The sequence below is a fragment of the Oratosquilla oratoria genome, chromosome 4 (genome assembly GCF_046742065.1).
Source record: "Oratosquilla oratoria isolate Oo_2021 chromosome 4, ASM4674206v1, whole genome shotgun sequence".
NCBI classification, from domain to species: Eukaryota; Metazoa; Arthropoda; class Malacostraca; order Stomatopoda; family Squillidae; genus Oratosquilla; species Oratosquilla oratoria.
In genome coordinates, this window is record NC_134780.1 from 56,569,926 (window position 1) to 56,624,354 (window position 54,429).

Genomic DNA, 54,429 nt, shown 5'->3' on the forward strand with positions numbered 1-54,429 from the left:
TCTGTCTTTTTCTCGATTATTTGGTTCATCGCATGCAAATGATTTAAAGTCTAATATCCGCTTCTGAAGCCTGTCTGTTCTCTCGGTTGGTTTCCACCTAAACCTTTACAGTCTGTTCGTAAGGATCTTGGAGAATACTTTATATACATTTGATAGCAAGCTAATCGGTCGATAGTTACTAAGGTCCTTCTGGTCTCCTTTTTTATGAAGCAAAATCACTATAGCATTGCACCACGATTCAGGAACGCTTTCTTGATGTAAGCACTGAGTATACAACTGAGCCAACTTAATATGAACTTCTTTCCCTGCGTCTTTCAACAGTTTTTCGATATACGAGTATCATCCTCTCCAGGTGCTTTTCCTAGTTTCATATTTTTAGAGCAAATTCTACTTCCTTTGTAATCTCTGGTACACTACTAACGTCTACAGATGAATTTACTGCCTCCACTACTGTCTTTGACGAGTAAAGCTCTTGGTCAAATATACCATTCTGTCTCTGCATTTAATGATCTCTCCATTTCTATCTTTCAAACATATCATTTGCTGTCTTCCTAAAGCATGTCTACGCTCAGTCCCTTTAATACTTTTACCTTTTCGAATAGTTTCCTCTATTTCATTCATGTTTCTCCTACTTTTAATCTGCATGGTCCTTCGTCTTTGAATTAGATAATTTGTAGCTTTGGAGAATTTTTTTTTCTCTCTAAATTTTTTTGTACTTCCTACTTTCTTAGACTAGAGTGAAATATATTGTAGAGGCGGTAAAAGAAAGGAGGTGGAATTGGCCAGGTAAGTTGGTGCGAAGGACTGACGAACGATGAAGCAAGTGTGTTACTGAGTGGACGCCGCGAGATAGGAAGCGCGGAAGAGGGAGACCAGACAGAAGGTGGAGAGATGAGATAAAGAAGTTTGCGAGAGTGAAGTGGCAGAGGTTGGCGCGGTCGTTCGAATCATGGAATGCTATGAAAGAGGCCTTTGTTCAGCAGTGGATGGACTCAAGATGGCCGATTTTATTTAATTTTATACATATACATATTGTCACATATATGAGTATCCTACGTATATAATGTACGAAAATAACTATTGTTTTGGGTGAAAAGGCGCCAGTTATTCTACGCACGAGAAGGGAGCATTACATTTTCGACGTCACACGTAGGAAGATCGAAAACGTTTTGGGTCGACGTCATAATATTCTGTTGAACCATATTTAACCCTGTAAGATGCATTGTTATTTTTGTGTATTACTCTGTAATCATGTCAAACCAAATGAGTACTATGTTTTTTCTGTTTTTACAATACAAATCTCTGTATTATTTTCGGGGTAAGGAGTAATACGTTCTTGTCGTTCGAGAAACATCAAGCTTGGGTGCAAATACGTTTAGTCCGTCTTGGCCAATCAGGTTCAAACCCCATAGGCGCTGGTTCTATGGACTAATCAGAATTGATTTTGTACAGAAGGTAGGGATACTTTGCGCGCGTTCTGAGTGTTAGGCAGACAAGGCGGACGGAGTGGAGATGTTCCGGCTGCGAATTAAGTCCCTTCCTCCCCCTGTTTGTATATTTAACTCAGCTAGCAATTCATTTAGATTATGTGTGAAGTCTATTGCAGTGACACGGGAAGCCTTGACATTGAATCTCTTGGTAATTATTTCTCACCCCCGTTAAAAATTGTGAAGATCTTGGAATCATGTTTAGAATTTATTTTTCAGTTATATACCCTTGGTTATAATTATCTTGTTATTCCTATTAACTTGAATAACGTTAACCTTTCCAAATTTTTTTTTTTATTTTTTTTTATTATTTTTTTTTTTTTTACTTTTCATTATAAAAAAAGTATATGCCGACCTAGCTTTAATACTGTGAACAGATCATCCCAAAGACATAGGGTCTTGGGAATCCTTCATATAATCTTGGAAAATCTTTATGTTACGAATCAGAAGTATTCGTAAGATTTGTAACAATATACATATACATATTCATAATATGAATATGTATATGTATACATACATACATATACATATGAATATATATACATATAGATATATATATAAATATATATGTATATATACATATATATATATATATATATATATATACATATATATATATATATGTATATATATATATATATATATATATATATATATGCATGAGAAATCATATAAACTCGTGATTCTAAATATGCGGAAAAACCACCAAGGAAAAAGATAAACTGATGACCAAGCGCTTTCGTCTATTCAGACATCCTCAGGGTACCACGAGGATGTCTGAATAGACGAAAGCGCTTGGTCATCAGTTTATCTTTTTCCTTGGTGTTTTTTCCGCATATATATATATATATATATATATATATATATATATATATATATATATATATATATATACATATATATATATATATATATATATATATATATATATATATATATATATATATATATACATATCCGTATTTATATATACATACATATATGCAATCAGTTTCGAAAATAACAACCAGCCTACTAAAACCTCCACTGGAGGAAATGTCCCTTCAGCTTTGAAATTCCCTCTCTACCTCCCCCCCCCACCTTCCAAGCTCAATGACCTAAGATAATGATGAGTATTTCTCCCAACAGAAGCCCTTTCGTCCTCTCGGCTCGTCAAGATGACCTCGATGACCTGACACAACAAGTGGAAGATGCCTTGGAGGACGACCTCGATCCCATTCTCCTAGAATCCTAACGCCTTCGACCGCAAAGAAATTATAGACATTCGTACTTCGAATATAGGAATAAAGTTATCACATTGGGTTATTTTTCCTTCGACTGTTGGAGCAAATTTGTAGTCAGCAGCTTTCGGGAAGGAATCTGATGTGTTGGGGAAAAAAAAAATTTCCTTCAGCATATCAAATGACATTCTATGTATTTTTGTCGAGAAAACAAAATAGTATGCCATACCGATTTTATGGCGAAAAATGTAGAGGTGGGCGTTACCGTCGATTAATCGGAGGTTGGAGGAAAGATAGCCCAGTGTGATAACCCCTTATGTAGATACATGTATTATAAAATGTGACCGTAAGCGCCTAGCTTTGCACCTACAGATTTCATTACAGTTTGGTTATGCAAGTGCAGCGTTTGGTATTGGCCATTTGTTACATTCTCTTGTTTACTGTTTATTCAACATGATAGTGTATTTTCTCTTATAATGGTGTATCATGCACTTATCAATTCATTCATGCATTTTTTACATTTTTTATTTATTCATTCGTTTATTTCTTAAATTAATATATATACTTACTCATTTGTTTATTTGTTTACTTATTTACTCATTCATTCACTCATTTATTTATTAACTAAATGTATTCATTTATTCATTTATTTATTTATATCGTATGATATTATTCTATTAATCTATATGATTATGTATCTATCTTTTATTTGTTTATCAATTTATACATAAATTTATTTGTTTACTCATTTGCTTATTCGTTTATCTGCTAATTGATTAATTTGTTTAGTTATTTATTTGTGTATTTATTTGTTTATCTTTTAAGCTATTTGTTCATCTATTTATTTATTCATTTGTTTTATTTTATTTGTGTATCCAACAACATCAAACGCAATCCAAAATATTCATTCAGTTATTGTAAAGGTTCTGCAAAATCAAAACCTAGGTTGGTCCAGTAAAAACTGAACAGGTCACAGAAGATCCAGTAGAGATGAGCAGGTTATTGAGGCAACAAAACATCAGTGTCTTTGTCGTCCTACAAAACCCAGCCATACTCCAAAACCCTGAAACTTTCTTTGTTGATGACCTGCCTGGACCAAAAATTACCGACATCTAAATCGCTCCTGAAGAAAAAGAGCCAAAGATCAACTCAGCTGCCGGCTTTTGATAAAGTCGACCATGGAATTTAATGAACATGGTCCCTTGGAATTAAAGGAAAGCTAGGCGTGTAGATACATGGATTTCTCACAAGAAAAACGCAGACATTTGTAGCAGATACCCACGAACCAGAGGAGACCAACGTGGTCAGTCTTAGACAAGCTCCTCTTTCTGTTACATATGAGTGACATTGACATGAGACTCGCCATTTCCACCATCTCCTCCTATACCGATGACAGTGATGTCGGCCTTATAATCAGCCGCACTGAGCGACTAAGCCAACTATGCTTATGCTGCACAAAGAACGTGAAGTTCAGTTAAGACAAATTCGAATTGTTGAGGTCTGGTCCCAACCAACGCATCAAGGAGACAACACTACTGTGCACTGAAAGTGGGCAGGTAAACACAGTCATACGTGAAATGTCTTGGGGTGCACCTCCGCAATAAAGGTGTTTTCAGTTGAAAAAAATCAGATGTGAATAAGGCCAGAGGGATGGCTAGATGGGCCATGAGAACTTTCTCGTCCAGGAAACCAGAAGTCATATTCACCATCTGGAAAGCCATATCATAACCATTGCTAGATTACAACAACAAACTGTGAGAAAAACAAAATACCAAACCTAGACTCTTTACAAAGAATAATCACCAGACAGATCAGATGAATGAGGGAATTCAACAACTGAGACCAACTCCAAGCTTTGGACATCTACTTCCAGCAACGAAGACGCGACAGGTGCAGAACCAGAAAATCATGGGGAACCATGTACCAAATCTCACTTTGTTCGTCTTCTTTGAAGAACTGGACGCAGGTGCTGAAGAAGACCCCCGCCAATAACCCAAGATTTAATTTGCATTCAACCTTGGTCAAGGCAGGCCAAGGATCTTCGACTCACTCCTGATAGAAATAAGAAGACTAACAAGCTGTCCATTTGGAATGTTCAAACCAGAGCTTGACAAGTTTCTGAGGACCTTGCCAGATGAGCACCCACATACCACACCAGATGGACCTCAGAAATAGAGACATCAGGCATGGCACTAGTGGTGGATCAACCCTGTGAGGCACAGATCTCAAAACGGGTCCAAAAATCCAAGAAAACACTCTCTGTATATCTGTCTATTCATTTGCTTATTCATTCATGCATATATTTACTCATTTGTATACTTATCTGCATATTCATTGATCTATCGTGAATTTTACTTTTATAGTATCTAGTCTTTACGTCTGATCTATAAATGTAATTAGTCTCAATAAATTTCGTCTCTTTAGTGCATTTGTTTGTTGCAGTAATGTTTCTCCTCTCCTTTCTTCCAGCGTTGTCATTTCCAGAGTCACCAACACGCATATAACGAGCATGCAAGTTGCTCGTATATTCACGTTTCGGGGCTCCGAATATCACAAAAAAATGGGATAGAAAATTTTTCTGTATATAACAACATTTGATTGTCGTTGCACATAAAAGATGTCGTAAAAGGGGTGGCACGCGAAAGATCAATCAACTTTGAAGACATCATTGTGGTATAGAGAAGACTGCATGAGTACTGTGGCTGAAATTAAGGCTACTGAGGAAGCTGGGAAGCCTTTATTCAAAGGTGGACATCGAATGGCTGTTAATGGTGATGATTGCACTTGGATATGTCTTAAATTTAAATACTTGTTTATTATCCACTCCTGCTCCCTCGATATTGGTACTTTATCGATAAGTGTGTTTGTTACATGATAGGCATGCGCACTCGAGCATAGGAGCAAACAATTACGCACAAGTTTATGCATGCATTGTATCTATGTATGCACATAATGTGTTTTTATATATTCTAGAATGCGCAACCTTAATGGTATACAAACAACGCAGTGAGTAAAAAACTAAGGCATATCTTCTATATTGTCTATACACAATCTGTAGCCTAGCAAAGGTCATTTAATCACAAATAAAAAACAAGTGAAGTAAATTGAATCAATCTAGATTTTTGGTGAACAATACTTCCATGTATAAAGAATGAAAAGATGATAATAATTCGGCATAAACAGCAATGTATAAGATAAAGAACAATTGTCTAATCTAATCAGCTTATATCATATCAATTAATAATGACAACTGTCGTTTTGAGTTTGACTTTTGAAACCCACAAGTCACAATGGCTGCCATCGCTCCTTAGGCCATAATATATACGAGTAAACGACACATAAACTCTTTCTAACCACTTCCTTTCTGAAGAGGCAACATACAGCTGAATAAAATAATTTGCCGACAGTGAAACTAAAAGGACAACTGCCACCTATTAATGATAATGGTAATGGTCATGAGCAGAGGTGGGCGTTCCGAACAAATGTTCGCGAACCTTTATCCGCGGATTTGTTCGGACCGGCAAAATCCCGGATTTGGGTTCGGAGGTTCGGATTCGGACCGACGTCAAAAAAGATTCGGACTTCCGGGTTCGGAACGTCTTTTTTTTCGCGAATCCGAACCTCCGTATCCCGGGAAAAATTCGAAAAAACGAAGACGACCAAACATTGGTTTTCAACTTTTCCGCGGCATACAGATGTGGTGACGCCTATGTTTCTGTAACAACTAGAGACGCCTTTGACCATTAGCATAGTGTGTTACTTTATCGCTTCTCTCTACTTCCTTCTTGAGAACGAGGAGGAGCCTGTGGTGGTGGCCAACCTGGAGGAAGAGGAGGTCGGCAAGGAAGTAGACACTTGGGGCGCCATTCTCGGCACAAACATCATGAAGATCTCCCCGGCAAACTTCCCCAAGGAGCACAGGCAGCACTGGGTGAACTGTTTCATCAATTATAACACTCCAATGCCTTCGTCTGCCTCAGCTTCGGCTCGGACATTTTGAGGCCAAAGCGAGCCTCTCTGACCAATCTGAACTTTGAGAACCTGACCTTCATGAAGGGAAACTTGAAGTTGGTTAAGAGGGAGAGAGAGAGGGCCGACAAGTTAGAGTAAATCTGTGAAGAGTGAAGACTGAAGTGTTGTGAATTTTTGTTTTAAATGTTTTTACTGTTTTGTTTTGTGAACTTTTGTTTTTACTATTTACTGTCTTGTATTAATAATTTGTTTTTCTAGTAATAATTTGTTTAATAAATAATGTAGATATCTTAAAAAACACTTTTTTTAATCGGAAAGCTTTAAATTTAGATTCGGAGATTCGGAATGAGTAAAATTTAGGTTTGGAAAGTTTCGGAATGTATCGGAATTAAGGTTCGCTTTGCTATTTTTTTAAAGATTCGGAGGTTCGCGGACAAATGTTCGGAATAAATGTTCGCACCGAAATTTTGAAAATCGGGTTCGCTATTCGTAGGTTCGGAACCCAAAACCGGCGAAGATTCGGGTTCGGATTCAGAACCCAAAAAAAGGTTCGCGCGCCCACCTCTGGTCATGAGTGATGACCATGATGATGGTGATGAGGAGAAGGAGGAGGATTGTGGTGATGATGGTGATGATAATGGTAATGATGATGGTGATGACAATGGTAATGGTGATGATGGTGATGATAATGGTAATGATGATGGTGATGACAACGGTAATGATGATGATAATGGTAATGATGATGGTGATGATAATTGTAATGATAGTGATGAATGATGATGAGTGACGATGATGATGATGATGATGATGACGACGACGACTCTGCTGCTAATGATGATAATAACAATTACGATGGTGATGACGATAACGATGATGATGATCATGATGACGACACAACCCAGAAAACAGATATAGCTTAGATAACACCTTTTCAGAGAAAAATTAATACGAAAATGACGTGGGAGTGCTAGTGAGTCCGGACTATCCAGGAAATAGTGCATTGGCGCTAGAAATGGAACTAACAGAGCATTATGTTTCATTGCTAGGCCGATTGCAAATAAAAGTGCAGAGGTAGTTATCAAACTCTACAAGGCGTTTTCATCCTTGATTATGCGGTACAGTTTTGATCTCCGTCCAGAATGGATATTAATTCAGTTGAATCAGTACAGAGAACAGTTTTAGGCTATAATTCACACTCTCCGAAAAGACGTAGAGTGCGGTGTGATCTAACAGAGGGGATCAAAGGCTACAAAGGTGATGCTTATAAGGTCATCATACTAAGACAACAAGGCAGGATTCGCAGTAATAGATTGTACCGGACAATTCTAGATTTAAAGAAATAGGCAAGAACTAGTTTACCAATAGAATAGTTAACGAATGGAATATGCTTAGAAACAATGTAGTGAGCACTGAAACTATCAGTTGTTTTAAGAGAAGGTTAGATAACTTTATGGATGGGGATGATAGGTGTTCATGGACATGGAACTACCTAGTGTAGGCTTTATGTTCTCTTGCAGTCTCCTTCATTCTTATGCTCTTATGATCACAATTATGATGGTGATGATGACGATAACGATGATGACAATTACGTTGATGATAACAATAGCGATGATGATGATGACGACGACAATGATAATGATGATGGTAGTGGTGATGAAAATAATGGTGGTGGTGGTGGTGGTGGTGATAGATAATGTTGATGCTGTTGACGATGATAGTGATGGTGATGATAACGATAATGATGATTATGCTGATAATTGTGATGATGATGTGTGTATGAATGCATACATGTACAAATTGTACATTTATACATGACAGTGAATATGAGAACTACTTTTCACTCGTCCGTTTATAAACAAACCTAAAATTGGCCCCCAGACAAATAAACAAATAGATAAAAAAAAGAGATAAATAGATAAGGAAATAGATAAACAAACAAATAAATAAACAAATAAGCAAATAGAAATAAATAAATAAATTGATTAATAAATGAACAAACAAATTAATGAATAAATAAGTGTGTGTGTGTATGTGTGCGTGTCAGTTATGAAATACCAAATTTTATGCTTCTGCTCTCCAAGAAATTTCGCCTTTTGTGTGCCACTCGCCCGACCACCGACAGACCATCAGCATCGTCAGCAAAAATGAGATGCGACAAGCAAGGTCACACCTGCTGAGCCTCGACACCATGGAAGGCCTGAGTTGTCAGGAGAATGATCATCGACGGCGCCCGCAGCAGCTGGAGCACAGCCTGGAAGAGGACTGAACCCCAGGCTTGGCGGAGACTCCAGCCCAAGAGCTCCTGCCACGAAGAACTCGACAGAAGGACAGTCGAGAGGCCGGGGGTTCCGCTATGGAGACGGCTTCCCCCCCGGCCCATTCCAGCGAGAAATGCAAGCTCAACGGCCACATCGACCAGGATTAAAAGAAGCCAAGAGCCCATCGAAGAGGAGCTCCTAAAAGCCCCAGAGCCAAGGAAGGACCAGGCTCCAAATGTAATGCTCCTCGCAGAAAACTGCAAATTCTGCCAAAGAGGAGACAATTCTTGTTGGGCACACGGCACCGAAGAAGAGGACGATGACGACGTCTCTTCTTCGGTGACCAACGAAACTGCTCCTTCTTCCTGCCTCCAGGAAGATACGGGTTACTGGAGGTGTTCCTCAAGGGCGACTGAGGACTCTGGAGGGCGCCGCCAGTCCTGGAGGCCGAGCCCAGTCGCTCCTCAGTGGAGGACACCTCCAGCATGGTATCGCACAAGGAGCGATGTCACCTCCTGGAGGCAGTGAATAAAGCCCCAAAAAGGATTCTATTAAGCCCACAATGGATAAAAAAAAAATGAATGAAATGAAAAAATAAAAAAAGAAGAAATGGATAAAAAAGAAAAGAAAAAATTGATAACAAAAAGAAAGAAAAAAAGATGCCCATGGAAATAGAAAAGACATAAAGAAAAAAGCCCATACGAAATGAAAATATGAAAAATTAAGAAAAAAGAATAATAGAATAACAATAGCCCTTAGAGAATTAACTTTCCAATCAAGGAAACATGGAACGAGAAAATTGTAGCCCGGAATAGTACCTTTATTTTAAGTCCAAAATCGACTAATTGCATAGCCCCGAGTGCATTTAATATATATATTTTTTAGCCCAAAATAGGACTCAAATCCTTCTTGGAACCAGGAGGTTCCCCTCAGCTGAATAAAATTGCTTAGCGACGACAATCACAGAGGATTAACTCACTCATCATCCCACTCCCACGCCGTGGGAAGTGAGAAACCCTTGTTTAGGTGAGGCCTGTCAGTTGTGGTGAGCAGCTGTTTTTCTTCTTCTTCTTCTTCTTCTTCTTCTTCCTCTTTTTCTTCTTCTTCTTCTTCTTCTTATGGGGCTGTTTTGCTTCCAGCGACTGCCTCTTGAGTCGCTAAATAAAAATCACCACACAAGCTCCCTATCACCACCAAAAACCTCTCCATCACTACAAGTGTGGCTTCAGTACTCTCAGTTTAGCATGTCGCCTAAAGATTTCGTAAACATAAACTTATTATTTACATTATTATATTATATGTTTATTCGTTTGTTTATTTATCTGTTTATTTATCATTATAATTTTTTTTGCATCCGACCTTGATATGGACCAAAAGGTCTCCTGTCGGCATGCTCCGCCTTTGTAATCCTTTGTAAGTAGATAAATAAACAAATAAATGAATAAATGAATAAATAAATAAATAGATGAATAAAAGATAAATTAATAAATTAATAAACAAACAAATAAGTAAATAAATAACGATAGAATTATTTGCGAAAAGGCAGCGGACTCCAGCCGGAAATGCCCTCCTGCAAAAGTTGCCTGAAAAATATGCTCGTGTGACCAGGGCTAACGTGAGGAACATACATTATTAGCATTTTATCTTATTTTGGTTGTTTATTTATTATCTACTTATTCATTTATTTATTTATTTATTTATCTATTTATTTACTTATTTGTTTATCTTTTTTTCTCAGCACCTGTCGCGCAGACATCAGGCGCCATCTTGGATCTGGAAACTGTTTTCTTCTACATTAGCATGTAACTTGAGAATAATTTATGCCGTGGATCTTCTAGGAACCTGCCCAATAAAGAACTGAACGCTCTTCGTAGACAGATTTCCAGGAAAATACCTGTTAAAGAGCCAAACTTTACTGTTATGACGTTTGAAAAAATAACAGAAAGGAAGAAAAAAATCATATCTTTTTTATATGTTGATTAACTTGCATACCTCAATGTTTTAAAAATCTCTTTCTAGACGACTGTGAAATCTCGATTCTATATCCTTTGTGTCTGAGGTCCATACTGATTTAATTTATAAACTAGTTTCACAGACTTTTTTAGAACACTGTACACATTTACAAATCTCGTACCTCATCAGTATGGTCGAGCTGATTTCAGACTTCATTCACAGCCACAGCCACACCCTCACGGCCTTAAGAAGACGACTACAAGCTCACCGTAACAACGGAGCCATCCACCAACATTTTGCTGATGCCCACGATAAAAAGCCACCCCTAGTAGATCTCATAAGAGACACAACGATCATCCACCATGATAACAATTATGGAAGTTTAGTAGTAGCTGAGGCAGTGAGCACATGGTTTTCAAAAGCCTATTTAAAATGTACAAATATCATCTGATTATGTTCTCCCCTCCAGTAGAAAATACAGACCGCCACTACGGGACAAAAACGCACATGGGGATTGTGTCTAGAGTACCAGGACGGAATCCCACATAGGGAAGTTGTCCCGGTTGCTCTTTCCTTCTTAATAGAGTAGGCACATTCCCACAAAGTTACCTCTCCCTGCCGTTTTTACTCGGCCTCATATACCCTTGTTTGTCTATATGTAGTGTATTACCCTGAGGATGACCATTTGTAATGGTTGAAACAGCTGTCGGTAAAACGAATCAACATTCTGAAGCCTTTCACTATTTCCTACAGTTTGAATTATGAAGAAAAAAAGAAATACAGAGAGAGAAATGTTCTCAATCGGTGACGCCACTTGTGCTTTAGCATTTAACAGAAATATATATATATATATATATATATATATATATATATATATATATATATATATATATATATATATATATATATATATATATACATATATATGTAAACCATCGTGGGATTAAACGAAGTCCGAAGAAAGATTAAATATGTGTTACATTTACGAGATAGTCACCACCTGTTCTATTACAAAGATAAAGAAAATTAAAGTTCTAGTGGATTAGGATCTTTGATAAAACGAGAGGTTGCTGGTAAAATAGTGAAGTTCAGTAGTTTATCGGATAGTGTAGATTGGATTGTGCTGAGGCTATGTAAAAGTTACACTGAAAATAATTCAGGTTCATACACCAACTTCACAAAGTTTAGACGATGAAATTGAGTCCTATAATTACTAAGGTCAGAAAATGGGTAAAGTAAATAAATAGATATATAAATAGATAAATAAATACACGTTGGTAATAGGCGATTTTAATGTTAAAGTGGGGAAGAAGATGGGAGATGAGTCGTGCACTGGAAAGTTTGGAATGGATGAGAGAAATGAAAGAGGCAAGATGTTTGTCAATTTTGCAGAGAACTACAACATAAGAATAATGAAGACTTTCTTACAAAAGTGTGTAGGTCGGAAATGGACCTGGAGAAGTCCAAATGGAACAACCAAGAACGAAATAGACTTCATATTAGGAGATGAGAGCAAGAGCTTTACCAATGTTACGGTCATAAATAAAATAAACATAGGTAGCGACCATAGAATGGTAGGATACACACCAAATTTAAATTTCAAAGCAGAGAGAAATAAACTAGTTTTGAAAAAGAAAATAAGTCTTGCGAAGGTTAAGGATAACAAGAAGGAATTCCAGTTAGAAATAAGCAGATTCGAAGCTCTAAGATATAATGAAGATACCATCGAAGGTGTTTTTTTAATTTTAGTGAATGTCGGTAGGGAATCGACAGAGGAAATAGGAAATGCAAAAAGTGTTAGAGAAAATAGATACTTCAAAGTTTAAAATGACCTAATGAAAAGGAGGACAATGCAGGAGAGACGAAATAGAGTAGAGTTAAACAAGCTTGTCAACATAAAGGCGAAGATCAAAGAAAAGAAAGAGGAACATGGATGAAATGGAGGAAACTATTTGGAAAGGTAGAATTACTAAAGGGGTCGAGAGTTCATTAAATGCAGAGAAAGAATGGCAAAAAGAGTAGATGAATTTTACAAAGAGCTTTACTGGTCAAAGACCGTAGTTGAGTCTATAAATTCATCTGTAGGCGTTAGTAGTGTACCAGACGTTACAAAGGAAAAAGTATAGTTTGCTCTAAAAAGTATGAAACGAGGGAAAACAAATGGATAGCATGATATACCGATAGATCTTCAGAAAGACGAAAGGAAAAAGGCTCAGTGTAAATTAGCTCAATTGTACACCCCAGTGCTTACGTCAAGAAAGCGTTCCTAAATCACGATGCAACGTCATAGTGATTTTACTTCATGAAGAGGAGACCAGAAAGATCTTTGTAACTACAGACCGATTAGCTTGTTATTAAATGTAAGTGAAGTATACTCCAAGATCCTTAAACCAAGTAATATTTCAGACTGAACCAGGAGAACAGGCAGGCTTTAGAAGCGGATATTCGATTCTAAAACGTTTAAAGACGATGAATCAACTAATCGAGAAAACAGAATACAGTATACCTCTTTGTTTAGCTTTTGTAGATAACGAGAAGGTCTTTGACTTGGTAAAACAAATAACAATACTAAACTCGCTACGCAAGCAGGGTGCAAACGAACACATCGAATGGATTCTAGAAAATATTTATGCGAAAGGCACCGCTGTAATTCGACTACATAAAGATAAAGAACTTATAAAGATCAAGAAAGGAGTACGTCAAGGAAATACAATATCACCCAAACTATTTATAGCTTGCTTGGATGATCTTTTCAGAAGGTTGAGTTGAGAAAAGAAAGGTTTGAAGAATAATGGTGAATATATCAATCACTTAAGATTTGCGAATGACATTATTCTTATTTATTGATGAGCGTATGGTGCTGATGAGGTTGAAGCACACCTTGGGCTTCATCTCTCTTATATATGCTCCTACTGAGACATACAACCCTGAAGAGGAGATGTTCTATGCCAAGCTTGAATCTATAGTTGACCAGTGCCCTCCACGAGGTACATCTATTGCTTTGGACGACTTCAATGCGGTTACTGGTACCAACAGAGCTGGCTATGAAGTATGTATTGGCCCCCGTGGTTCTGGAACCAGGAACATCAATAATTATTTCCTTCTGAACTTTAAAAACTCCAGGAGGCTGAGGTTCCAGAGACGAGAGCCATACCGATGGACATGGTATAATAGTGCCGGAGGAGTGGGCAAGGAGATCGGTCACATACTAGTCAGCACTCGTTGAAAGATCCTACAGAACTGCAGAGTTTATTGAAGTGCTGAATTCTTTGGGGCCGATCATAGACTCGTGGTCGCAACACTCACACTACATATCAAATCCAGGAGAATTCAGAAATGTAACCCTCTTGGGTTTCATCTAGAGCAAGGGTTCCCAAAGTGGTCGATATCGACCCCCAGGGGTCGATGAGACCATCCAAGGGGTCGACAAATAGCCAAGGGGTCGAAAGGGGGTCAGTAGATTGCTTGGGGGTCGATATCGACCCCCAGAGGTTGATGAAACCATCCAAGGGGTGGTAAGGGGTTCAGTAGATTGCTTGGGGGTCGAAAGGGGTCAGTAAATTACTATGGGGTAGAAAGGCAGTCTTTAAAATTAAATAGTTACCATGAAACGACCCTGTTCTCTTCCTGTACTAAAAGAGTGAGAATAATCAACCAACCAATATCTAAACTTAAAAAAAAAAAATGTCAGTTCACTCTGAGTTGAAAATCCTCCCCATTCTGTGTATGTAGGGAGAATCTCACATACACACAACCACATCGTGAATGAACATCAAGATGACGAGCTTGTGTAATATTATTGGCTTGAATATTACTTATAGTAATATAATAAAGAATATATAATATCACTCTTAAAGCTATTGGTAAATTATAAATATTTATTTTAAAACACTTATGTTTATGTATATGTGAAAGTGTCTATCATTATTGGAACGCCGTCGCCTTGATGAATGTTGCCATTTATCCCTTTTATATCAGATCAGAATTATGGTAATAACACTATTGATAACTAAAATTATGATAATAAAAACAAAAATAATAATAATAATAATAATAATAATAATAATAATAATATTAATAACAATAATGATAATAATAATAATAATAATAATGATGATAACAATAATAATAATAATAATAATAATATGATATAATTTAACAATATATTAATAATATAATAATATAATGATAATAGTAATGATAATAATAATGATGATGATGATGATAATGATGATGATGATGATAATGATGATAATAACAATGATAATAATGATAATAATAATGATAATAATAGTAATAATAATAATAATAATAATAATGATAATAATAATAATAATAATGATAATAATAATAATAATAATAATAATAACAATAATAATGATAACTATAATAATAATAATATTACTAGTATTAACAACAATAACAACACCAATAATAATAATAAACTGATATAATTCGCGAATTAATATTTTGGGGGTCTATAGAAAATCTTAAACTATACTAGGGGGTCGATGAGCTGAAAAGTTTGGGAACCCCTGATCTAGAGAAACCCAGGGGTGACGCGTGTGCCCAGGAGTCTAAGGTAGCAATCTCTAATCGGTTTGAAGTACTTGGCTCTTTTGAGGACCTTAATGATCCGTGGGACACTTATAACCTAAAACGCTGAAAGCTGCCGAGGAGTGCGCTGGAGAGCGCCCAAGGTCGAGGAGGGGTGTGGCGCAGTGGGAGGCACTGTAGAGTATAAACTTGGGCCATGCTGACAGAATGGCTGGGGACCTGGATCAGAATAGGACTCAGAAGCGGGGGACTAGAGTTCTCATGAGAATGGATAAGAAGAGGCACGTCAGGGGAATTGCTGAGGATGTCGAGGGCCATTTTCATGCAGATGACCTCAGGCCTACTAAATGAGGCCTGAAAAAAAAAAATCCGTTCCAAATCTGTGACCTACTAAATGAACCCTGAAAAATTCTTTCCAAATATGTGACTTAGAGCAACACAATCCGAACAGCTGATGGCGAGCTGTTTGGTGTGGATGGGTGTAAACAAAGGATTACAAACAAAGGCGGAGCATGCCGACAAGAGACATTTTGGTCCATATCTAGGTCGGATGCGAAAAAAATCATAATAATAATAAATTAATAAAAACTATAATAATGTAAATAACAAATAAAATACATAAATAAATGCATGGGCATGGCTAAATAATAAACAAACAGGTAAATAGTAAATAATGATAAACTGACATATAACTAATAATAAATGAAAATCAAACAGACAAATGATAACAAAATAAAAACAAATAATATAAAATAAATTATAATCATTACAGCATCTTTCTTAGGTGTTTATCTAAATGATTCTTAAAGCTTCGAACTGAACTACATTGCACTACCTGTGCAGGAAGTTTATTCCATTCATTAACTACACGGTTGGCAAAGTTGTTTCTACCTACTTCCAAATTGAATCTATTTCCGGACAGTTTGAGACCATTGCTTCTTGCCGGATTCCCATTCAATGTGAAAATGTTGTCACTTTTGATGTTGTCGATTCCCTTTAAAATCTTAAAGACCTGTATCAAGTCACCTCTGAGTCTACGCTTTTTTTTTAGGGAAAACAGATTCATATGCTTTAGTCGATTTTCGTATGACTTATTTTTTATATTTGGAATCAGTTTTGTGGCTCGCCGTTGTACTTTTTCCAGTCTGTCAATGTCTTTAATGAGATTCGGTGACCATACGGAAACAGCATATTCCAAATGTGGACGAACTAACGATTTATATAGCTTGTTAATGAGTGATGGACTTTTGAAATCAAAAGATCGCGCAATCAGTCCCAGAATCTTATTTGCTTTCTCAGAGGCTGAAATACACTGCTTGGATGATTTGAGGTCGTTACTGATAATTACGCCGAGATCTTTTTCACTATTCACTTTTGTTAACGAATTTCCAAATAACTTGTAATCGTACTTACTATTATTTTTACCTGTGTGCATTACCTTGCATTTACTTGTGTTAAATTTCATTAGCCACTTTTCAGACCATTGCTGTAATTTATCTAAATCTTCTTGAATATCTAATTGGTTTAAGTGATCATTTGCCATTCCGCACAGTTTTGTATCATCAGCAAATTTGGAGACAGTAGATTTTAGTCCATGGTCTATATCATTTATATATACTATGAATAGAAGTGGCCCAAGAACGGAACCCTGAGAAACTCCACTTGTAACATTTTTCCATCTAGAAGTTTTCCATTTAAAACAACTCTCTGTTTTCGATCATTCAACCAATTACTAGTCCAACTTAATAGGCTACCACTTATTCCGTGCGAAGCTAATTTAGTAAGTAGTCTTTCGTGTGGGACGGTATCAAAAGCTTTTGCAAAGTCTAGATATATTAAATCTATATTGTTTCTTTTGTCATAACTCGAGATAACTGTTGTAGAATTCGAGTAAGTCACGCAAGAACGTTTCCGTCTGAAACCATGCTGGCTATCATTCATCAAACAGTTACTTTCTAAATGATGTTCGATAGCATCTCTGATGATAGTTTCCATTATTTTTCCTACGATTGAAGTCAAACTAATAGGCCTATAGTTATTTGGTTTCTTTTTGTCACCTTTTTGCTAAGTGCTTTGAGCAGTAACTCATGGGTGACCCCCCACCCCACCCCAAAACAGACAGCTTTCCCTCAATGGTGATCAGGTGGTGGTTCCTGATCCACCGATAGACGAAGCTCCGCCCTCTTTGACAGAGGTTAAAGAGACTGTAACTTGAAATCTGGAAAGGTAGCTGGCATCCATAACATCACTGCGGAGTTGCTGAAAGCTGGAGGTGAGGCCATGATCCGTGGGTTGCATGCGACACTGTTTGCTATGTGGGAGTCCGGTGCCATTTCCTCTGACCGGAAAAAAGGGCCTGGTCGTCCCTATCTGGAAGAGGAAATGGGACCGACATGAGTGAAACAACTATCGCTGCATTACACTGGCCAGTGTGCCAGTTCTTGCTCATCTATTGCTTACACAGATTCGTTCACATCTGCTAAATTTTCAAGGGCCTGAGCAGTCTGGGTTCGAGCTAGGTAAGTCAACAACTGATCGGATCTTGGTGCTTCGTATTCTTGTAGACCACCTACGTGAATTTGAACAGGGATTTCTTTTAGCTTATGTTGACCTCAAGAAGGCGTTTAACTCGGTGCATCGTGGAGTACTTTGGGATCTTCTACGGATCCGTAGGATTCCTGCAAAGATTATTGATTGATATTTGGCATATACGCCTAGGACAGAGAGTGCTGTAAAATATAGAGGGGTATCTATTTTTTTCTGTTACCTCAGGACTGAGGCAAGGGTGTGTCTTCGCCCCAACATTGTCAATACCTGCATGGATTGGATATTGGACTGAGTTGTCGATCAATGTCGTTGCAGGGTATCTATTGGCAACACCAAGGTCACTGACCTTGTATTTGGTGATGATGCTGTCCTTCTTGCGGAGTCGTTGGAGGTCCTGATTACATCCCTCGAGTTAAGAAAACTCAGTAAAATGAGGAAAATTCAGTAAAGTCTTTAATTAAGAAATCTCCTTCTTCCTTACTACGAGAATTTCGTCAGACTACCTCATATTCTTAAGAATTTCAGCATCCAAGTAGCATTTAAGAACTTCAACACAGTTAAAAGTTTTTTAATTAAAACACCTGAAAATGAGGAAGGATGCATATATTCAGTTCAATGTAATTAACGTGACAAATGCTATATTGGCCAGACTGGAAGATAATCAAAAGTAAGAATAGAACAACACAAATATAGCGCCAGAAGTGGACAAATGCCCAAAGCGTTATTTGTTCACATAAGGAATTCTTGACATTGTATTAATTGGGATGGAGGTAAAGAAATTGTTAAAAGTAAGTCGCACTTAATTGGAAATAAAATAGAGAGTGATGGCCCAAATACCAGCAGCCCAGGATGGGAAACTCAAATCATCCAAGCAGTGTATTTCAGCCTCTGAGAAAGCAAATAAGATTCTAGGACTGATTGCGCGATCTTTTGATTTCAAAAGTCCATCACTCATTAACAAGCTAATAAATCGTTAGTTCGTCCACATTTGGAATATGCTGTTTCCGTATTGTCACCGAATCTCATTAAAGGCATTGACAGACTGGAAAAAGTACAACGGCGAGCCACAAAAGATTCCAAATATCAAAAATGAATCATACGAAAATCGACTAAAGCATATGAATCTGTTTTCCCTAAAAAAGCGTAGACTCAGAGGTGACTTGATACAGGTCTTTAAGATTTTAAAGGGAATTGACAACATCAAAAGTGACAACATTTTCACATTGAATGAGAATCAGGCAAGAAACAATGGTCTCAAACTGTCCGGAAATAGATTCAATTTGGAAGTAGGTAGAAACAACTTTGCCAACCGTGTAGTTAATGAATGGAATAAACTTCCTGCACAGGTAGTGCAATGTAGTTCAGTTCGAAGCTTTAAGAATCATTTAGATAAACACCTAAGCAAGATGCTGTAATGATTATAACTTATTTTATATTATTTGTTTTTGTTTTGTTATCATTTGTCTGTTTGATTTTCATTTATTATTAGTTATATGTCAATTTATTATTATTTACTATTTACCTGTTTGTTTATTATTTAACTATTCCTATGCATTTATTTATGTATTTTATTTGTTATTTACATTATTATATTTTTTATTTATTATTTTATTATTAATATGATTTCTTTTTTCGCATCCGACCTAGATATGGACCAAAAGGTCTCCTGTCGGCATGCTCCGCCTTTGTAATCCTTTGTAACTGTAGACCACTAGGAGAGATTTCCCGACGAACGTTCCCCTGTTCCTTTACGTAACCACCCTACTTTTATGTATATACTCTTGTTTCTTCTCTCTATTGAGTTCGAAAATATCTGAGTCGACACCATGTGCGGACTAAACCTTTGTTAAAAGTACAGCTTTTCTCTTGCTGAAGCTTTTTTCAAGTACATAGACGTAGAATGCGACCCCTACGCAATTTGTACATCCCGGAATGGACGAAGAAGGGATACCACAGGGCGCCACTTAAGATCTTTCTAACCACAGGAATTAAATCAATTAAAAGGAACGTGTGTATGCATTATTGAACATGCCTCTGTTTTGTTCTATAGTGTTTGAACTCCGAATGATTGCTGCATCTAGACATTTCCTTTTAATATTTTCGGTTTCCCATAATATCAATTGATCCTGGTCCCTGTCTATTAGATGGTTGATGTTCTCTTGGTGTGTGTGACACTGGCGTCGGTGATCTTGTGTTTCGCACATCATTGCGATGTTCACGGATTTTTGGATCACACAAGATGTTTCGCCGGCGTAAGTCTTGCGTCATCCTTTGTATGGAAGCTTTCAAGTGGCGTCCCGTGGGGTGCCCTGTCTTAGGGTCCCTTCCTCTTCAATTCCGGGATACATAGTTTCAATAAGCGAAACGTTGTACTTTTAATAAAAGTTTCATCCTCACATGGTGTCTACTCTGACTACACACACACAAATATATATATATATATATATATATATAGATATATATATATATATATATATATATATATATATATATATATGCTATACCATTGGGATTCGAACCTTTGCACGAGCAACCGCTTCTTACGAAGCAAGGGCGATACCGTTGTACTAATTCACTGACCATTTAAAGGAACGGCCTTTTAACGGTCATTGGATTAGTTCAACGGCATCGCCCTTGCTTCGTAAGAAGCGGTCGCTCGTGCAAGGGTTCGAATCCCAATAGTAGAGTATATTTCCATTTGTGATAACGACTCTCTCTCTCTCTCTCTCACACACACACACACAAACATATATATATTTATATATATATATATATGTATCATATATATATATATTATATATATATATACATATATATATATAATGTATATATATATGCATGTATGTATATACACATCCATATATATGTATACACACACACACATACACACACACACACAGACACACAATATATATATATATATATATATATATATATATATATATATATAAATATGTATATATCTATATAAATATATATATATACATGTGTTAAATTAGATATTTGTTAATACAACCTTTGTCAATTTTGTTAGTTCTATCTTGTTTATCATTAGTGTCCTGATCGGTGCTACAACACTTGCATTACTTACGTGGAATTGGTCATTGCCCTCTTGAATACTGGTATCATTACCAATAGTACCCTTATAACATAAACTTTTCTATACACATAAGCTTTTACACATAAAACTATAATTTTCAAGATCAACAGTATAACTGTTTCTTCAATGTTTTTACATAGCAAATAATCAGTATTTCTATTTACACTCATTGATAGAACAGCCGTGTCTAATGCCATGCTATGTATTCCAATGCTCTCTCATTGCGCGTTCAATTACACTGGAAATGTTAAAACAGATGCAGATGGCTCTTCATTATGTATTATCTAGGGATTGGTGTACGTGTGTGCAATTCATGTGTGAAATTAACACAATTTGCTATTAAAATGCATTTTAGATTCTAATACACTGATATTCAATCATGAATAATTCGGTATGTACGAAGTTTTGAAAAATAATGATAAATGCAAAAATTCTTCATTGTTATACGTGTGTTCGAATGCAGTTAGAAACTTAATAAAATAAATAACTACAAATTACTTTTATATTTTATATAATTCTTATAAAAAACAACAACTGAGGTTTTATTAACCCTGAATTGTGTAATCAGTTTTTGTTTATGGAGTCGCAACCAGTCTCCAGAAGTGCATATCTCACAAGTTGTTGCATATGTCATTATATAACTAGCAAATCTGATTCTACGAAGTATGGTATTAAATAGTGTAAAAAACACATAACAAAATAATTCATGTTCCATTATGCTGTTTAGGTCATATAGCTATTTCATTTTTTCTGCACATAAAACATACGCCAGTCATATTCTTATGACAATAATCTGAAACTTTCCCCAGCTTTATTTTTTTTTATTATTTATGATTGCATTCATATTAGAATTTTACTGAATATACCCCTATATATCTATATTCTAGATAGAATGTATAATTAACAAGTGTCCTAAAATTATCATAAAGACCTAACAGCTAAATCAAGGTTTTGGACACCTTATTATAATAACATTGGTTATGTATAGAGATGTGCCTTATTTGCTTATTCACAATTTTTGGGTGAATGTACGACAGTTTTGTTTAAAAGTACGTAGTTTTGAATACGACCCGGAACTTGGGAATAATAATAGTAATGATAGAAATATAAAGCTCACAAATCATGCATGTTATTAAAATAATCAAAAGTCTATACTGTTTGCTTCCAATTAACTTATATGTGAAAATGTAATAAATTCATTACAATATAAAGAAAATGATTACATGGTCATAATAATGCTGAAACTTTCTTTGTTCATTTAGATTGTCATATTATCAAAAACTTTTCTTGAAATAGAGAAAAATAAACTAAACATAATTTCCTATTTTACCATAGAACAATTATGTATTAGAAAAAAAAATTGTATATAATTCTAGCATTACTATTCTTATGACCTCAATAGTACGGGTAGATGGCGCTAAAGTCTACAGTCGGCGCCAAAAAGCTCAGTCAGCGTGGCTTTCATTTATTCTCAGAGGCTACAGTGGTATTTAGAGCTTACAAGTAGCCATACAATGAGTTGGTGAAGTTGCCGAAGAAGATGTTTTGCTAACCATGTGCAAGTACAGCTAAATGGTAGCTGAGGTGAGTAGCAGTTCTAAATTCAATAAGGAATGCGTGGGGCCGGGGGTAGTGGCATTCCTTCCCGGGTTAGGCCTAAAGTGCCCCACGTGTTATGTACTTGGAGACCGATACTTCCCATTCTAACGTTAACAAAGCAAAATGTGCGGCGTTTCGTCAATGTCTACATGTACGAGGTCGTAGGAGAAGGCCTCAGGAGTACTAATAACGTGCATGAGGTAAGTGAAATCATGTGATAAGGTTGGAATAAAGGTGAATTGAGCACTGCCCCTTGGCAGGTGGTGAACAGCTGAGATGGGCAGAGGAGAAGGTAGCTATGGCCACGCCGGTTTTCTTTGCCCAGGCATTTCCTAACACTTCATCGTTCCCGAGTTCAGTGTTGTAAGTTGCTGCGTATTTCAGGTGAAGTTTAGGTTCTTAAGGGAGCACGTTCAATGTATTGTAAAGATTGGGCATTTTCGGAGGGGATTAGAAACGTAAGTGCCCTCCACAGAAATATGGTAACCCTGTTGTAGCTACACGGTGCTTTCTACTTAAACAGTTGCCATTGTAGTAAGTCTCTGTAAGGATTAGACCACTTCTCTTGTCCACATCATTCTTTAGATCAAAGAATAAGTAATATGGAAATATAACTGGCATTGATAGCAAGGTATTTAGTGAAGTACTACAATTTGCATGCTCACATGGTGTGCAGGAGTTGGTGGACGTGCTCATAATAAATTTGATTGATTTGGTATGTATGTTAACCTTCTGCCTTTGAGTGTTGGAATTGTCAGCAACATTGTGTAGGGTTTTCCACATTATGACGATTCTTGAAATTCATGAATGGATGTAGGATTTAGTAAAAGGTTTTGTAACTTGTAACATACATTAGGTTTGGTAAATCTCGGAATCACTCGCTGATATTTAACAAAGTTTGCATTGTCCATTAGCACCTAACATTGAAAAAAATCTTTCAGATGCATAGAAAGTATGCGACTGGAACAGAACCCAAGGTTGTATTTGCACGAGTGCACTCGCTTACTTGGTTTACATGAAGAGGTTCCGAGGGCAGTCCTCATAGCCGTTGCAATGTATTTTGTACACCCAAGTGTAGGTGCTATTGTTGATGAAATATCCTTACACAAATAAGGTTAAAATCGTTTGGTTATATCAAAGGGGGTATAGTCTTTATCTTGAAAGAAATCTGATAAGATTTGCCACAATAAATGGATGATGGAGGACATGGGCTTGTAGAATGTAGGCAAGTTCAGGTTCAACACAATAGTCTGTCTGGGGGGACACCACTCCCATGTCAGCCTGACCCTCACGTGTAGCTGGTCTGCAATTACGTTTATTGCCACTCCTTATGAGGTCAGGTCATGTAGGATGAGATGCATCTGGGGTTTTGCATAGGAATGTGTCTAGCTTCCGTGGTGACTCCCATTAGTTCCTCTTGGAGACAGTTGAAATCTGGGGCAGGTACATGTGAAGCTTTCCACCTGGAACATAGGATTCCTATGCATATCTAAAATATTTATGCACAAAATGTCCAAGATTCCTTTGGATATATGAAATGTCCTCTAAGCATGATAGAAATAGATACTTTTGGAGGCTTTGCACAGGATCCCCCATGTGCACCCAGATTCTTAATGCTAATACCAGGATCTGCAGCTAGACCTTGGATTATAGCCATGGAAGAAGTTGAAGACCAAACTGATGTGCCAAGAAATGTTGTTTGCCTCTGGTATAGCTTAAATAGCACATTTAAGAGAACAGTGCGAGATACTTGGGAGTTTAGTCTTGCCCTAAATCCAGGAATAGAGCTAACAATTGGGTTTCTTTGGCAGTAGTTAGATCCACTCTAGACTGGTATATTTTTGGTCTCTGTCCAATAGAATGCATGCTGGTTCACTAGAATCGGTACAGAGAAATGATGCATGGACTCTGACTTCACCTTAAAAAGATAGGCTTAGCATACAGTGACGCCTGCGTAGGCGTCATGGGGAGCAAGTGGGTACACGAGGATGCCGATGTCAGCGTCGTGATTATATTTATTGTAGTCATACCTGCGTTACCCACATACTCTGTAAACTGGCTTCATCATATTTTCTATGGTTATCAAAATTCACGGGTGAAAGAACGAGCAATAGAGCAGCGACTTTATTTTTTATAATGCGAGTATTATGACGCAACATCGCATGTCTGGCAGCTGATGCTGCCAGACATGCGATGTGGCCCGTATTGAAGGGGTTAATGCACACTAGAAAGATGGAGTGTGGGATGATCTTGAAGTATGTTAAAGTGGATCAAAGGCTTTTTAACAAAGGTGATGCAAACAAGGTCATGTTAAGACAATGGGACAGGACTCACAGTATTGGGTTGAAATTGGACAGATTAAAAAAGGAAATGGGCAAGAACTGGTTTACTGATAGTGGTCAACGAATTGAATTGACTTGGTAACAATAGTGAGCACTGAAACTATCAGTTGGGAATGACAGGTGGTAATGGACATAGAACTGCTTAGTGTAGGCAATAGTCTTGGAGGCACCTTAGTTCTTATGAACCTATGGTTGTTGCCAGTACTTGTAGCTAATGATAGAAATTGGTGTATGGTATGCATTTTCCGTGCATTTATTTATTACTTGCATTTAATAAAGGAGGCCCCTTTGCAGCAGTCATTTGCTTTGGTATGCATTTTCAGTGCATTTAATAAAGGAGACCCCTTTGCAGCAGTCATTTAAAGCAAACCCTATTTAGCCACTATTACTAATCTGTAGGGTTCTTGTAAAGATGACCTTGTGTTCACCTGGTATAAGCCACCTATCAGGCAGTACCCCCAATCAGGAATGTGGATGTGATGAGCACCCTAATGCAGTCCGTCAAAACGTGCAATACTATTTTGGGTGAAGTTATCCAAATCACCTAATTTGATTTGACTCGAAGCACCAATAAAACATACACATATAATAAATAACACGTTTTATGGTATTCTATCAATAAAATTGTCACCGTATTTACCTGACATAAATTTCAAAGAAATCGGAGTGTTTGGGTGGTGGCGTGCTTGTGATTTTTTGTGCTTTGTGCAACTAGGGTGAGGTGGCAGCACAATGCCTCTTTACCTAATGGCTCTTATTCGAATTAGTTTGTGAAAATGAGGGAAATAAACACTTCGTATTTTCCTTGACACCTTCCATACAATGACAGGTATTTGTTCAGTTTTGCACTTGGATGCAGTATAGTAATATAAATTTTGTAAATTATAGTACATGAATGTAATGTGTGATTTTCTTGGGGGGAAAAAAAATACCTTGCTACAAGCAAATGTACTAACGAACAAAGTTGCTAGCATAGGATCGGGATGCCATCTTCTCTGTCAAGTGATTGTCATCTGCCTGGTCTAGTTGAAATATCAGTTGCAAGGTGTATGGCCTCAGTACTTCCAGCAGTACCTCGCAAGGTACATTTTCTTAAAGGAATGTTATGGAGCTGAAATCCATGCATTCCTTCAAGCTGCAAGAACCCTATATATCCTGCAATCTGGGTGATTGAACAGCATGCCAATGTCTCTCACGAGGACGATCCGAATGACCTATAAATTGCAGGTACTGTTTTATTTAACATGGGTTAGACTAGACGAATTTATCATCCTTTCATTTCTTTGACCTCTGCATCTATCAGAAAACATGGCGTACCATTTGTCCAGCACGACTTCGTTACTTACAAAATCTGTTTTAGCAACTTTTTTTTATTTCTGCCAAGAAAATTGCATATTAAGTTGATACTTTATAATTAATTTTCTATTGCTATATTGCATCCAGGTGCAAAACTAAATATTTCCCCAGTGACGTTTATGTAGGCGTCATGAAGTGCGAGTATATGAGGATGCTGTTGGAGTCTTGATTATAATCAAGACTCCAATTCACTGTGCAACAAAATTTTGGGATTTTTGTTTATCTTAATTTTTTATCGTTTTTATATGTAATTTTGTTCGCCGATTCCAAAAACCACCTTGTTTTTGTTCTAGCATCAATAGTTATCTCATAAATGAAGAAAACATATTTTTATAATCATCAATTTAACCAAAATTTAAAAATCTTTTGACCAAAAAAAAAAAATGGTTATATAGGTACTACATATATTAGAACAAAATGGTCTCGTAATACAACAAAATCACCAGAAATAAGAATGTCAGGTGTATTTAACACTTTCTACTACTGAAATTGAGAAACACAATGACTAAAAGTGAACGCTTGAACGTGCTTTTCTTTTGTGCACAGTCGGGGCATCTCGAATCAAACTCCACACGTAGTACCCCGTCATAGATTCATTCCATCTTCCTTGATATCGCTTCTCCATAGTCAGAATGTCGAAACCGCTCACCATGCTCCTCACTCACGTCTCCCAAATTTTCTGTGAGGAAATCCAGGTGCGAATGCAAGTAATGTAGCTTAACTGACATTCTGCAGCCAAGTTTTCTATAACATTCAATTAAATTTTCTACCAGCTCGTTGTAGTTTTCACATTTTTTGTTTCCCAAAAACCCTTTTACTACCTACCAGCCGAAAAGCTTGCCATGCATTTCTTTCAACACTTGACATTTTGTTTTCCAACTCATCAGATGCCAACATCTGTCTAATTTGTGGCCCAATAAAAATGCCACCTTTGACTTTGGCCCCAGACAAGTTTAAAGACTTCACTTTGTGGGCTTAATGCTTTCATAAATTGTTTCATAAGCCCAAGCTTTGTGCAGTGAAGGAAGCAATATTTTCTCTTTGAATCGGAGCATTGTTAAGTACATTGTGTGTACTAGGAGTTAATTCACTTGTGACAGGCCATTCTCTCCTGTGATAGTGTTCTGCATGTGCTCTGCTGTCCCAATGAAACACTTAGATCCCTTTACAATAGTGTGTTTGGTCTGATTGGGGCTGATGATGATCCGCAGACAAAACAGTCTGGAGTCAAATGGCAAGATCTGCTTTTGGTAGCCGTAGCTATACTATCTGAAAAGACAAAAACACGTGCTATATCAAAGGGCATTAAGCATTCACTTGCTAACTAGATTACACAGTGAAATACCTAAGTAATTACAAATATAGTAACATAACAATAGAGAATTGAACACATGATCCACAAAAAGTAACCTAAGCACTTCTCAACGTAATGTACCTCACTATATGACAGTTCAAGCAACACTGACGTATTCTTGTGTGCTGCAGCTGTGCTCGCATCATCCCTACGAACAAACAGTATGCACAATGTAGCAAATGTTCTGTTTAGTAGAGAAATTCCGAAAAATTGCAAAATAAATATGAAAATGTGTGATATTGCTTTTTTCTCAAAAAAATGTCGACACTATGGCAAAACCAAAGCCATGTTCATAATTGGCATGTCAAGGTTACTATTTTAACATTCCAAACTCACAAACTGTGTGCTCAAAGTGGCAAATGTCCTTAGAACAGAAATTCCGAAAAATTGCTCTATAAATATGAAAATGTGTGATATTACTTTTTTCTAAAAAAAAAAATGTCGACACCATGGCAAAACCAAAGCCATGTTCATAATTGGCATGTCAAGGTTACTATTTTAACATTCCAAACTCACAAACTGTATGCTCAAAGTGGCAAATGTCCTTCTTAGAACAGAAATTCCAAAAAATTGCTCTATAAATATGAAAATGTGTGATGTAGCTTTTTTTCTAAAAAAAAATATTGACATTATGGCAAAACCAAGGTCATATTCGTAATCAGCATGTCAAATTTAGTATTCAAACATACCAAACTTTACATAAACAAAATTTTGTTGCACAGTGTTATGTATTGTGGTTGTAGCTGAGTGACCTCAATATTCTATGAACTGGTTTGAACATAATTTCCAGTTATTAATATTCAGTGGAAGGATGAGTAATACAGCAATGTATATATATTGATGCATAGATGTTATACTGGATTGTCCACACCTGTTTAGGGCTCAATGAAAAAGTGCCCTCTAAAGGAAGGAATTAAGTCTAAATTGAGATTGGTGCACCGTCTTAAACATTGGGTGTTTAGGGTTCCAGGTAGCTGTTCCAGCAGAAAAAAAAATGTTTGGTACTTCTTGAAGCAAGGAACAGCAGTTATTTGACCTGGATACGAGTTGCCATTATGTTCGTGCATTACTGTACAACCTGTCTTGGCAGATTATGTAGGAAGTTAGTAGATCGGATTGAGCGCCATTTAAGTTGGCAATTGGATTTAAGTTATTGAATGTCAACCAATTCCACATGTTCAGTCATCCCTATATCACAGATCTACTCTGCATCTCAGGTGTGACAGTACATTGGAGTTCGCAACTGGCTGGTCATCCTTAATACTGTTGAAAGTGGTCCAGCACCAGTTAAAACCAATTTGTACAAATATTACTTCATATATTTTACTGTTTCAACTGATTTGGATTGGGAATGTTCTAGCTGGGATAAAAAACTATCAGGCCTCTGGTATGGCACATGTCTGCTATCTTTATTTGATGTCTGGTAATAGGGAGTGAAAAGTAACTTGAGATAGCAAATGGTTATGTAAAACTTTAGATTATGGATTACTGAGATAGTCACACTCAATATGTGATGAAGAGAATACCTGGAAATCCTTTTAAAGATGGTGGTGATTTGCAGTTTTGTAAAGTGCATCATCTTGTAGGTGAATCAAGACCATATCTAAATTGTCAGACAACCATGTTGGAGGAAAGACCAATAATAGACAAGGACTTGAGACAGTGAAATGCATACTTGCCTGCCACCATAGAATGGTGTGTGTATATATATATATATCTCAATCTCACTGAGGAGAAATGTAGTAACATGTGTAAATCACAACTAACACCAGTTGGATGAAAAAAGTTGAGTAAGCGAAATTATATATTTCCATTACTAACTGCAATCCTCTTCAGTAGTACCATACTAAAGTGTTGCAGTTAGCAATCGAAACATATATATATATATATATATATTTATATATATATATTATGTATTCCTAATCATAATTGTAACATTGCTCATCTGAATCTGTTGAAACTTGCACATTTCATGTAAATCGATAACTGCATCATTTAAAGTAATATACTAACAAGTAATTGGTGTTGGACATTGCTGGATTACTATGAATTACCTTTGCACAATATAGGGGATTTATTTGTACCAAGTCGTGTAGAGCTAATTTATTAGAAGGGATCACTAAACAATTTGGAGGCTTTGGCACCTCAAATGACCACAAATATAGTCCAGAAAGATGGCTGCCCTTAGTGTTGCTGGTGTATGCTATGCATTTGGAAAGGGATGGATATACCCCTTACCTCATGAATTTATGGGAAAGAAGCCAGACATTAGTTTGTTGTTACAAGTGTTTGGATATGCAAGAATAGTGCTGGAGTGCCTAGTGATATAATTGATTTCAATGTATGCTGCAGAAGCTTAAGAATATGAAGCATAAGCATTCACTCTGATTTATAGGATGTGAACTCTATAACTATTGTGACAATGTATTGTGGGAGATTCAACCAAATTAACCAAATATAGTAAAGTAACAAGGGTGTAAGATCAGTATGAACCAGTGTTAACATTATTTAAAAATGGAAATTGCTATATACTATTTCAAGGAAATCAAATGCAATCAAGGTTGGAAGCTTGATTCTCGGTTATGGAAGATAATATAATTTTGATAGTTTGCTTTCTTCATGCAGGGATGCTCAACCCCATGAATATAATGGCTCCTATGTAGGTGTCATGGGGTATGCGAGTGAGTATTCAAAGATGCCGGCATGTGCATCCTGATTATATTTTGTCGTAGCAATGTGACCCCTGCATTCTATGAATAGGCTTCATCATGGTTTGTGGTTACATTCATGTGAAAGAGTATTACAGCTGTAACTACAATATGCATATTGTGATACATCATACTTTAGCCTGCTAATGTGTGCTCGAATAATTGACTTGTATTGAAGAGGTTAATTGCCTTGTGTTGGTAGAATCCTTCAAGCCCGGTAGTGGTATTTAGACAATCCCACATATCCGTGGGAATAAGTGTTTGTTTGTGGTAGCTTATCATCTGAAGGTAGACAAGCATTTGCCAGTTCTTGCATTTTCATTTGTGAAATATATTAGCTGATGTATATCTTTGGGCCCAGTCCTGAGACTACACCTCCAGAAGGTGAGGAAGAGGGTTGTTTTCAGCGTGAATAGTCCACTGCAGGAGTGGCATATTCTGAGGGATACAGCACATTAGGTTGCCAAGTGTACAGTTATGTATCATAATACTTGCATTATAAAATGTAAAGGTACAGCTGGTATACTTGTTCTTTCACCCTGAATGACCTCAAAATGTGATCAACCCTGTTCAGAATACAGAGATCACTGCTATAAAATATAATCAGGATGCTGACGCCAGCATCCTTGTTACTTGCGCCTCATGTCTATATAGGTGTCATTGTTCTAGGTAGGCTTTTTGAAGATAGGCAGCTGCACTAATATTGCAGGACATACAAAGTTGCTAACCAGAACATAGATGTGAAAACAGTTTTTGCAATCTTGGTTCCTTTTGTTTAAAGAATATTGCCAAACCAAGATATACAAAGCCTACATAGACATTGGCTAGGGCCATTGAGAGCGTTTGCAGGCCTTAGGGAACTGGTGAAGGAAATTAAGAGTAGCCCAGAAGAGTTGGTAAATCCATGTAGACCACTTATGGAGGTGGGGTGGTGTGGGTTTGGGTGTGGAGGGGTTATTCAAAGCATTGGGAGTAAGGCCATCTGAAGCAGCTCTGGAATTTCCTGGGGACAGTGCTGGAGCTGCTGTACAGGCAGGCTCTGGTGGAATGAGGGCCTTAGGTGGTGGTTATGGTGGTGCTTCTAGGGCAGGTAGAGGCAGCTGGTGGTGGGGACATGACAAGTACTGCATTACTGGACACAGGCTTGTAAGGGAACGTAGAGGTATATCTTTGCATAAACTTCCCATTTCTGGTGGTTACACAACTGGAGTTGCCCACATGAATTACATATTGGTCAAATTGTACTTCTGCCACAATGCTGGTCTTGTCCTATTATGTTGGGGTATATGTCTGTCCAGTTTTGTATGCAAAGTCGCCAGTGACAAGGAGACAGTTGCTAGGTGTTTGCTGAGCTACTGCAATCTGTTCTGGAGGCCTTCCTCTCTGCCTAGTAGCCATTTCCAGGTAGGGTGGAGGCTCAGTGACCAGGGAGGATGGGGATGAAGTGTTGGGCGATCAGAATTGTGCTGTGTGGGAGAGTTTAGTTTCCTTGTTGGGCTTGTTTGTTATTGGACCACGGCAAGGAGTGAGTACGTGTCCAATTCACCGTTGGGGCCCAGTGTTGTTGGTTATTATCAATTTGGTAATTTTCATGCCTATTTGTGCCCTGTAGTTGCCATGAGGGTAGGCAGTAGATTATGGGTGTTGACTAATGTCCCAGTTCTTGAAGTTGTCGCAGTTGGAGAATTCAGGTCTACCATTACTGGTCAGGTTGTTGCTGATGCCAAATGTTTCTCATGCCTAAGACTGGTGATTAGCCCTTTAGTGCCCTCATTGTTGTTCTACAATGGGCCGGTAACTGTATCGGCCAACTAGCAGGTGACTGGATCCTGGTGGGATGGGTTGTGACTGCTCCATGAGATTGATCTGTGAGCAGCAGGACAGAAGTCATGGCTATAGTAGACGCAACGAGAACTGGCTGCCAAGGCGGGGTTAGGGAATTTCCCGGTATTGCCACATCTCAACAGATAACACGGCTCTCTCTCTCTCTCTCTCTCTATATATATATACTGTATATTTATCCATGGCTAGAACGTGCGTGTGGATGCAATGTTTTCTGAATGCAGTGTGGGGGCGTGGTCAGAGAAGGGATAGAGTGGCAACGTCGCTCTCTCCCGCACATATGCCATGTCCACGAATCGAGGAAACGAAACCTTTGTATAGAAAACATTGCTTTGATTTATACCTCAGTGGTGGTGTGACAAAAAATTATAATATATGTGGCAACATTATAAAATCATAAAATAAAGTTTAAAATAAAATAGAATTATAAAATAATTATATGTGGCAACACGGGGAATCTCCGTGCTCCACCCTAACGGCCAGTTTTTGATGCACCGAGTATAGTGGAAGATTACAAAGACAGAGCATGCCGACAGGAGACCTTTTGGTCCATATCTAGGTCGGATGCAAAAAATATCATAATAATAAATAAAAACTGTAATGTAAATAACAAATAGAATAAACGCATAGGTATAGTTAAATAATAAACAGGTAAATAGTAAATGATAAATTGACATAACTAATAAATGAAAATCAAACGGACAAATGATGAAACAAAAACAAGTAATATAAAATAAATCATTATCATTACAGCATCTTGATTAGGTGTGTATCTAAATGATTCTTAAAGCTTTGAACTGAACTACATTGCACTACCTGTGCAGGAAGTTTATTCCATTCATTAACTACACGGTTGGCAAAGGGGTTTCTACCTACTTCCAAATTGAATCTATTTCAGGACAGTTAGATTATTGTTTGTCTGATAATCATTCAGTGTGAAAATTTGTTCACTTTTGATGTCAATTCCCGAATTTTAAAGACCTGTATGAAGTCACCTCTGAGTACGCTTTTTCAGTCCCGAATTTTAAAGACCTGTATCAAGTCACCTCTGAGTACACTTTTTCAGGGAAAACAGATTCATGTTTTAGTCTATTTTAGTATGATTTTGATATTTGGAATCTGTTTTGTGGCTCGCCGTTGCACTTTTTCCAGTCTCAATGTCTTTAATGAGATTCGGTGACCATACGGAAACGGCATATTCCAAATGTGGATGAACTAACGATTTATATAGCTTGTTAATGAGTGATGGACTTTTGAAACCATGCCTCTGCACATGCTGTTGTGGAAAAAATGCCCTGATGAGCTGAGTAGTGGCTGGAGCACCTTGTCATGGAGAGAGGGAGGGTTGACAGCATGATCATATAGGATGATTGTTGTGTGTGGTGGCCTTCCCTGAAGTTATGGTTGTCACAAACCCCAGGAAGGAGTTAAGACAATATCTGGGTGTCCTGTCTTCAATGGTTAACCACTTCAGTACGGGACTTAAATCTCGCGGGCAGCAGCCAATGCCAGCCGTATGACATAACGTAATAATATTCGCATCATAAAATATAGTCACCGCTTATATTGATCGTTCTCTCTTTCACCCGCGAATTTTGAAAACCACAGAGAATGGGATTCAGGGCGCATTTGGGAGAATGTAAAAACACAGGCGACTACAATAAATATAATCAAGACGCCGATATGGCAGTGTCGCGAATCCACTTGCTCCTCATGACGCCTACGTGTGCGGCACCGTATGGAAGGGGTTAATAGCAGTTTGGTCATGGTCTCATTGCTGGTTACAATGTGGAATCCCAGGTCACAGATTGTAGTGCCTGGGCTGCAGAAAATCTGCTGTTGCTGTGGAGTCTTGATAGGGACTTGCAGACATATGGCTTGTGAGTGCAGATATAGTCCAGGAGTGTATGTGACAGAGAGCATGTAGATATCAACACTGTCCTGAATAGTGACTGATATTGCCAGGGAAGTGGATGAGTGTAGGCTTGCCAACTGGGTGGTATGCCATTGGCTGCTCCACTGTACACCTGGTACATCCATCTTGTATTGGTAAAGGAGTTATTTCCTTGTGATTGTGTGGGCATGGGCTTGGTATGTTCTCAAAATTGGTCACCAAAGGATTTGTGGTCGACATCAATTGAGGGCTGCACAGCCTAGTACAAAATGACATGCTTTCTCCAAGGCATCAATGACCATTAATACTTCACCTTCAACTGGAGAACAGCACAACTCGGATGCAGAGGTGAATATAATACCAATGAGTTTGACCTTCCATCCAGAGCTTCATCAGATGTTGTTAGGTCTGCTGAGGAAGGATTCTACATGTCCGTGAGACTATTTGGCAGTTGCTCCCTACAGTCATGTCACAAGTATATATCTGTACATGTGTTGTGCAATGTTGCAGACACCTTGCACTAAGAGTCCATCTGATCCTGGATAAACGCATTATCAGTTGCAAAATTGTAGTGTACACAAAATTTAGGTCTGGACAGGCTAGATATTAATCTAGTGTACATGCACCTTTACAAAGGTGAAGCGTGTATGAAGATGCAAATTCATTCTGGGAAAGTTTGCAGACTAAGAATTGTATGCATTTTACAAGGTTATCTTTGAAAAGTTTAGATCAATCCATTACTCTGGGTGTTTAAGATGGCTTCCAAGAAGCTGGCAGCAGCCACTAGCCAGGCCTGTAGGTTATGGTGGGGCAGTTTTGTCACAGATAGTATAGAAATGGGTTTCCTTTCAAATACCTTGGTATGTTGTGTTGGTGTGTATAATTGTGTACTATGCAGTTTTTATTGTATAGGGTGACATGTAGCATCCTGGATGTAGTCATCCAGCCACTTGTGGTAACTTAGAATGGCTGGATGGCAGCTCCAGTGCTGCATGGTGAGTTGGACCGTCTTCTTGGAAGTGGATTGAGGGGTGGATTTTGGGGTCAGGCATGCAGCAGTGTGTTGTCTTTGTTGATGGAGCAGTGGGCGATATAGTTGTGTATGCTTCTGGAGTTGGGTGTGTGGTTGTGAAGGAAGAAGTTTGTACGATGGCGCTATTTGGGTGTTTTGAGGTTTCTTGGTGTGTTGGTGTTCTGCTGTGGGCTGTGTTTGTGATGGCTGCAGAAAGTGTTTGTGCTCTCGAGGTAATCTTGACTTTGTGGACTAGTTTCATGGATGGTCTGTAGGTGCTGTATTTGTACCCAGTAATTATCCGAAAGCCCAGTTCAATAGATTTTGTTTGGACCTTTGAAGTTAAATTCTATTAACCACTAGAATATGATAGTGCCTATGTAGACATCATTAGGCAAGGGGTGAGGATACGAGGATTCAATACAATGGCCACAATATCAGTGGCAATAACAGTGACAATATTTTGATATAAAAAAGGGGGGGTGGACATCTTGTATGCCAGGAGATATGGTACCTGCTTTATTCTGCAGTTGACTGCAGTAGTGTAGTATTAACTACTATATTCCATCCTAGTGCTAACATATTTCTTCTGATCTTTTGGATGTCATTGACCACAATTGCATGTTTCACTGTAACATATGTTTATAGTTCATTCAATGTACTTATATACCAATAACAATGGTATATCCCCAAAAATAGGTGGACTGCTAGAGTAAAGGACTATACCTCCTAATAACTTTCTAGGAAGACCATTTCAGATGTGCATATACAGAAGCATGCATGCATAATAAAAATAACAATTTGCATTGAATTTTAGTTGTATGGTTTAACTGTTTCTGCATAGTTTGTGTACGTGGTCCTCCACATGCCTGTTACAATATATACAAGTGGTTCTACCGAGTTAAAGATAATGTTGAAGATAAAAAGTATAGCATATAGGCTACATTTATTGTTGCACTTTCTGCTTCCATCAGAACATTGTTGTTTGGTGGCAATGAAGGTGCTAGATTAATGTCCACTCCAAAAGCTTAATTTCAAATTGTTTTAAGTTCATTGGTATGGCTACATTTTCTGTTGAACTTTTTCCCTTAAGGTATAGTAGGTTCTCAACATTCACGAGGATTGAGCACCTCATAAGAGTTGAGAATTTGCAAATGTTTGGTGCACATATTAAATGTACACATACGTAACTAAGTTTTTCTTTGAATAAGCTTAAGGGGGCCGTCGTGCTTGAAAATGAACTTCGTCAATTATGATCGAAATTTCGCTAATTTTTAATGTTCACCACCAATTTTCATATCATTTGGTTGAAAAACAATGAAGTTAATAAAAAAACGTTTTTTGACCAATTACAAATTTTCTATCTCCTCGTTTATCCATTGACTGAGCATGCTGAAAAAAAAATACCAGAAATGCTCTATAGCAATACCTAAAAAATCATCGTACAGTTTTTGGAATTTCCTTAGTTTAATTTTTTATATATATACAATATATCAACTTGTATCACAAAAAAATGAAAAACCCCACAATAAAAAGTTTGCAAATTTATTCAGCTTTCAAATGATCCAAACCCCATTAAAATCGGCCAAGTATTTACGGAGATAGAAAAAATGTAGAGAAAAGGGTAGTTTTGAGATATTGAGCTTTGAAGTTCAAAATACATTACCCTGCATTTTCATTTTTTTTATATTTCATTTATATATATATATAATTTTTTTTTTTTTTTTTTTTTCTCTTCTCCCTTTCTTTCTCTGCGACAATCTTCATGCATTCTGTCATTCACATGTTATAAAATGTAGCTGGTACCTGGTCCCCCCTTTTACGAGGTATTAGGAGCTCGGAAGGCGAGGGTTTCAGGAAGTGCTACCTCCCTCATTGTCGCCAGGTTCGCTTACTAGAAAGCTCCCGGCTGGAAATCGGAGCTGAACAAAAGTTTTCTCTTCCGCTTTCTGTCCCTTTTCGTTCTCTTTGTCTTGTTCCTCAAGTGCTTTTGTAATGATGGGATTGACTCCAACCAAGTGAGAAAGAAGATTGTGTCCTTCCAAAGTTATGATCAATGACAGTCGCTCTTGTGACGAAAAGCACCGAGCGTTTTATTTGAAGAGGCACGTGATGGTACGTCACGCATGCTTGATGTTTGTGGTGATATTTGAGAAACGAGGATATGAGGGATAGAATGGGTGTGAACACGCACAGCTTTAGCGAGCCCGTATGCGCCCAGCCGCACTGCTATGAGTCATCTCCAGTAATAACCGAGGCAGAAGTACTTTCTCAATAATTTGATTCAGTTTCTTAGCTTTCATGAAACACACGTTTCTTCTTCGAATGTTTAGGTATTCTTGAAATGATTATAGCTTCAAATAAAAGTAAATAAAAGTTCTCCAAGGAGCGACAATTCGCTTTCTCATCCTACTCACAATAATTCTCTCAGTTCACTCACGAGTGCGAACTATCCCTGTGTAGGACATGTTTCCAGCTAGTCTATATTAGTGAATAACAAAATCGCATTTGTGCCATTTTTACTGCGATGAAATAACTTAGTCGAACATATGTGCAGCGAAGGTGTACTGGGAAGTGGGGGCGGTCAGAGAAATAGCCATAACGCCTTTATTTTTTGGTATTTCACTGAAATATTTCAGGACTGGCTTGCCAAAGGCCACAACTGCCCCCTTAACTCTTACAGCTCCAAAAAGTGAAATATTGCACATGTTATGGTTCAATAGCAATAAATACATGTAGATGAAACGACTCCACTTCCGTCAGTTTTGTCACACTTTCTTATAGTCATGCAGTTACTGATGATGATTTACTGGATGAGATAATGTGGAGCGACTTCATGAGTAGAGTGCCTGAGTTAAGGTTCAGGTGGGACCATAGGGGTAGCAGCTGGCTTCCTTGTGAAATACATTTTGATTGGCAACTAGTTTCCTCTTCACGTCATCAAAGTCTTGTAAGGAGCAATGCTCTTATCAACATTGCTCCTAACCTTTAATGTTCTCACCATTGATGGATTTGTCATACAATAATTGAGTTGTCATCCTCGTTGCTTACCCCAGCATTTAGAGTGAGAGCTTGAGGGTAATCAGCCGCAGCAACATGATCTTCTCTTCTTCCTCACTGACAACACAAACTAACAGTTGATCATTATTTCAGGCGCATGTTCTTCAACAGGTTCCCTCGCCTCATAATCCTGCATGTCCTTGAACCATTCAACTAGCCTAGCTAGCTCAATCTTCTGCACAGCATCATTAACCCCTTCGTTACAGTGACGCCTACGTAGGCGTCATGAGGAGCAAGTGGGTACGCGAGGATGCTGATGTCATCTTGATTATATATATTGTAGTTGCACCTGCGTGACCCCCCATACTCTGTAAACTGGCCACAGTGCCCTCCAACAATTGACTGTATTGGGGGGGGGGGGGCAAAATCTTAAGGCACTCCTGCACAATTGAGAGGCAGTCGGCAATAGTGAATTCTTTTCCAGTATTGAATGACTCGTCAGTTTGCATCCCATGCAGCAATGCCTGTGTGTGTAATAGGCTTTGAAGGCAGCTATCACACTGATCAAGAGGCTGTGTGAGGGAGGTGGTTTGGTGGCATAAACACAACCTCAGTGTTGTCACACATTCCATCAAGTGACACTCGGTGACCTGGAGCACTATCTGGGAGCAGGTGGATTTTATTTGGGAGGCTCTTGTACGTACGCCTATACCTCCATCAGGAAACTGGTGAAACCAGTCAATAGCGATGGTGTTGGTTGTCCGTGCTTTTATGTTATGCATCCAGAACACCGGCTGCAAGTTCTTGTTGCATCTCTTTAAGTGCTCCGGGGTTAGCGGAATTTAAATAGAGACTGGGTTAATGGTGTGGCCAGCAGCATTAGCACAAAGCAGAAATGTGCTTTGGTCCTTAGCAGCTTTGGAACCTGGCACACTGTTCTCCTACTTGGCGACAAAGGTCCTGGCAGGCATCTTCCAAAAAAGACCCATTTTATTCATATTCCATACCTGCTCAGGCTGTATCCCTTATCTTCAATAATTTTCTTCAGAGCGCCAGGGAATGCAGCTGCCAAATCACTATCTGCTGAACATGATTCCCCACACATTTTCAAATTGGTGGACTGATGGGGGCGATGAGGGAAGGTGGGCAGTGACATGGAGATAGGGTGCTTTATTTTTTTGCACGAATTTTGGTGGGTGAATGAGGGAGGGTTGTGGCGCGGTGATGGGCTGCTTTGTTATTTATTTGCATGAACTTTGGTAAACATGTTTGCTACTGGAAACTTGGGAATGTTGAGGGCCTACTGTACTTTTGGTCTGCTCCCCTTCAGCTATTCTTTGCCATCTTGTAACTACTTTTGACACTTCTCCCCATGGCTAGCTCAGGTTATTGGTGGCAGTGGAATTGTAAATATATAAATGAATGCACATGCACTCAAACACTGAAGTTATGTATGATAGATTGGAGGGCAAGAGCCAGGACACCACAAATGTTGCTCCAGCATACAAAGTTCGGTAAATGCAGAACTCTTCCATCCCAGCTTGGGCCCCGCTGTGATGTTCTTGCAACAAGTAGTTTTGGTGCAAGACTGGAATGTGCCACAATCCAAGTAAACTTAATATGGGAAGGGCAAAGATTGGCTGTAGGGGTAAATATATTGAATTGTCCACTTGTATGTTAATATTTTATGTATTTCCTTTGCAGGGAATGCTGGAGCTTTGGAGACGTGTGGATGGGCCGGTGTGTGGATCACTGGCACCTCCCACACCATGTCAGGCACAGTGACGCAGTTTGTAGAGGGCTGGAATGTTGTCCAGACCCTTGGTGAAGGAGCGTTTGGAGAGTAAGTTGAAAGTTGCTTAAACCGAGTATTTTTCAAGTTATTGTAGAACAAATCTATGTGGACTAGGTTTGTTAAAACAAAAAAACTTTTCAGGGTGAAGCTGCTCATAAACCAAGATTCTGGTGATGCAGTTGCCATGAAAACAGTCGATTTGGTTAAACATCCTGATGCTACAGATGCAGTTCGGAAAGAGATCTGTATTCACAAGATGCTGAAACACCAGAATATAATCAAATTTTATGGTATTTATATTTATCTGTGTACATACAAGTTTGTCTTCATGATTTCATAAATTGTCAAATATTTGTCTTCATGATTTCATAATTGCTGTAGTTCACATTATAGATGTTCTTGAATTCAGGTAGTCGTCGAGAGGATTCTATGCAGTACATGTTCTTGGAATATGCTGCTGGCGGAGAACTCTTCGACCGTATTGAGCCAGATGTTGGGATGCCAAGTCATGAAGCTCAGAAATACTTCAGGGAGCTTATTGATGGGGTGGTAGGTATTCTATGTAATCATTAATAACTTGGTTGTCAAAACATAAGAATTTGGGATTTAAAGGTGTAAATGTTACCCAAGAGTCAGATGACATGCAGTTATAGACGTGTGCAGTTAAATTTTCATTCCCTCTTTCTTGGCTTTGCTTACTGTCACATTCTCATTCACTTGTTCACTGTCAACATAGTTCTCATCCATTTGCTCACTTGTCATGTTCAGTCTTGTTCACTTGCTGTCTTTCATTCACTGGTTCACTCCATTTCAGTCTAGTTTATTCCCACTCCCTTTTGTCATTCACTATAGCTAACTGTTACATAGCTTTATTGTCTAGATACAATGACAAACTTGGAATTGTGTATAGATTCCACCAAGTGCCCAAGTGTCATTCTTGTTCAAAAGTTGCTCACTGTCTTCATCCCAACCCACTTGGTCTGCAACAGATTCTCATTTCACTCGTGTCAGGTTTGCTCACTCACTCCCTGTCTACCTTTTTTTCCTGTTTGCTCAACCTCTTATTTGCCTCGTTTTCTTGGCGACGGTCTGCCCCGTTCTTTTGATCACTTGCTCTATCTGTCTCATTCTCCCATTACTATTTCCCATCCTTTTTTCAGGTAACCCCAATGTCATCCTCATGATATGACTGCGACCCCACTAGTCTATTTGTATACAAGTATATAGGGCAAGTTGTTGACTGTAAAAAGTGGGGAACAAGTATGTTTAAGAAAGGTAATGTAAGGGATTGAATTCATATCTTGCAACAAAAAATATTTAGCATACAAGATGTCTTGATGACCCCAGGGTTGGGAAGTGGTGGTTTGATAGCTCAGGAGTGGTCTGCTGCTTTCTCTTGTTGTTTGCTCCCTGTCTGCCTCATTCTCTTGTTCATTTTCTCCCGGTCTGCTTTGTTCTCTTAAACACACTCCTGTCTGCCTTGTTCTCTTATTCACTGCCTCCCTGTCTGCCTCGTTTTCATGTTGGCTCCTTCCCAATCTGCCTCATTCTCTTGTTTGCTCCCTCCCTGTCTGCCTTGTTCTCTTAATAATTGCATCCTCCCTGTCTCCCTAATTTTCTTTAAGCTTCCTTTTCAACTGCTTTATTCTCTTGTTCACTTTGTCCCTGTCTGTGTTCTTTTTCACATGTGCTATCTGCCATGTTTCTTGTGTGGTTGCTTCCTGTCTGCCTTGTTCTCTTGTTCACTCTCTCCCATCTGCCTAGTTCTTTTGCTTGCTTGCTCCCTGTATCCTTGATTCTCTTGTTTGCTCACTTTGTCTGCCTTGTTCTTTTAATTGCTCCTTATCGCTCGCTACCAGACTGCCTTGTTCTCTTGTTCCCTAGCTCTCTACCTTGTTTACTTGCTCCCTGCCTGCCTTGTACACTTTACTTGGTCCTAGTCCGCCTCATTCTCATGTTTGCTCACTCCGTCTGCTATGCTTTAATGTTTGCTCACTCTGTCTGCCTCGTTCTCTTGTTTGCTCACTCCGTCTGCCTCGTTGTCTTGTTTGCTCACTCAGTCTGCCTTGCTCTCTTCTTTGCTTACTTTGTTTGCTCGCTCCCTGTCTGCCTTGTTCTCGTTTGCTCACCCCCTGTCTGCCTTGTTCTCGTTTGCTCACCCCCTGTCTGCCTTGTTCTCGTTTGCTCACCCCCTGTCTGCCTTGTTTTTGTTTGCTCACTCCCTGTCTGCCTTGTTTTTGTTTGCTCACTCCCTGTCTGCCATGTTCTCTTGTTTGCTCGCTCCCTGTCTGCCTTGTTCTCTTGTTTTCTCGCTCCCTGTCTGCCTTGTTCTCGTTTGCGCACTCCCTGCCTGCCTTGTTCTCGTTTGCTCACGCCCTGTCTGCCTTGTTCTCGTTTGCTCGCCCCCTGTCTGCCTTGTTCTCCTTGTTCTCATTTGCTCGCCCCCTGTCTGCCTCATCCTCTTGCTCACTCCGTCTGCCTCATCCTCTTGCTCACTCCCTGTCTGCCTCATCCTCTTGCTCACTCCCTGTCTGCCTCATCCTCTTGCTCACTCCCTGTCTGCCTCATCCTCTTGCTCACTCCCTGTCTGCCTCATCCTCTTGCTCACTCCCTGTCTGCCTCATCCTCTTGCTCACTCCCTGTCTGCCTCATCCTCTTGCTCGCTCACTCCCTGTCTGCCTCATCCTCTTGCTCGCTCACTCCCTGTCTGCCTCATTCTCTTGCTCGCTCACTCCCTGTCTGCCTCATTCTCTTGCTCGCTCACTCCCTGTCTGCCTCATTCTCTTGCTCGCTCACTCCCTGTCTGCCTCATTCTCTTGCTCACTCCCTGTCTGCCTCATTCTCTTGCTCACTCCCTGTCTGCCTCATTCTCTTGCTCGCTCACTCCCTGTCTGCCTCATTCTCTTGCTCGCTCACTCCCTGTCTGCCTCATTCTCTTGCTCGCTCACTCCCTGTCTGCCTCATTCTCTTGCACGCTCACTCCCTGTCTGCCTCATTCTCTTGCTCGCTCACTCCCTGTCTGCCTCATTCTCTTGCTCGCTCACTCCCTGTCTGCCTCATTCTCTTGCTTGCTCACTCCCAGTCTGCCTCATTCTCTTGCTTGCTCACTCCCAGTCTGCCTCACTCTTGCTTGCTCACTTCTTGTCTGCCTCACTCTTGTTTGCTCACTCTGTCTGCCTCGCTCTTGTTCTCTCACTCCGTCTGCCCCACTCATGTTCTCACTCCGTCTGCCCTACTCTTGTTCGCTCGCTCCGTCTGCCCCACTCTTGTTCGCTCGCTCCGTCTGCCCCACTCTTGTTCGTGCGCTCCGTCTGCCCCACTCTTGTTCGCGCGCTCCGTCTGCCCCACTCTTGTTCGCGCGCTCCGTCTGTCCCACTCTTGTTCGCGCGCTCCTTGTCTGCCCCACTCTTGTTCGCTCCCTCCTTGTCTGCCCCACTCTTGTTCGCTCCCTCCTTGTCTGCCCCACTCTTGTTCGCTCCCTCCTTGTCTGCCCCACTCTTGTTCGCTCCCTCCCTCCCTGTCTGCCCCACTCTTGTTCGCTCCCTCCCTCCCTGTCTGCCCCACTCTTGTTCGCTCCCTCCCTCCCTGTCTGCCCCACTCTAGTTCGCTCCCTCCCTCCCTGTCTGCCCCACTCTAGTTCGCTCCCTGTCTGCCCCACTCTTGTTCGCTCCCTCCCTCCCTGTCTGCCCCACTCTTGTTCGCTCCCTCCCTCCCTGTCTGCCCCACTCTTGTTCGCTCCCTCCCTCCCTGTCTGCCCCACTCTTGTTCGCTCCCTCCCTCCCTGTCTGCCCCACTCTTGTTCGCTCCCTCCCTCCCTGTCTGCCCCACTCTTGTTCGCTCCCTCCCTCCCTGTCTGCCCCACTCTTGTTCGCTCCCTCCCTCCCTGTCTGCCCCACTCTTGTTCGCTCCCTCCCTCCCTGTCTGCCCCACTCTTGTTCGCTCCCTCCCTCCCTGTCTGCCCCACTCTTGTTCGCTCCCTCCCTCCCTGTCTGCCCCACTCTTGTTCGCTCCCTCCCTCCCTGTCTGCCCCACTCTTGTTCGCTCCCTCCCTCCCTGTCTGCCCCACTCTAGTTCGCTCCCTCCCTCCCTGTCTGCCCCACTCTTGTTCGCTCCCTCCCTCCCTGTCTGCCCCACTCTTGTTCGCTCCCTCCCTCCCTGTCTGCCCCACTCTTGTTCGCTCCCTCCCTCCCTGTCTGCCCCACTCTTGTTCGCTCCCTCCCTCCCTCCCTGTCTGCCCCACTCTTGTTCGCTCCCTCCTTGTCTGCCCCACTTTTGTTCGCTCACTCCTTGTCTGCCCCCATTTTTGTATATTCACTTTGTCAGGTTCCTTATCTTTCTCTGCTCAGTCTGCCTTGTTACCTTGTAGATACTCTGCCTTATCTTTTACATTCACTCCGTCTGCCTTGTCTTGTATGTTCACTCTGTTTGCCACATTCTTTCATACATTCACTCCCAGTCTGCCTTGTCATTCTTGTACATTCACTGTCTGCCTTATTTCTCATAAGTTCATTCCCTGTCTGCTTAATCTTAATGTTCATTCCATCTGCCTTATCTTGTACATTCACTAAATTTGCCTTGTTCTCTAGTTTGCTCATTCTGCCTGCCTTTTTGTCCAGTTTAATCATTCAATGCTTCGTTCTTTAGTTTGCTCATTGTTTTGTTCTGTTGCTTACTGTTAATTTTGCTTGCTTGCTCCCTCAGACCCTACCTATCTTTTGCTAACTCGATACCTCCTATTTTTTCATTTGCTCGATTTAGTGCCCTCCCTATCTTGTTCTTTTGTTCTCTCCCTCCTTCCTTGTCTTTTCCATTTTCTTTTCATTTCTTTTCATTTTTCAGTCCCCCTCTCCCTCACTCCCCACTTCCCTCCTGCTGTTGCATTTCTTCCCCCCTCCTCTCTTATCTTTTCTTTCTCCCTCCTTCCTCTCATCACCCTCTTCTTAACTCTCCTTGCTCCAACTCTCCCCCCTAATTGCTGTGTAGTGTATTACTCCTATTCATAGAATTGTGAAATGAAAGGAGGCTTAGATTTGTCTGTATATCTGGGATGCCTGCAAGACATGGGACAAGGTGGGGTCTTTGGTATTACCAGGATGCATGCTAAGCAACGACATGCACCAGGTGTACCAAGGGACCTCGCCTGCTCCATTCGATCATCAATACTGGCACCTCTGTAAGATAGGTTGCATGTCTAATTTTGTAAGTAGATTTGTGCAGTTAAATGTGAATGTATTTACATAAATGCAACTTTTCTAGGAGTACCTGCACTCAAAGGGTGTAACTCACAGGGATTTAAAACCAGAGAATCTCCTTCTGGATGAAGATGATAGGCTAAAGATAACTGACTTTGGGATGGCTACTCTCTTCAGGCATAATGGACAGGTTGGTAGGTTGTATTGGCTTTCAGGATAGTTGGATATAGCAATATTTTAAAGTTGAAGGATGGCAAGTAACTTTGCAAAATTGCACACAGGAACGTAATCTGGATCGAAAGTGTGGTACAAAACCATATATGGCACCAGAAGTCCTCGTTAAGCCATATAGAGCAGAACCTTCAGATATTTGGTCCTGTGGTGTGATTTTAGTGGCTCTTCTTGCTGGAGGTGAGTAATTGTTCTTTCTAGGTAAAAGGGGCATATAGGTATTATGTGCTTTTTCTTGCTGCTCTGGTAAATCGGTTACAGGTCAGGGTATATGGAAAATGAACTAGGAAGGGCAATATTTAGTAAAGATCCTAGCATCAATTGGCAGGTAGTTTTTGGACTGTTCCTATTAAATTCATAGGGAAGGAAGGCATAGTTGGCCTTGTTTAGACAAGATTAATGGGCTGTCTTGGTAAGTGCTTATGATACATTTTTGCCTTGAGCTTCATAGGTAGGATTCTCACGACACCAAGGATGGCTTTGTTCATTAGGCCCTCCATTGATCTCTAAGAAGGAACATTGGACTGACTGCTAGTGTATCACTAGTTCTCCATGTGTGAAAGTCTTGATTCTTGTACTGGGTGCACCTAATGAGGGTGTTGAACATGTACATGTGCATGTGCATTCTTACTTGGAGCTGGATCCCCAGAACATTGCTTCCGTCCCTACAATTAGGTAAACACCACACGTGTGCACCAGTGTGTGTGGTGGTGGAGGGGATTGTGAGAAATCTCACTGGTTACCACTACAGGCAAGATACTTCAGTTCCCTTTAGTATGCATAAAGATGTATGTGGTGCCCACATAGAGGTCGTGTCCCATCACCACTGCTTCATATCTCGCATGTCACATGGAGGTCATGTCCCACCACCACTGCTTCATATCTCGCATGTCTCTGAAGTGTATGGAGCGGACAAAGTTAGTCTTTCTAATTCATTGAACTCTTCTACCCATCCAATCCAAAAACTTGTATTCTTTCCCATCTTTGTAGTTTGTGGATGGTCATCAGTTCCCCTCCACATTCGGTCAAAGGCATTGCATTAAGATTCAGTACTTCTACTGCAGAGCCTGACACCATGGGCTGTTTTCTTGCTTATTGTGGGGGTGACTCCACCTCTTTCCTGACCACCATTCCCACATGAGCTTGCAGCAAGACCGAATTTCCACATTGCTGGGGCTGGTATTACCATCATTTCGTATTACAATACCCCATGACTACTTGGAGCAGACAAATCCATCCATTTGATGAGCTTGCACAACTGCACTTTTACCTTTACCCTCTCCATTCCTGATTTCTCTCTGAAAACAATCTTGTACATCGTGCTACAATTTTCCTTTTCGAAATCCTGCTTCATTCTGTTACTTCAACACCACCCCCATCCCTTGGTCATCTTAGGTTTTATTTTCACCTATATTTAGTACTTCTGCCAATTTCTTTGCAACCATTCTTCATGCTCGCATATTGGCACATCTATCCTTACATCTATATCCCACCATTTGCTGCTGCTCCCTCCTCCCATCATTCCAGTGTGTAAGCACTTAGCACTACCATGAAGCATATTCATGCATCCCCTACCACTTGCAGCACCACTGCCTTCGCCTTGTTCATCCACAACTGTCCATTCCTTATCCTCTTTAGTACAAGTTGAATACTCCTGTCCAGTGTTTGGCTGCCTGGTGTATGATTCAACAATGCATTATAAAATATGTTTTACTACTGTCACCCAGAATGTTGATGACCACAGAAGATGTGATCAAGCCTATTGACTAAATGCGGGGATCACTCGGGTACAACTATAAAATAAAAACCAGAACGCCAATGCCAGCATTCTCTTACCCACCCTTGCCTCGTAGTGCTGGCATTGGTGTTGCATGCAAAGGGTTAACCTGTTTGAGTCTGCTACCCTTTACCCATTAACACTTGCATCCTAAATTCTTCAATTTTTCAAGGTCCATTGTAGACCTCAAACCACCCTGACCCATGTATGTTTGTACTACCTCTGTCACTTGTTTTTCTTTTCTTTTCTTTCTTTCTTTCTTTCTTTCTTTCAGCGTAACATCCTTGCCTCCAATACTAGGCTGAATGTTCTCCATTGCCCATTTCTATTCAGTATTGCATTTGTTCATTCTTTATGCTTCCAAGTAATCCCTAGTCACTTAATAGTTGTGCCACTCCTGACAACCTCTTACTTTCTCCTGGACTCCAGTTCTCCACTACAGGGCTATGTATAAATAGCAGTCATAGATTTTATAGAGTAGGATCAAAATGACAGTAGTGATAGCATCATGTCGTTCATTTGGAGTTGCTCTCCATTGGGGAGTGGGAGAAGCCACATGTGGTACAAGGGCTGAAGGAGTATGTGGGTTGACCTAGAGGAGTATTAAATACAGAGGGTGGATGATACTGAGAACCAAGTGAAGTGAAGTATTTATGGACAAGGTTCAGTTATTGAGAATGAAAGGTTTATATTTTTAGCGTATATTGTCAAAGGATTTAAACTGGAACCATGATACGTTTCTGCCTCGTCTTTGGTGATCTAGCTGTGTGAGAGATGATGGACGTCATAAAGCTAGATTACCAAAGTCAGGGCTGGAACTCTGCACTACACCCAGAGCCTGCTTTGGTGAGTAGACAGTTGAATGGGTCTAAATGTTTTTAGTAATACCTATTCCCTGTATCCATTATGGGAAGTGTTGTATAAATTATTACTTGTCACTTCCTATCTTCCCCCTACAACCTCTGCCCTATTCCTCCCCCCCCATTCTTCACCCTCAACTTTCCTTTATCTCTTACCTTCATCTTTGTTCTATTGTCATTCCTTCCGTTATCTTCTGTTCTGTCATTCCTTCCACACTTCTGTTGTTATTCCTTCCATCCTCTTCAATTCTGTCGCTCCTACCCAGTTCCATTCTTTTTCTTTCACCCTCCAGCTTTAGTTCATATCCTTTCCCCAGTTTAGTGTTACAACTCCCTCTCCCCTTATTTGCTCTTGTTCATTCCTTCATTTGCTCAACCTTATTTGGTTGGTCTGTTTAATGTTTATTGGAAGGGAGGGAGTAATGGTTCCATTTTGCCATGTTTTGAGTATCCTGTTATCCATTGCAAGGGACTTGATTTACTGATCTACTCTCTTTGAAACTTCTCAGAGCTTCCTTGGGACGAGCCTACTTTTACCTGTCCAGAGTTCACTGCATGGAAGGAGAAGAGCAGTAGTCTGTTTTCTAACACCCCGTGGTCCAAGATCGAGAACCTGGCTCTCTCGTTGTTGCGCAAGGTTTGTACAAAAGCAACTTGTTTTGTGTAGTATGCGAAATGCCATGTGAACATACTAGTGACACTACCTCTTCTTCAGGTGCTAAACCCAAATCCTGGGTATCGTGCATCAGCATCAGTAGTCAAGCAGCAGCAGTGGTACACAAAGAACTTCCACAAAACTTCAGGCAAGTTTTCCATGAGAGGAAGCCTCATTTAGCTTGTGCCTTGCATGCATACGAGCAATGTAATTTTGAGTTGAACAAGTATTTATTATTGGGAGTTTTTGTACTATTTATCATCTTTGCAAAATTTGTAAGTTTTAAAAGGGTATGAATCAAATTCAGATTTTGTATGACTGTTTACTTGGGAAGAGGGGGATAATTGCAATACTGTTGTATTTGGGATAAATTCTAGGTAGTTTCAAGTATTTGCATTTATGATATGTACAATAATTATGGGTATGTGGGCATCAGGTACTATGTGACTCTGCAGTGTGAGAAGTATGCAGAGTTTCAGAGTGCCTGATATTCACCTTCCCAAGTTCATCATGAATTTTTGTAGTTCATGCTTCATCTAAGGGTGGGCATGACAAGATGAGCTTTGGAGGGCCAAGGATTGCTCACATTTTGGATACTAATGTTTCTTTTAGGTAGCAAAGGTCCTGACAGTATTGGTTTGTAATGTTGGAACAGTGTGCTTGCCTTGATCTGGAGTTATGTTTTATCTTTGAAGACTGAAGACAAAATTAAAATCGATTGGACTGAAGCACATCGGAGGGCCTGTATATGTGCTTTGGTGGTTTAGCATTATGATGGCCTGTGTGTTCCATAAAGCTAGATTACCAAAGCACTTATGAAGGCACAAACGTCAACACAAGTGTTACAAACCTTGTCAGAGGTACCTAAGTCAGCACAAACCAGGAACTAAAGGAACTCTCCAGGGATCATCTCAGCTGGTTGTTGGACTTGAGTTGTTGAATGCAAGAGCAGCAGTGTCTTTGGTGATTTAGCTGTATGAGAGAATGCAGGTCATATAGCTAGATTACCATAGGGCATTGAGGCTTGGCCAATCTCCAGCATCTAGGTATATTTTGGTTGTAGATGTTGGTTGCCTTCAACTATAGTTTTTTCCTGTTCAGAATGTTCTCTTTCTGTTCCAGAAGGCCTGAATAGTTCTGATGTCCATACACCAGGTGGAAGTAATAGCAAGCGAATTTGTAGCGAGGTTGACAGATTTCATTCTGGGCTTAATCTTGATGAAGTAGCCCGTATGGCATGTTCACAGCCAGACCCTGCTACAAACATAACTGAGAAGTCCTTGGAGGTAAGGGAGTTTGGTGTATACAGGGTCATAAGATATGTTGCTTTTTAGATGCAAGTGTGTGTGCCATATATACCAAGGTCTTGTAATCTCTCCTCTTCCTAGCTTCTAACACCTGTCCCCAAATTACAGATGTCGGGAATCCTCTAATTTCAAACCCCTCCAACTACAGGTGTCTACCCTTCTTAACTGTTTCACCCATTCTTATAATGCCTATGTTTTTTGTACTTTATCCCAAAAGATCATCTATTCTGTTGCCCCTACATTTCAATTTTGTTGATGCAATCACTCCTTTGTCCTCGTCTCTGAAATTTGGTCCACCTTTATTTAGTAATTTGCCTGTTATTTCCATTTACTTCCACATGCAACCACAAATGTGCACAACCAGCCCCTTCTCACCTGCATTCACTTCCATAACCAGCCTAATCTGATAGCCCATTAGCATGACCACCTGCATCCTTCATAGTTTCCTGTGTATTCTTAAAATTCTACGCCTACCACAATATTTGTCTCCACTTTCTCTTCTGCCCTGTATTGCATTTTCTGGATATCTTGTTTGCTTTCCTGTTCTTTGGTATGGTTTTTCTTTCCCCTTGTTCTCTTCCTACCATTTGCTGCCTCATCCCTCATCAGTCTACTTTTCTTCTTGAAAATTAGGAGAGGAACAGGGAGTTATTGGTGAGGAATGGTGTGTGATTAGAAAGATGGGGGTTGCATGGATCAGAAAGCTGCGCTGGGTAGACAGGAAGGCATTGTGGGATTTTTTTTTTTTTTTTTTTTTTTTTAGATATTGGATATGAGGAATGCTGTTTAGTGTTTTTACAACACAGCCTGTTAGAATCAGAAATGGAGTGTGAGGGGTTAGTCTTTGCCAAGGATGTCCTGTCACTGGCGGTTTCTGTCCCAAGAAAGAGTGGAGGTAGAATGTAGATTGAGAAGCAAGTAAATGCCTTGGTTTACAATGTAACAAGATACATTTGGGAATGGATGCTAAGAGGAGATTGTATGAAGGGGCGATTGTGCCGACAGCACTGTATGGGGCTGAAACATAAGAGGAAGTTTGAGGTGAAATGTCAGACAGGTTTGGTAGGAGTTACTAGGCTGGATAGTGAGAAACCTGAAGAGTGGGGATGGAAAGGGGGTTGATGAAAGTGCTGGGATGGATTGGACACGGAAAGATCGAGTGAATAAAGTTTTGCAAGTGTGGAAGGCATAGGTGAATGGATTGGGGTAAGAGGGGCATTGAGAAGGGTGGTATTCTGTTGAAGGTAGAAGATGGAAGATAGGGTTGAGTGGAGAATTGTATATGGGTGATGCTGTGATGCATGAAAGGGAGGGAGTGGGAGATGGGAGTGGTTATGTGTGAAGGATATTTTGATAGCTCCTGAATGGATTTATCCCAGTCCTCTTTCCGGACAAGGGGACAGAGAGGGGGGTCGCTGAATAAATCCAGCGGCCTTGCTGTGAATGTGCTGCCTTGCTGCATTGCTTCTGACCTTGGGCAAGGTGCAAGATGCAGGGATGACCCATAGACCACTAAGAGCCAAGAAAAGAGGAAGGGATGGGTGGTGAATGGGAATGGAATTATGCATGTTGACTTTTGGTAATGTCCCTTGTAAAGGGGAAAAACCCTTGGCATATGTATATTTGTTTTCCAGTACTGCCTTGCCATTCATTTTACCTGATAAAGATCTGATTGGTCACTAAAAATTCATCCAGAACTTTCAAGTCTTCCTTTGGGTACTACCACCTAGTCCATTATTACCTTCCATCCACAAACTGAAAAACAATACATTGCTGCATGCCAGAACTATCCCTCTGAATCCTCTCCACTGAAAGGATGATCCCCCTGGCCAGACAGCAATGCAGCCAAACCAGCCCTTCTAAACTACTAGAAGATTGGATGGCAGTATTGCAGACAATTGCCCAGGATGTAACATTCAACCCCGTAGTATGACACATTAGGAAGACTGGATTGCACACAGTCATGCATGCTAATAACTTAACATACACAAAGAATGGTGGGAAAACTCTTAAAGATGTGGTGTTCGTTAGGAATATGGGGCAGCTTGACCAGTCTAGGGAACAACAATAACAACTCCCTGAAGACTGTCCTCCCAACTATCACCGTGCCCAGTTGTATGACTATGCTTATCTTGTAATGCTTGGCTATCATCAGCTCCCATGTATACATCAGACATCACTTGTCACCACTACCTTTGTTCCTTGCAAAGTTCTAAAACCCACCCTCTCGTTTCCACATTACCACTTTTGACAGTCCTCTTGTAAACCTATCTTATTCGTGAACAATTTTAGATGTCATTTCATCCAACAACTCTTCTGTAGGTAATCCCGATACACAAGAATTGCCAAAATTCAATGTTCTGATAGTTTTTCTTCCCAACAGGATGTGGATGTAGTGCGTGCTGTTGTTAGTTTTTCTCAGCCTGCTCAGCCAGACCAGTTGCTGCTTTCAACTCAAGTGAGCCAGGGAACTCAAGCAAGCCAAACACCACTACAGCGTCTTGTGAAGCGCATGACCCGTATTTTGGTGTGCAGCAGTCTGGAAGATACCTTGACTCATTTGGAGGCAGTCTTCTCGAAACTGAAGTACTCGTACAAGTGCAATGCTGCCAATGTTGTGAGTTGTTTTGTTTACAAAGTTACTGTTTACTTATGAATGTATGTTATAGCTAAGAAGTTGTTGGTAGATATGTGGGGTTAACATGGATTTGTGCTTCAGGTAACTGTCACCACGCAAGACCGTCGGGGAACCCAGCTGGTTTTGAAAGCTACAGTGTTGGAGATGGGACCCCACATCCTTGTAGACTTCAGGCTATCCAAGGGGTGTGGCTTGGATTTTAAGCGTCATTTCACAAGAATTAAGGAGGGCCTTGCACATATCATAGTTAAAGGTCCTGTCACATGGAATATGGCTTTGGCTACAAACATGTTGCCAGCCTAATTAGGTTTTTACATATATTGTACTGCTTCTTAGGTTACCTACTTAAAGGAATTTAGCTTTGTGCTTTTTTACCATCAAAGGAAATATTAGGCTATAAAGATAGATCAAGTGATACATAGTGGTAGAAAGGCACAAGTTTTTCACAGTATTGAATCAAAATTATTTTTTTATGGCAAAGTCTTTACTTTTGATTCCAATTATTTGTGGCTTCATTTGTGCATTCCAGTGTGAATGAAGGTTTGATAGCCCATGGCTGTGGTGTGGCCATCATTTCCTTGTGCTGCAGTTGTAAGTGAAGCCTTGCACATAGTTTACAGCCAGTCTCCTCTGTACTACTGCAGGCAGTGTTCTAGTCTTTCACTGATGGCTTGCCCTCCTGGGCTTGTGAAGCTGTAAAGAATCTCTTATGTCTTGTTAACCTCTTTAAAGCATTGATATCAAAGGTTTTCTGGAGCCCGGTGATTGATTAAAAGTTGACAAGTTTTGTATGAAGATTTTCTCTCTCCTGGTTGTGTAAAACTTGCAAATACAAAAGCAAAAAGCCCTGAATAAGGTTACATATGATGAGTTGGACATGAAGCATGATTTTTGTTGGAACAGCTATAATTTCCTAGGTAAGAATAAGTTTAAATTCACTAGTAGCTGTGGCGATGACAGATGTTACAAATCTAGTTAGGGAATTACAAAGCCCAAGTGTGAGTATGTGGTGATTTAATGGATGAGAGTGCAATTGTGCCTTTTACTACCTCCCTTGTAAGGTGGGGGGGGGGGGGGCTTGGTATGTGTATGTTCTTATATACCAAGGGATCTTTACCCCTCAAAAGGGAAATAGCCAGGCATAATCAACTTTTATGAACTTCACCCCACCCCCACATACTCCATTCCCATTCACCACCCCATCCCTGCATCTTGCCCACTGTCCTGGGTTAGAAGCAATGCAACACGTTAACAGCAAGGCTGCTTCACTTACTCAGTGACGCGCACACACCCTCTGTCCCCTCAAGTAGAAAGAGAAGCTGGGGAGTAATCCTTTTGAGCTGTCAAAATATTCATTCTCCTATGCATCAAAGCATCTGTGCATATTCTCAACTCTCACTATCTTCTCCCTTGGTGGCACCCTCATGTTTGCTCCCTCCACCTCTGCCTTCCACACCTTTTACTAATCTTGTTCTTTGTGTGCCCAAACCATCCCAATACTTTAACCACTTCCATACGGTGACGGCTACGTAGGCAGCATGAGGAGCAAGTGGGTACTCAATGATGCCGACGTTGGCATCTTGATTATATTGTAGTCGTACCTACGTAATTTCAATTCTCTCTAAACTGGCTTCATGAATTTGCTATGGTTATCAAAATACACAGCTGAAAGAGAACAAACGATTGAGCCCTGACTATTTTTTATAATGCGATTATTATGACGCAACATCGCACGTCGGCCAGCTAATGCTGCCAGACGTGCGATGTGCCCCA

General features: G+C 39.7%; 3 protein-coding genes across 5 annotated transcripts in view; all 3 read left to right on the forward strand.

The window, feature by feature from the left end:
• LOC143024336 (uncharacterized) overlaps nucleotides 1-3,296 on the forward strand; it is a 43,763-nt gene extending 40,467 nt beyond the window's left edge. The window contains exon 4 of the mRNA XM_076183132.1: nucleotides 2,616-3,296. Within this exon, the coding sequence (XP_076039247.1) occupies nucleotides 2,616-2,721 (106 nt within the window). The 3' untranslated portion in view covers nucleotides 2,722-3,296. The remainder of the gene's footprint in view (nucleotides 1-2,615) is intronic.
• A 10,418-nt stretch (nucleotides 3,297-13,714) lies between these two features.
• Nucleotides 13,715-14,116, forward strand: LOC143024496 (uncharacterized). Its single transcript, XM_076183305.1, has one exon. The coding sequence runs from the start codon at nucleotides 13,715-13,717 to the stop codon at nucleotides 14,114-14,116; it is 402 nt and encodes a 133-aa protein (XP_076039420.1).
• Nucleotides 14,117-22,501: 8,385 nt separating this feature from the next.
• Nucleotides 22,502-53,447, forward strand: grp (serine/threonine-protein kinase grp). 3 transcript variants are annotated; one of them, XM_076184207.1, is made up of 11 exons: nucleotides 22,502-22,678; nucleotides 39,906-40,044; nucleotides 40,138-40,286; nucleotides 40,406-40,545; nucleotides 45,253-45,378; nucleotides 45,470-45,599; nucleotides 48,566-48,693; nucleotides 48,772-48,859; nucleotides 49,834-49,997; nucleotides 52,402-52,635; nucleotides 52,738-53,447. In XM_076184207.1, exons 2-11 carry the CDS (start codon nucleotides 39,971-39,973, stop codon nucleotides 52,957-52,959), a joined length of 1,455 nt encoding a protein of 484 aa, XP_076040322.1. In that variant the 5' UTR covers nucleotides 22,502-22,678; nucleotides 39,906-39,970; the 3' UTR covers nucleotides 52,960-53,447. The 3 variants fall into 3 exon arrangements, with proteins under 3 accessions (XP_076040322.1, XP_076040324.1, XP_076040323.1); XM_076184209.1 differs by having other exon boundaries at nucleotides 49,837-49,997; XM_076184208.1 differs by lacking the exon at nucleotides 22,502-22,678 and adding an exon at nucleotides 22,748-22,893.
• The last annotated feature ends 982 nt before the right edge of the window (nucleotides 53,448-54,429 follow it).

Excerpts from the sequence above, each read along its gene's own strand:
- LOC143024496 (XM_076183305.1), top strand. The coding sequence starts at position 13,715 with ATGACATTATTCTTATTTATTGATGAGCGTATGGTGCTGATGAGGTTG.
- grp (XM_076184207.1), top strand. The coding sequence starts at position 39,971 with ATGTCAGGCACAGTGACGCAGTTTGTAGAGGGCTGGAATGTTGTCCAG. Across the intron at positions 48,860-49,833 it reads GAACTTCCACAAAACTTCAG|AAGGCCTGAATAGTTCTGAT; the intron begins GCAAGTTTTCCA and ends TTTCTGTTCCAG. Across the intron at positions 52,636-52,737 it reads AGTGCAATGCTGCCAATGTT|GTAACTGTCACCACGCAAGA; the intron begins GTGAGTTGTTTT and ends TTTGTGCTTCAG.